Source organism: Petromyzon marinus, chromosome 6 (assembly GCF_048934315.1).
Source record: "Petromyzon marinus isolate PM22_M1 ecotype Great Lakes invasive population chromosome 6, UKy_Petmar_22M1.pri1.0, whole genome shotgun sequence".
NCBI lineage: Eukaryota > Metazoa > Chordata > Hyperoartia > Petromyzontiformes > Petromyzontidae > Petromyzon > Petromyzon marinus.
The window spans coordinates 13,342,039-13,402,934 of NC_133672.1; the positions used below are offsets into that span (position 1 = coordinate 13,342,039).

Below are 60,896 nucleotides of genomic sequence, written 5' to 3' on the forward strand. Positions count from 1 at the left end.
GCAGCAGCAGCAGCCACGCGGACACCAATTCACAATTTCTCGTGTGACGGAAGTCGAGCGAGTCGCGGTCACCACATTCGGACGATAAGACACTCCGAGAAGCAAGACGCACCCACAACCTTGCGCTCGGTGTCATTAAAGTCATTTAAAAAAAAAATCTGGTCGCAAACAACCGTTTGTTCTAAAGCGGAGGGGGGTGGGAGGTAGTGTGCGTCATAATCCGGAGAATGTAGCACGTGGTAATAAGCATTTGTCATATTACGTGCAACTGTGTGTTTAACCTATGCGGCTTTTGGGGTTTGTTTTGTACACAGTGTAGCTTTGCCTCAGCTGCAGTCTTGTGGATTGGGCAAATGGGAGGGTAAGCAGAGCAGTGTTGGTCACAGTGATGGGGCGGCACTGCCCGTGTCTCTGGTGCCATCATGTGGCCATGCGCTCAAGTCAGGCTTCTTCTCCTTCCGTACGGCTGAGGTCGATGCGGAGCAATGACTACAATCTCGCGTGGCAGGCGCTTGAGCCAGACAACCGCGTAAGGAGCAGCTGAGTGTGTCGCTGTGATGTCTCCTTCATGGGTATGTGGATCGGGCATTGCGTCGGGCATTGCATCGCTCAAGTCAGTGTCACGTACAAAACTGTGGCAAAGGGCAGATGGATCGCGCCGATTTGGCGAGGCTTTCGAACCCCCTGCCCTGCAACGTGACCAGGAGATAGGAGGACAGCAAATGGACTCACAAAGCCTGGTGTGTATGGGCGATTTGACTTCCTTACTCCTCTGTGGAGCATAACGCCGCAACAAGGCTATGCCATGCCGGACGGTCTTTAGCAGCTTTCTCTCTGGAGCGTGATGCAAAATGCTCCGTAACAAGGAATTAGCCAAACATGCCAATCACCCCTGAAAATAACTTGAGGCTTTCCTAATTCACATACACTACATCTACTAAGGTCACTCTGCAGCAATCATCTTCACTTCACATCGCTGTCAAGAAATTATAGGTAAATACATTGGGTGGAGCGATAGTGCAGTGTACTATGAACCCGGTGGCCTGAGTTTTAGCTGACATCAGTGGCGAGAAATTCCACCAATCACCACTGACAACCAGTGTGGTGAAGTATGGTCAAACGCTCCGAATGCCTTAATCAAGCAGTGGGTTGGGAGGGGCCGTCCATTTTACTTTCCAGAAAGTAAATAATTTTCTGTTTCATCTGAATAGAATAAAATAATGTTCATATCTATGATCTTATTAATAACGTTAAGGTCTATCAGTTACACCAATGCTAGCTTTTAATAGGCCTCGAACCCTAAATGGATGGACATTCTTGAGTTAAAGCTTTCGTGAATACAGGAATTCATATTCTTTGGGTCTGGACATTGTTCCAGAATCCTATCAAACACCACAATTCTATATCTTCACAATGGGTCCCGTGGCCGGAGAAAGGGCTGTGGTTCATTCATGCCCCGTTTGGCTTCTGTGAATGTGATTCTGATACATGCACAGTAGCTATATATCATCTGATTGCTGATATTTTTCCCCAACTGGTACAAATAGAACAATGTCGAGAAGTAAAAACACACGTGTTAAAGCTCTTGGCCTATGCGCACTGCACAATACTCCAACTTTGTTACTGGCAGGTTATATTTTTGGCCTCCGTAGGGCTGCGAGGCATATATCAGAGCCAACGTGGATGTTTTTTAATCACCCCAATCTTCTGTAAAAATATCCTGGCAGGTCCAGTGAGCCTGCATGCTGAAAGAACAGATCTTCAGCATTGATTAGTGTGGGCTTTACAAGAGAACAGCTGCATATTTAAACCCAAACACGATAAGACGACCGATGCGAGCTCCCAACTGTCGTGTTTATACTATTTGAGATTGAATGATTAAGACATAAAACATCCATTTTTGGCTCTCCGAAAAACATTGAATACGGACGGTAGTATATTTGTGAACAGACAATTTTGTAACTGAGATAAATAAACAAATAAAATTAGACTACGTCAGCTGAAGCCCGCAACACTGCTAACCGCATGTAGCAGTGATAACATTATCTTGCGAAAAAATAATAATTGGTTCAAAGTAATGAACGTGTATGTGCACTCTCAATTTTTAGTCTGGGGCACGGTGACCTCAATGTTTTTTCGTGATAACAGAACCACTAGGACATTTTTATGGCCAAGTTAAAAAGTGGGAATCAGGAAAAGTCGGATTTCCATCATTTTTTTTTGTCCAACGACAAAAAAAATATCTTGTACAAGAATCCAAGCTATGTGTATCAAAAATAAGGGGTGGGGGGAGGGGTACAATCTGGGGTGGGTGTGTGGTGAGGCAACTGTGTGAAAAAGTAAAAACTATTTTTTTTTCATTTCGCAATTTTCGAACGTCTTGCAATTTTGCTTTCAACAGAGTCATGATTGAGCGTATTCTTTAAAGAGCGTGGAACAAATTCTAACAAAAACATACCAAAAGCCACAAAAAAGGCCCACCAAAAGCATTCCATTATATTATAATTCACAGCAAAGAGCTATTTTAAAGAACGGCTGTGCATACGGTTTTCATCTAAAATAAACTTTTGCCACAGCATCGTTGAGCACAAAGGGGCAAAAGCCCTGGCATGTATAACCAGACAGCGACAGAGGGGGTAGTGGGGGAGGTTTGTCTGAAATATTATATTCACAAAGCTACGGTGTTGTCCTGGCGGTCGGCGTGAGACAGCACGCAGACGGTGACAGAGATGAAAAGGATGCCCACACGCACGGGACGATAAGTGCGAGTGAGGGATTGCGCTTAAGCTGGCCTCTGGATGTGCGGCGGATCAGAACGCCGGCCCGGGAGGGGGGTGGGGGGGGGCTATATGAGGGTCCCCCTTGTGGTCCGGAATGCTCCGTTATGGGTTCACATCCAAACATTTGCTCTCAGAAAATCTCCTTTTATGTCTACGTGTCGTGTGAGCAAGATAAGGTTGTGACATACATTTTTTAGGGGGGGGGGGGGGGGGGGGGGGTTTATCGTACGTGACATCGAGCAGAGGCGTACGGTTCTCAAGGTCCCCTTCTACGTGCACGTAGCGCATTGTTTCCACACTAGCGAATCGTATCTGAGCATCGCCCCTCCCCGAGTTTCTTCTTGTGTTATCTGGTGCATTAGTTTGCTGTAATTGTATTAAAATTAGCTTCTAAGAGACTATCCACGATGGTGGACAGCGTGTCCAGTACTTGATGACAGGGATTCCGAGCGATGTGGTCAGGTTTGGTTTTTAGCAGCCTGGAAGGCAACTAGAAAAATTCAGGCACATTCACTCGAATGAGTAGTTTATTAAACACAGCACATCGTTTTCTTCAGTACAAGTTACAAGCCAAGACAGTTTTGATTAATGACAATTCCAAATATAACCATTAAAAAATGTATTCCATAAGCCTTGAATAATACAAATCCATGCTATAAGCATTCCTGTTAAGGCTGCGATCAAAAACACACGCCTGCCACTCGCAGTAAATCAAAGCAGGCGTGTACTCTGGAAGCAACAGAGCCCTGTGTGTGTCTCTCACGCAGAGACACCACATGCATCTGAGGGGCGACTGGCATTCGTTAGGGCGACAGATGTCATCTCACGTGGCCTTGGAAAGCAGAGTTAATGTCACCTCCGTATAAAAGAGAATAGTGGATCAATGCTACTGTGTGGATTTTGCGCAGTTGTGCCATACGGCTGTCTCGGTGTTTTTCGGGTTGTTACCGCGTGTGGTTTTGGCGTGATGTCTGACGTTTCGCTCCACATGCTGGGCGCTTCATCTTCAGTTGCTGGCATTATCGTGCAGCAAAAAAAAACACAGCCTGAAAATACATCGGAGAGCTGTTGTGATTCAAACTCATGCAGCACGACTTTGGCTTTCATAAAACAGTTTTACAAGCGGAATGTTTAGCCAGGCTCTTCCCTGTCTTTACATTTTCCCATTCATAAAAAAATCTCCTTTTGTGCATGATGAAAAGACGACTTCGAAAGTTTTCCAGATATCTATGGACGTGCCAACTGACATCACAACTTGACTGTTAATTCCCACGTGTATATTGCGCTATAAACCACATTTTTATTAGAAAAATAAACATATTTTACCAGGTGGCTCCAGGATAGTGTTATCTATCTTATTCCTGCATCACCTTTCTGACTGCTCTTTCATAACATCCTGAAGTCCCCAAAGAGACAGGTTGGGATTAATTAGAATTCTATGCGTTTTCTAGCCAATCCACCCACGAGCCTTTCCAAACGTACCACAACATCCAATAATATTTAAACTAGATTTTACACATTCCGTTTTTAGCATTTTCCTGTTGATGGCCTTTTACTGGATTTTTTCCCACCATAAATTATCGCAGTATTATCTATGACACGGACTGCATCAGACACTTCACTGGATTTGTATGATGTATCAATCAGCTCAGTGGAGTGTGAGTCAATAATAATAATAATAATGCAATTTATAACGCGCGCAAATTTGCAGACGTAACGGCCGCAACTCAGAGGCGCCGAGCCAGGCTCAGAGTCACTCGAAAGCGTGGTTGTAGAGGTGAGTTTTAAAGTGTCTTTTGAAGGAAACGATTGAGGTGATCCTGCAAATGTGCAGAGGGGTGACGGCGTTCCAGACCGTTGGGTCAGCAACTGTCAACGGTGTCACGGAAGTTAAATCGTTCTCCCAGTGCATTAGCGCACATGTTCAAGAGAAAGCGATCCTGATGAATTGTCGCGATGTAAAATTCAAACAATGCCACTTGGAAACATTTGAAATCTAATCTCACGGGTCCAGAGAGCAGCGGTTCCCATCCTGTGGTCCGTGGCCCCCTGGCGGTCCGCTAGGCTACTACAACTGGACCGCGAAAAATATTATTATAACATCCTCAATATAGATTTGAAGTTTTCGTGACTGCAGGGATCCATACTCTTCGGTTCTTTCGGTAAAGTCACGTAGGTATAAAATAAAATAAATTAAATCACGACGTTTCGGGTGCAACACAAGCGTCCGTCATCAGGTGGGACAACCACAGCAAGAAACAATTGCTGAAGTGGGCAAAAAGGGCTGCTGTAACAAGAGGCCATATAGGTAAGAGAGGGGGCAGGAGCCAGGGAGGAGAGATAGAGAGGGGGGTGTGGGGTAGGCTCGCCTCATGCCAACTTGGCCCAAACAACGCACAATGACCCCACTCGATCGATTTAAAAAAAAAACCTCCATACAAATATTGACCCGTTTCACCTTTTAAGCAAATATACAATTTCAGATTTTAAAAAGAATCACATCGTTTCTAAAAAACCCTACTACTGTTAAATTTTGACTTAAAACTTTCGTGACCGCAGGAATTCATAGAAGCGGTCCGCCTGATGAAGACCGCTTGTGTTGCGATCGAAACGTTGTGGGGGGTTTTTTGCTTTTATTAATTTCAATTTATTCTTTCTATTTTTTTATTTTGTAATTTTATTTTTTATTTTCTATCTACGTGACTTTACCGAAAGAACCAAGAATATGGACCTACTACTGTTATTTATTTTACAAGTATGCTTATATAGCATTGTTTTAATTATTGGGGGAGGGTTGTTTGGAGGTGGTTGGAGGGTTGGTTGTGGCGCCAGTTTTTTTATGTGGACACACAAGAGCAAGACAGCCGAACTGAACTTTCGTGTGACAACTCTTTGATGAAGCTGGGTCTTCACGTAAAAGTACCTGACCGGCTTCTGGCTACACGCTGCTTTCGGAGTACCCAGAATTGTCCGACAAGGCAGGGAAGTAGCTGATGCTCTTTTGCCACAGCACGTGTGTGTGTGCGTGAAAATTGATTTTTCCATGCTTTTTGCATTACAATCAGTGTGCCGAAGTAGGCTAAATGTGGAATCATATTTAAGGCTAAAATTGTCGTCGCTTTAACCTGACACCCCGTCCTGGAAGTCAGCGAAACAGCACCAAACAGCCCATTAAGTTCCTCAATATCAATACGTTCTCGTACATATACTGCTACGCTTCACAAATGTATTTGTCGAGGTAATGCATACGAATATCACAATTTCAGGTGTGTGCATTTCAAATTATTACTGAGTGCATATTATTTCGTTGTTATATCGTTCGATTTCCATATATAACAGAGTTTAAAAAAACAACTACAGTAGTAGCATATGGTGGTCCACAACATGTTCGGAGGTTGAATAAGAGGTTCGCACACTCGAAAAAATTGGGCACCGCTGCCATAGACCATCATGCAATATAATTATTGGGCTACTTCCTTCCATTGGTGTTTCAAGCGTTATTATATTTCTATGCCAGTAGTTTTTTTTAAATCTCCCCATTCTATCCTTACGTTGATTCCTGTTGCAACAATGTGTTTTCCTTCGCTTGCGTGTTCCCACGGGCGTTTTCTTCGTCGTTTTCATACCGTATATCGTTTCGCACAACACGAACCCGACACTTTAATAAGCCGCCTCTCCTGGGCACATCTCAAAGTCTCCATGAACAATGGTGCTGGCCGATGACCGCGCGTAGGCCCCCATGCGCCTTCTAAGGAAGGGGTCCTTGTCAAGGACACTCACGCGTAGACCCCCATGCGTCTTCTAAGGAAGGGGTCCTTGTCAAGGACACTCACGCGTAGGCCCCCATGCGCCTTCTAAGGAAGGGGTCCTTCTCAAGGACACTCACGCGGAGGCCCTGGAGCTTGCACCCGTTGCGCCAGGCCATCCTTGATGCCTTTAATCCGCGACACGGTTTATACTTTCATAGCGTAGCGCGAACATTCCGGAGACGCCCAGGCACCTCAAAGCAAGGCGGTCATGGACAGGCATCCTGGCTCAGCTGAGATGCGATTACAGCAATCGGGTGAATGCATCACATTTCTTTTGTTTTCTCTGCTGCTTTATCACCCGCACTGTGCACACCAAACGGTGAACACTCCACCCGCCAGAAGCAATGTCGCATATATTATATACGATAACAGTGCCCGGTAAAGGGCTCTGTCTGCTTTCTGTTGGGGTTGGTGTGAGACTTCACGGGAGGTGATTTACTTGCTACACTGATAATGAGGATATTTTGTGCAAGTGTTTTGCATTAGACGTATATCAATGTTAAACGTTGGGATAATTTAAGAGTGACATTAATCAACATTCGGACATGATGTTCGTGGACCCACATTTATGCGAAGATATAATTGTATTTATACCCAATTTCTATTTTCCAGGACTTACAGATCATATTTACAATCAATATTAGTCCCTGAGTTTGAATCCCGGCAGCCATCTGTGAATAAATTGAGGTCTCGAGTGTAGTGAGTAGATGGTCTCCGCCCAGTTACCAACGACTGAACAAACAACCATCGTATTAAATTTGGATTTGCACATAAGGGGCCGTCCATAAATGACGTCACTCACCTGGGGGGGGAGGGTCAGACATTTGTGACGATGTGTGACGAGGGGGGGGGGGGGTGAGAAATGTGACGTTACATAAAAATGCGCAACTTTAAATAAATATAGAATTGTTATAACAACACTCCTACAACATCAGAGTGCAGCGCCAAATTAAATACGCACTACAATGACAATAGTTTAAAGCGATTTGAAGCATGTTTTTTGGGGGGGGGAGGCAGAGCTTTGTGACGTCATATTTGAGGGGGGGGGGTCTGACTTTTTGTGACGCCGTGTAACGAGGACGGGGGGGGGTCCAAATTCGCGTGACGTCATTTATGGACGGCCCCTAATTTGGCTGAATTTGACGGTCATGCCACAAACATTACTCACAGTAGGTGGCAGTACGTTCACGCCCGCTCTCCCACCAAGGGCAATGTTCGTCCGCATGAGTTAAAACCGATATTCTTAATTTTCAGAACTCAAATTGGTTCAAATTGACTTCAGAACCAAATTGACAACCAGGTTGACACTATCGACTCGCTACGTTTGAAATCCCAAGTTTAATTACAGGCAGCTGATCGGACTCAAACTCCAAATCTCAGCAGTGCCGGCTCAGCACTCTACCCTCTAAGCCACAACGTCCACCTCCAAACGAACCGAAATCAATGGTGACCTAATTGACCCTCACCCCTGTAATAATAATAATTGTTTTATTTGGTATAACGTCATTCATGCCAATTGCATCTCACGACGCTGTACACTAATTATATAGGGAGGGCTAAATCCTATTTATAACAATTATTAAGGAAATAGAAACCCTCATAAAAATGATTAAGCAAATAAAATAACATTCTTCGCTCTTTAGGTAAAGTCACATTGAAGGGAAACAATAAAATAAATATTAAACAATAAAAAAATTCTCATGACGTTTCGACCATAATGCAAACGGTCATCATCAGGTGTGAAAAACCACACCACACCTGATGATGACCGTTGGTTTTTCACACCTGATGATGACCGTTTGAGTTATGGTCGAAACGTCGTGAGAATTTTTTATTGTTTTATATATATTTTGTTATTTTGTTGTTTCTCTTCAACGTGACTTTACCGAAAAAACTAAGAATATGAATTACTGCAGTCACGAAAGCTTTAAATCAAAATTTAAACAACAAACAAGTTATCACAACGGAGCAATTAGTCCACAAATTGACATCGCAGAGCACAATTCCAACTTTAGTGCGGGCTTGTGAGCTGCGATAAGCGTTGGGGAGCATCTCTCACACTCCAGCGATACAATCCCATTATAGCATGACCAGGATAAGCCAACAATGCATACAAGCTTGAGATTAAACGATAGCGAAGTAAATCAATAACAAAGACGCTCATACATCGGGCAAAGACAGTGTCAGATGGTGAAAGTTTAAGGGAAGAGATTAAACATGTTAAAGAAGCACTCAGACTGAATGGCTACAATAATGCTCAGATTAACAGAGCATTGAATGCCAAATCAGGATCGAACAACAATACTGCTGAAAGTGATCAGATTATCAAAACAATTAAAATACCATATATCTCAGAAGTTACTCATAAATTAGCCCGTGTTTTGCAAAAGCAAAACATTAAAGTGAGATTTTGTACGGTACACAAAATTCTAAAACTAGTGTCTTGTACTAAATATGAATTACCGAAGTTATCAACAGAACGTGTATATCGGATCAATTGCTTATGCGGTAAGTGTTATATTGGACAGTAACATTAGCGTAAGACTAAAAGAACACCAAAGGATCATTAAATTCTCCCAAACATAGCTGTCACCAGTGGCAGAGCATGCTTGCCAACAAGGACATTAAATTTATTTTGATAACGTTGAAATGTTATGCAGAACTAATTATTACTGGCCAAGATTAGTTAGAGAATAAAATTAAATTGAGAAGAATTCAAATAATTTCAACCGCTGTGATAGCTATAGACTCAGCGCAGCCTGGAAGCGTATTAAATAATACACATCACATATTGCAATTCCTTACAGGTGAGTCACATGCTAAGTGGCTGATTACTGATCTATTACATAATTGCATACACCTCCACCTCTGATCTCGAAAGCTGATGGAGTTCAACAATTATGACGTCATCCTGTACTATTTAAGACCGGAAGCAGGTGGATGGCTTCACTATTCTGACAAATCGTCCAAAGGCGCTGGATGTAATTTCCAGCGAAACGCCGTACTCAAATTGTAAATGTTGTGGATTCACTTTTCAACACACCGGTGGACTAAAGTAGTGTCGGATGGTGGTGGGTTGCGACACATTTCTAATCCCAAAAAACCTTTATGAACAAAGATTTTTTTAATCTATAGAGCCCTATGTAACTGAAGATTATTGCATTTTTGCAAACGCAGTCGCAGAGAAAAAAACTAAAGCATTGCTCCGTGATGGGTTGTCACCTGTCCTGGGTTTCCCAGGATCGTCCTCTTTTTTTTTTGTAACCATCATGGGAAGTCTGCATGTCTTCCTGGTTCATGAAAAGTTTTGATTTTTGGTCGCTTGAGTCCGACCACACCACTCGAGACAACGTATTCACGAGTACTTCTCCCCTCTCCCCGAATTGTGAGATATTCCTCTTCCCACGATATGCCCTGGGTTGTTTTTTTTTTGTTCTTCGGAAGTGGAAATCCTAGGTGGGTCTAAATCGCCCAAAAATGTTCTAAATAAATAAGCCGACGAGCTACACCTACTTCCCACATATGTACCTTGGCAACAAAATACAAGTAAAGTTTACACATCCCACCGGCCTCACAGCCTTCTTGGGGTGTTTTGTTTCTTTTCCGGCAGCATTGATTTCATACAATCAAACTCTGGACCGGTCTCGACATTCAAATATGTACTTTACTGTGCATTTACATGTTAAACAATGGCTGTATTTCACAACTGGAATTGGGTCTATACTCTTCTTTGGTTCTTTCGGTAAAGTCACGTGGAATGAGAATAAAATAATAAATTGATAAAATAAAATAACACAATAACAGCGCTGTCCTCCAGACAGTCTCGTCCCCTTCGCCTGATGAAGGCCGCTTGTGTTGTGGCCGAAACGTCGTGAGAATATTATTGTGTTATCTTCTTTGGTTCTTTCGGTAAAGTCACGTTGCAGTCACGAAAGCTTTAAATCGAAATTATTGTGTTATTTTATTTTATCAATTTATTATTTTATTCTCATTCTACGTGACTTTACCGAAAGAACCAAAGAAGATGAATCCTTGCAGTCACGAAAGCTTTAAATGCGTCTATACTGCATAGGCATATTGCGACGATGCTATACATTTTATTAATCCGTGTATTTAACGCAAATGCAATACTATATTTATTTTGTCCATATTAAAGCTGCTGCTCTGAGATCTACAGACCTATTTCCCGAGTCGAAATATCTGACTTAATGAGATCACGAGTGAGTCTTCTTCTTTGGATGGCTGACATTTGATGTAGAGCAACAACTATAGTTTTGCATGCAGGTGGTTGAGCCAGATGTTTGCATCAGAAGTGTATCGCCGTGATGCCTCCTTCGTATTTGTGAACCGGGCATTGAGTCGCTATATGTTCCATGGTCTGTTCTGGGTGGCCACAGCCGCGCACCGGAGATGTTTTCATTTTCAATTTGTCCATCAACTATCGGCTGTCATCGTGCAGATGTGGTTTAGGGGTTGTGGTCCAGAAGCTCCGTGGAAGATCAAAGCCATCGGGTCTTTCACGAGGTGTTTGTTTGTGACCTCTCGTGAGCTCATTTGGCTTTCCCACCATCATCATCAGGGGTTGAAGTTTAAACTAAATTTTACACATTCCGTTTTTAGCATTTTCCTGTTGATAGCCTTTTCCTGGATTTTTCCCACCATCAATTATCGCAAGCGCGTGTGGGTACAGAAGTGCTTGCACGACTTCAAGCAGTGGTATTGAGATCGAGTGAGTGATAATGCTAGTCGAGACGTCACGACCCAGTGCGCCACCCAACTTATTTACTCGCAATGTGACCTTTCTGCCTGCCCATAATAAACATGACACGCGCTATTGTTATGGATTCGCGTGTCGGAATTGAAGACACCGATTGACTCTACGACCTAGTTTTGAAAACCGTGACATTCTCAGCAACGTATCCCTGTCGTCATCAGCCAAGATCAATCCAGTGCTGGATGACAGCCTCCATCGAGCCATTCCTATATAACGTCCAGTAAATGCCTTACATTGCTGTAGAGTAATTACAAAACGTGTAATATTTGATTTATATTCTTAGTTCTTTCGGTAAAGTCAGGTTGAAGGGAAACAATAAAATAATAATATATATAACAATAAAATAATAATAAAACAATATAATAATTATATATATAATACAATGTATATTTTATTGTTTCCCTTCAACGTGACTTTACCGAAAGAACTAAGAATATGAATTACTGCAGTCACGAAAGCTTTAAATCAAAATGTAATATTTGATTTATTAGTCGATTCCAATCGAGTGTTACGCTCACAATACGTATACATATGTTATCAACATTATTTGGTGACATTGCGTTGGCACTGATGCACAATCACAGGAAATCAAATTGTATCTGCTATGAAGAAGCGCCATTGAACCAAAACGTCACCCATTATCTATTTTTTTTTCCTTTTAAGGCAGTGTTGACGAATGTGTCGAGTTGATGTGTATATACTGTATATACTGTACATAGCGTTGTGCGCCTGAGCATTGAGTCTTTTCTATTCGGAACATTGATGCACGTTTTGAAACAGAATATGAGGAAATGGTCCAAGCGAAACAGAATTTAACAAACGAGACAAAACAGCACGGATCACATTGTACTGGAGGCGAACGGCTCGGTCGTGGGGAGTCAAGTGGAACGGAGCGGTCATTTGCAGTTTTTTTGTCAAGATAGAAGTATGCTCCGGTATTAAACGTATTTGGAATGTAACAGGGCGCGCCTTGCGTGCGGTACACATGCAGGTAGGCAGGTTTGGTCCGGCCAACACGTCTGTAAATCCAGCACCCGTGGCCAAGGTTGGTGGATCACCACGCAAAAAAAATGCTACACCCTGACTTGCCAGGAGATGCACATGTGTGGACTCCACCTATTACGTCTGTACGGGATAGAGTGTTGCCCCCTCGCACACGTGGGTTTCCCCCAGGTGCTCCGGTTTCCTTCCACGTGTTTGCACTCAATAGTTGGCTGCTGATAACGATCTCACTAAATGTAGGGGACCGCGGAGCGTGGGCCCAACGCGTGGCTGCTGCCTTCCCACTTCTCCGTGGATTCTTGCGCCTCCGAGTCGCTCTCTGTCTACGAGATTGAGTGACTGGTGATCGCGCTACAAGTTGAAGTGATTTCCATGCACCACGGCCGGTCGATAGGTGGGTCGCGTAAATGAGGTACTTAAAGTATGAGTAATCCCAAGGCCGTATTGGGGGGGGGGGCACACATCCCACCCCCCCAATATATATTATCCCCCCCAATATTCAAATATGCTCAAAATGTCAAAATGTCTCCCCCCCCCCAATATATTGCTATAAAATAGATTTCTGTTTATATGATTGTGGTTATGGTTGTACTTTATTAATCCCGAATCTCTGCCATTACATACAATGAAACAAGAAAAGGTAAAAAAGTAAAAACAGAGCAATGTAATACAATACACTATTAGACATTATTGTAAAAAATAAAGAAAAAGTCCGTCGTATGTGTTAGTGATTTTTTTATATTTTAGGCAGGAAATTAGTTTTCAAATGTAAATGTTTTATGGGGGAGGGGGACCCCCAGACCCCCTGGAAGATTTGGTCCCCCCAATGTTGACTCCATGTCTACAGCCTTGAGTAATCCCACCTCTTACAAAGTGTCTGGCCAGCGTGCAAGAACAGGCCCAATACCTTACCCGTATGACGTTATGCTTTACACGCGCGGTGTTATACGAATTCATACAACTGGATTGTAACACTCCCGCGGTTATACAGCCCCGCCTTCACCAAGCCGCACTCAAGAGGGATTTGAAGGATGGTCAAATAATCCCCACGAACCGCACGGTGCAAGTCGGGGCCTTCATCCAGCAGTGGATCGACCAAGAGCTAAGGGCTATGCAAAGTCACTTTTTAATGCTGCCCATTCAGATAACTCTGCTCAGAAATTACTCGATGTGCTTTTGCGATCTGGATCTGTATTTCATAAGCCAACGAATAGAGCCGTCTGTTCTGTATATCCACATTAAAAAAAAATGTTTATTCTATTTGACCGGATGGGATTCCAGACGTATGTAAGCGAGTGGAAAGTGTTTGAGCATAAAATACTTTGAACAAGTTTTAACTTTTAGCATCTCATCAGCAGAGTCTAACCCCCTCCCGAGGTCTCCCCTGAAGAAGAGAAATCTGGTCTCATTGATCCCCCAAACCTTGTACAATCATTCATAACGTACTTCTCTATTTTCACTTAAGCTTCAGTTTCGCTTTGCAGAGATTGCTCTCTCCTGGCGCAACTTTGAAATGTCTTTGCTCACGCGGTGAGAGAGCAGCGGGCAAGTTAATAGTTACCACCTGGCAGGCTTTCGCGGATGTGCAGTGTTCAGCACTCCGATTGTGATGTCGGGTTGCGCCACGTGTCGTTCGGCACTTTGTCCGACGTTACGCTCAACGCGCTGGAGGCTTCTTCACGAAATGAATAATTACGCAGCTGTTCGGTTGCAGAAGAGTTCTACATTACGAGCAGAGCGTGGGCGCGCGTTTTGTCCCCAGTTGACTCGACCGGGCTTGCTACCCGGTCGGGATAATAATAATAAACACATCCTCATGTTTTTATAGAGCTTTGGCAGTGGTGCACAAACAATAACACCCAAATCGTAATTTTGTACAAACCTGAGATCTTTACAGATGCACTTTTCAAACTACACATTACACACATTATTTGCTGATTCCGCTGCGTTGGCACAAGCACACTCGTCAACAACATTTTCTTAAAATATATATGTGACGTTTCGGGCAATGGCCCTTTCTTCACAGCACATATCTTGCGCACCGAAAAAAATGGCTATAGCCAAATCATCCACAATGCGACGAGCTTGTCAAATCTCGCGAGCTAAGCAGGTCTGAGCCTGGATAACACAGATTGCGGAGCTACATGGTGGGACAGTGGTGGGGTGTTCGGCAAATCCAATCGTTGTGTTCCGTACTTTGTCAACTCCCACGTCTACGACTTCCCGCCTTGAGCGTCCCGCGCCGACCAAGCGTGATGAATTATGGTGTTTTATTTCCTCAATAAGTGGCGTACCAAGCGCTCGCCAAACTGCGAAACGCTGTGAGATGTAAACCATCAGGCGTGTAGTCATCGCTGACGACTGGCCAATGTCAGCCTCCGCTGTGCCCTGGTGGATCAATGGGAGGCTCAATTCGCCTACGACCCCGAATGCCGCTGAATATATTTACAAAATAATAATTAAAGCTACGATGACAGTACATTCAACTTCTTTGGTTTTTTCGGTAAAGTCACGTAGAAATAAGAAATAATAAAAATAATAAAATTACATAATAGCGTACGACGTTTCGATTGCAACACAAGCAATCATCATCAGGTACAGAAGAGCTAAATTTAAGAGAGAGAGGAAACACATAACCGTAGATATATAGACGGAGGAGCACACTAAATCAAACAGGGTTGAGCAAAATTTGGAAACCATATAAAGCAACACAGACGGTCGGTCAAAACACAATTAACGCATGGTCTGGTTGATTACGCTATTTCCAAGATTGTTAAATAGCAAGTTAAGTATGAAATGTATTACGTAATTTTATTATTTATTATTATTTATTATTTCTACGTGACTTTACCGAAAAAAACCAAAGAGTAATTCCTGCAGTCACGAAAGCGTCAAATCAAGTTTAAATTCAACCTGTTCCTTTTTTTTCTCAAACGCCATACGAAAGTGTATCCCGTCATTTCCCGCACCTCCGATCAGTACGGTTGGCTACGTATGGTGCGAAAGAAGCTCAACAAACATGACTACTGACACGTCTTGAGGAGACCTTGATAACAAAAGGGCCGTGGTGCCATGCACGGCGACATAACCTTGGCACATCCATGAAAGCCGGAATGCACGAACGGAAAATAGCGGTGTCTGCAACGTGTCGGGCCCACTATCCACCTGAAGCTCTAAAAGCCGAATGCGCTCATTACGTTACGTAATTTAACTACGTGACAAATGGGCAATTTGCAGCTGCGTGCAAAACTGCAAAGGAGTTGAATGGCGCAATACACTTCATGCATCGCACTGGCTCCAAACTTAAAATGCTATGCAGAAGAAGAAAGTGAATGTGCTGAGTCGTAAGAACTCTGCGTACGGGTGCTTCCAAACAAAGAGCCCGTGTTGTAGGCATCTGGACAGCTTGGACAAATAGCGGGCGCGTGGGAAATGTGGCCGCAGGGACAGACGACGCTACTGATTGGTATTCCTCCAACTTTTGCGTCGAATTGGAAATCAACCGGTCCCAATCCCCCCCCCTCCAATCGCCAACCGCATCCCCACTTAAACAGACTCCCCCCCACCCCTCCTCACGTGAATACCCCCCCCCCACCACACGGGGAGATGAGTCACCGCCAGCTCAGAGGACACAACCCAAAGATCGCCCCCCCCCACCGCTGAGTGTTCTCTCGTCTTGTGACAGTCCGGATAATGCGACGGGGTCCAATACACACACACACACAAAACATCCAAACCTCAATGTCAATCCACTGCTCGATTTCTGACGGTTCGAGGTCGTTTTTTTTGTTTGGGTGGAGCGGCGGCGCAGTGGCTAGTGTGATGCCCTTTCGAACCACGTTAACCTGAGTTCGACTTTCGGCCAGAGAGAGAGAGAGAGGCATCTTCTCCGATCGTCACTGACCTGCGGAGTGAGGTATGGTCAAACGACTCCCCACGACCGACTCGGCGTTCATCATCCAGCGGTGAAATGATAAAGGGCTGAAGTTTTTGTATTTAGCTAAACCAGGGGTCGGCAACCTGCAGACTCGGAGCGGCATGCGGCTCTTTTAAGGACCGCTTCGTGTTTCCCGACACGATCGTCGCCAAGTTAAAAAAAAAACCCTCCAAATTATTTTCGATAAACGATGAACGTCCAAAAGCCCAACAATTATTTGTAAATGTAGCATTACAAATGTGGCATTACAAATGTGGTACTACAAATCATTGTGCGTGTGCTCTTCTTAAAATAGCGATTACAGGCTTGACGGTATTCATCAAGTATCGTCTCGTGTTCACGTGCCATTGCGGCTCTCGAAATATTTCGGGTTGTTTGACCGAATTCGAAGAAAATTTCTCCTCTTGTTATTTTGATTGCCAACCCCCAGAGCTAAACTTGTGCCACAACGTCACGATGGGCTCGTATAACCTGGCCACATACATTACCTTAATATAATTTACACGGCGCCTTGACCGAGGCGCTTTACGGATAATAAACAATGCTATGTATGAATATACGGTGATATACGGTGCTTTTTTCTGTAATACTTTGCTGTTTTTTTCCTGGATTTTTCTGTAGCGCGTAGTCACTTTAAGATGTTTTTCTTGTTCGTGTTTTTGTTTGTTGCGGTTGCACCCAATTCAAGAGCCGCACGGCTCACAGGGGCTGTACCAAATACATGGAACTGAGATGTGAATTAAATAGACGAGAGCAAGCAAATGGGCGAACCTGTGAACGCGGAACGCGTCTCGACACTGTGAACGCGGAACGCGTCTCGACACTGTGAACGCGGAACGCGTCTCGACACTGTGAACGCCCTCGCCCCGGAGTCGTTGAGGCGAGGTGGCGATCACTCGTTCTGAAGACACAGAGCTTGTTGAAGAGTAGAGTGTGCTACGCACGGTATTATGTAAACCACTCGACACTCGAGAATTTCTCGCTTTCAAGGAACCCTGCTTGGAGAGAGGAATGGAACATCGCAAACACAGCTTTAGACATCGCGACATGCGCTTCGCTTCAGCCGGAATAAAATAAAGTGGCTCACTGTTCCAGGAACTTGTTAAGCAAGACCCATCCGTCTCGCCTTCTACGGTATTCATCTTCTTTGGTTCTTTCGGTAAAGTCACGTAGAATGAGAATGAAATAATAAAAATAATAAATTGATAAAATAAAATAACACAATAATATTCCCACCTGATGACGATTGCTTTTGTTGCGATCGAAACGTCGTGATCTATTATTATTTTTCTACCTACGTGACTTTACCGAGAACCAAAGAGTATGGATTGCAACAGGTTCATAGTTAACATCCTCAAACTAGCACAGAGCGGCGTTCGTTGGCGCTGGCCGTCTCAATTCCACATTTTCAGGGCGGGCACTCGCATCATCTGTGGCACTGTACAATTTACACGCTCGTTAAATACACTGCAGTAGTATCACTGTGACAGGGTTGAGCGTGAAGTCCCCATACCCCCCTGCTCACAGCGACCCAGTGATCTCGCACAGGCAAAGGGGTTTAGGGATTCCCCGCCCACCCTTTGCGGCACGGCTATAAAAGAACAAAGCGCGACTATTCCATACTATGAAGAAGGACCATTGCCCGAAACGTCTCCGATGATATATATAAAACATTTCTTTCGAGGCAGTGTTGTTGGAGAGGTGTGTTGATTCGTTTTTTTTTGTTATGCCACGTCTTTTGCTCAGGTGTTCTTTTTCCAGCTGGCAGCCCAGCCCCCACGTGCTGCAGCAGCAGCAGCAGCCAAAAAAGCCAGCAGCACCGAGACAGTCACCTAAACAATACATCCTCTGCAAACGCGGACCGCCCCGCGCCGGCCGCGTCATACACACTTCGAGCTTATAAAACAAAACAAAAAGCAGCCACTCTTTCTCCATTTGGAAACAACTCAAGCCGTACAAACACTACGTGCATGCGCACGCCTTACACTCAGGCCGCATAGACAACGGCGGCAGTGGCAACAACGCAACCATCACCCCGTCACACAGCATGTCCACGCATTGCAACGAGGTTCTGGTCACCTGGATGGGGCTGTGCATGGCTGCGGCAGGTGTGCTCAACACCCTGGGCAAGGAGATGGCCTACGGTCGCTTCTGGGACCGCGAGGGACGGCCGCGGGTGATGCTTCCCGCAAGGCTGGCGTGGTGCACGCAGGAGATGCCCTCTTTGGCGGTGCCAGTGATCCTCCTGCTGGTGCACGTGGGCTCCTCCGAACGCGGCTCCGTCGACACGGTGAACATTGTGCATCTCGCAATGTTCTGCGGGCACTACTTCCAGAGGTGTGTTGCGTGTGACACAGAGTCGGGAGTGATTTCTCTGCGCACTGATCACCAAAGGTGTGGCTCGAGTCGTGGTCTCAAGCATGACACTTTGACACGCACCAAGGGAGGGATTGATTATTGAGGAATGTAATGATATGGTTTTCCCCTTTTTTTTTCTGGCAACAAAACTGAAACCTTTTTACGAGGATTCATGTCTGCGTTAACCACGATACCTGCAGTCAAAATGCGAACAAAACACATTCTATGATAATATATGCACTATACTCTTTGGTTCTATTCGGTAAAGTCACGTAGGTAAAAAATAAAACAAAAAATCACGACGTTTCGGCCACAACACAAGTGGCCTTCATCAGGTGAAGGGACCGTGCTGTCACAAGGACAGAGTTGGAAAGAAGAAAGTCAAGTCAGGTCGCGTCCTTTTAAGCTGTGTGGAAGGAAACAAAACGCTTTGACAAAGGAATTAGCATAAAATGCTCATAGAGTAACAACACGGGGGAGGGGATGGGGAATATACAAATGTACAAATGATGGTGTGCGAGGGAATGACCGTGCAGCAACGTGATGGACCGGCACGGGGGAGGGGGAGGAGAGTTTGCAAACGTTGTTTTGAAGTGAAATAAGCTGCTGTGAAAGTTTGGTATATCACTACTTGGATGAATATACTGTACCATTGAAAATTAGTTTAATGTTTGGTATGATTTAGAAACAAATGACCTGGTGATGCCGTGTTGGCGGTGGTGCACAAGCACACTTAACAATAAATAGAAACCTCAAGGCGTTCCTAAATAGGCGATCTCTTTAGACCAGTGGTCCTGAACCTTTACTGCTGCCATGCACCCCTTTGGTTCTCGTTCGTAAAAAAAAAAAATAATGCTAATCAATACATAGGTTTTATGAAACAAAGTAAACCGTGACCCTGCTTAATTTGTGTTTCGATTATTTACCTTCCAGAAATGGCATCTCGCATCCCCAAGGGGTGCATGCACCTCAGGCTAAGGACCACTGTTTTAGGCAATCGCCATTATTATTATTATTATTCATGGCACCTGATTGAAGAAAGGCCATTGCCGAAAGCGTTGCCGTTTACATTTTTTTGTTTCATTTAAGGCGGAATGCTTTTTGACGAGCGCTGTGTTTTTCCCTCCACAGTTAGAATCATGCGTTAAGTGGGCGTTGAAATGAAGAGGCGACCCTTACAATTGTTCTCGTCTAGATGCTGTTTCATCGGGTTTTTTTTCTACTCCTGTGACTTGTCTGCCATGACCAGGTTGCAGGGCCTTTGATATTCACATTTGTTGTTATTATGCATCGACATATGATAGTGTGACGCCATCCTTGAAGTGAAACATGTTAAGTGAAATTTTTTTAATAAAATGTAACAAAAAAAACCTGGGACAAGGGATAGTTTGGAGAAAGAAAAAATACAATCTAGCGAAAAATGTAATTTCAACATTTTTCAAATAGTAAAATATTTTTTAAAAAGCATTATCCAGACTACAAAATTGACGTAACTTGGTATTTGACTAACTCTTAGCTACCTATGTGGGTTGCACCTTAATTTAAAACGCACCTACCTTGATCACGTGTTCGCCGAAGTGAAACACACCAACGATAGACCCAGCATCCACTGGCCCTCCCTAGTGATGGTTGACGAGCCCTCGTGTGGATTGTTACGTCACCGGGTGGCAGGGCTGAATGATTTGGGGAAAATATCTAATCGCGATTTTTCTGACAGATATTGCGATTGCGATTTGATATTACATTTTTTTAAGTCAAGCTTCAGTTAAATTTTCATTGTGTAAAATATTAAAAACATGTGATGGAGCATTACCACATGATACCATCAAAATATGAACTGCTCTATATATTCTAATACAAGGATGAGAACTTAAAATATATGAATTGCTTCCAACATGTTTTTATTAAATGTTTTAAATGAAATAGAACAATCAAACACAGAACAATTGTTAATATTCTTAGTTTTTTCCGGTAAAGTCACGTTGAAGAGAAACAACAAAATAACAAAATATATATATGGTCGAAACGTCGTGAGAATTTTTTATTGCTTTATATATATTTTGTTATTTTGTTGTTTCTCTTCAACGTGACTTTACCGAAAAAACTAAGAATATGAATTACTGCAGTCACGAAAGCTTTAAATCAAAACAATTGTTAAGTTAAATAAATGAAGTTATAATAATAAAAGAATGAAACAATTCCAATAAGAAAGTCATAGGACTTTTCAAATCGACAAAAAAATGGCAGCCTTTGAGATTTGCTGATCGCATTGTTTCAAATTGCGATTTTAAATCGATTAATCGTTCAACCCTACCGGGTGGCGAGGGACAATGGGATCGTGCTGGAGGGAGGGGGCCATGGACCTGCCCCTGATCGGTGAACTGAAGAAGGACTTGCTTTGTCGTACGCTCGTCAATATTCAGGCAGCACCTGCGCTGATGGTGGTGTGCGTGCGGTTATCTCTCCCCGCAGGACATTCATCTTCTCTTTGCTGTCTCGGGGCCGCCCCACATCCTTGTCGGTCATGGTCAAGGCATTTGTATTTTGCACCCTCAACGGATACCTGCAAAGCTACAACCTTCTAAAATGCAAGAGCTACCCGTCGAACTGGCTCACCGATGCACGTTTTCTCATAGGTAGGGGGCCAACCACGGTGGTGTGGCTATCGAGTGTGCAGGCGGTGCAGCTGCACCAGGGCGCACAAGCCGGAGGTGCTAGACACCGGGCCGCAAAGGGGTGGAGGGAAGTTTCATTCCTTGCACCATGGATGCATGCTAACGCCACTTGGCTAACAACCAAATTGTCCACGTACAATCGACAAGATCCTGGAGAGCCTCACCGAGTCTACACATTGTCTATTTATTCGTTTAGACCAATTTAAAGGCAGGGCTTTGCTTGTGACGTTTGGCCATTTTCGTGAATGTTTTCAAATATGACAAGGAAGTGGAGTGCCTTGGAAAGCATGAGGTGAAATACTCTCTCTATGTCTATGTGATTCAGAAACTCCACGTCTAAAACAGTCATCAGAGGAGTGTGCCCCGAAAGTGAACCAAAACAAACCTTGACCACGGGAGGGCGTGGCTGACTTAGAGCCCTTCTGGTTCATGTCCAAGGCTTTCGGCTGCCCGTGATCGGATTACCGTTTTGCTGGTCTGCTTGTCTATTCAATTCCAAATGATCCTTTCCATCAGCTGTATCGATAATCTCCTTTGTACATCAGGTGGAAAAGTACGGATAATTGGCTTACATAATTCCTACACTGCCAAACTGACAGAACAAGCTTATATTGTTCTGTTTTGCAGCAACGCACTGAACACAGCACGACTTGTAAATGCTCGAGTTTAATCCTTCATTGGCAGCACGGTTGAATAGTCTGGATTTATAAATTGTATAAATATAACTACATCCCAAGGTCAATTCAATGTTTGGCATGGAGAGTCTTCTCAAAGAAGGAACAGTCACACACCAAGGAATGACAGCCTTCAACTTGGATATAAACATAAATATGTTTTTGGCAGGAAGGAGTTGCAAATGTGTGTGTGTGTATTATACAGATGTGCATGTGTCTACGAGCGAACTGAGTTTGATTCCCACTCACGGCCAACACCAGTGACGATTATCTGAACCGGTCCTGGGCCTACCCTTTAGTGCGATGTGTAAACATCGCCACTAGGGAGACAAAGGTGGTCGGGCGTGATTCTGGCCACAAACCCCCTCGTGTGCCATAGCGCCCTTCATTGGTGCTCGCAATCAAAAGTCGGTTCAGGCTATATGGGCTATCTTTGTTGTTTGTGTTTGTGCTGCTAGGCTCCATCATCTTCCTGGCTGGCGTGGCTATGAACATTCACAGCGATTGGATCCTTCGAAATCTGCGGAAACCTGGGGAGTATGTGTACAGAATCCCACGTGGTGAGAACCCATGAACCCTGAACTGCAGATTCACTTTTGCCGTATACTTATTGACTTGTCAGTCATCGATGTTGCCCCTAGTCACGCGCAGATATAACCATAAACCCCTTGCCCCTTCATCAAGCCGCTCAACATCTTAGTTTCCAGTCACAAGGTTGTTTTACTTACAAAACTGGCAGAGTGGCCGTGCGGTGGTTGGTGTTTTGCACAATGAACCCGGTAATTTGAGATCACTGGGTGGTTAAGAGGGCTGAAACGGTGCACCTGCGACGCTGGGTTCCAATCCAGTTAGCCGGCTGTGATGAAACCGAGTTTTTGAGTGAAGCGGGTAGATATTCTCAACCAGGTAACGTTATTAACTTAATTTGCTTCTGAATTTAATTGGCTAAATTCCAACTCTGGAAATTCAAAATATCAGGTTGACTGTCCATTTGACAAACCTTTCGCAGTCACCAAGCCCCACATACCCCCACTTATCAACGCGGTGCGAGAAGCCCTCCCTTGCTTTGGAAACGTTCTTTTAAAACTCGAGTGTAATATTTGGAGTTTACGTGTTTTCCCCGTGGTCGCATGGATTCTTTGCCTTCGGGTCCCCGGGTTTTTCCCTCCGCATTTACAAACTCGCGTTTAGAGTATTTGTCTGCTTGAAAATGTCCACGTGGTAAGCCACTCCGTCGAGCTGTCATCTGTGTCCAGGTCGCTTCTGAATAACGAGCTATATCGCTCACTGGGCATTACCTGCTAAAATAAAAAATAGTTTTGTTTTGCAATCCTCAATGATCTGACATTCACTTACCTTCATAAATGTTTATACAAAGTAGAACATTCTCTTCCAGATTAATATGTTTGCAGTCAAGTTCAACCGGTTTGCTTATAGTGTAGTGGATTCACTTCTTCATAAATCATGATGCGTCACAAAATACCTTTACAAACCACGAAGAAGAACACATTTGGTAAACCCTCATTCAGCCACGAGTCATGTACCTGTAGCACGCCCCCCCCCCCACCTTCATCACTTCTACAATTAATGTGGGTCTCCTCTAAACCGTACATAGTTAACCGTGCTAATCGGGGAAGCTGAGAACAATCGATTCTGATCATTGTTTCTATATTATTTGAGTTTTCTATTGTATTGCTATATTAAAGTATTTCCTTTAATATTATTTTACAAACGTCGACACCGATATTGTTGACGTTTCTCTCCTTTGTTGGTTCAGCTCTGTATATTTAGCCTTGTATTACACATAGGGCAATCAACTTTGACCCAGATTAACCTCAAAATAAAGTCGTAAGATATCAAATTGGCTCTCGCCTGGGAAAGTATAGTATCTTAAGATTGTTTTTTTATATTAGCATGTACAGCGTGGGCCATAAGTAACTACCGGATTTATTTCGCCTATAACTTTTGAAAAATGGAATAAAAACATAAACTCAAAAATAATAGAACATTATGTCCATACTGTTTTGTTCTTTCGGTAAAGTAACGTAGGTAGAAAAATAAATAATAAATCACGGCGTTTCGATCGCAACACAAGCAATCGTCATCAGGTGGAAAGATACAGCAGTAGAACTGCTGAACAGGAGAGGGCTGCTGCAACAAGAGGTGGCTGCTGCAACAAGAGGTTATATAGACAGGTTTGAGGTGGGCGTCACCCAAGGGTAAGTAGGCGGGGCCAGAGGTGGAAAGGAGTCCCGTCGCCGCACGCACGCACAGCAGCTGCGTTAAAGGGAGAGAGATTGGCATGTCAATGTAAACGAGTTTAATGGGAAATGAGCCCCCATCGTCGCACCCGTTCGGTTCTTAATATATCTGTGATAGTCTCTCTGTGTGAGATAATTGAACAGTTGTTTCTGAAATACATTTAAACTATTCTTGCACGCTGAATAGTTTAAATGTATTTATTTGTGGGGGAAAAATAAACAAAATAATTTAACACAAAATACCGCCATTTACAATCAGGTAGTTACTTATGGCCCACCCTGTATAAACACAGCAGGCATATCCGCCTGTGTCTGTGCTATCCTCACAAGCGCAATGTCAGTTCAGCAAAAAAAAACAGACGTTGGAACACAGCACAGCAGATGATAACATTGGGACACTGTTTAATGTTGGGTTAGAAAAGTAAAATGTATTTCTTTTCATGCCTAAAGTTACTCACCAGAAGTAGTCATTGAGAGAGAGAGAGAGAGGATGGGAGGGTGTCAGTTATCATTCCATGACTACTGTTAACTGATTTTAAAATCACACAGAAATGATGCCGTGGTGTGTCCTGAACTCCAGTCCTCGTGACTCTTCACTCAACGTCTTTCCGCGATGACCAATTTCCCAGCGTTCAAATGAACCCGTTCCTCGCTGCACGCGCTCGATTGCAATGAACGATGTCTGCGTTAATCGAGCTGATTCACATGAAGATTGGGATCTCAGTGTGTGTGTGTTGCAGGTGTGCGTGGAAACGTGCTCCACGTGACGCGGGCAGATTTCATTGATTAGCACGTCACGTGGCACGTGTTTATCAATCACCGGGAACATGTGGAGTCAAAAACGAGTTCATTTGTATTTGAATGGGGAGTCAATTGGTAATCACGGACGGACGTTGCGACGGGAGTCGTTAGGACTGGAGTGTGGGAAACCCTGATTTATGCAAAAATCCAAATTCGACCACGGTACATCACACCAAAGTGCATCTACAAAAGTTGTGTTATTTTTAATCCAGATCATGAGGGTCCTGCATATAACCGTAGATAACCATCACCTCCACTCACGGTCAGCAGGGGGGTGTTGATAACCAGATTTCCAGTAAAAAAATATTTTCAACAACTGGAAAAGCATGAACAACATGTAATTCACAGAGTATGTTTTTTTCTCTCTCAGAAAATAACATTTGCATTCATTTATACTCTTTATTTCTAGCACAAAACTAGGTTTACTTAAACACCGACATGCATCCAAAACCAATTCAGGTCCGCCTATATCCTTTATAATCAGCCATGTTCCATCCTATGCTGGATGAGGTGTTCTCACTCGTGTGTTTGGCCACCAGTGCCTCCAGTTCCTGTCCGTGCGCTGCTGTGGCTGCAGGAGGGTTGTTCGAGCTGGTCTCAGGCGCCAACTTCCTGGGCGAGATTGTGGAGTGGATCGGCTACGCCCTGGCCACCTGGACCTTCCCTGCCTTTGCCTTCGCTATTTTCACCATCGGTTGCATCGGGCCTCGTGCCCTGCACCACCACCGGTGGGGGGTCCCGATCAGGCGCACGAGTTGGCATGGGTCACCAGGCAACGATCGTGGAGTTGAGCCATCTCATACTCTGAACAAGTCAACGCCGAAATTCTCACGACTGCTTCAGAGTTGGTCCATAAATGGGGCAAGTGGACTTCCGACCAGATTTCCACAGTAGCGTCACTGAGCCAAGCCAAGTACACTGCAAAAAATATTACAAAAGTAATGGATTGATTGGGCCAGCATAGCTTTACCCGAGCATACATTACACGATATAAAAATTTAATAGAAATAAACATTTGGCACAGGTCATCGTCACCCAGTGTCAAAGTGTTACACGTCCTCAAAATCCACCTAATATTGAAATCTCTTTGGTAGCTGAACATATTACACAGGCGATGCCAAATATTATCAGCAGTGGCTGAATGGTTTAATTTCTGGAGACATCGCCGGTAATTATTAGTAATAGCTTTAAAAACGAAAAAATACTGTGTGCTGAGTTTTGTCACTTGAAACAAGTGTTTTTTTATGAACAGTATATAATTGGAAAAAGCAAAGTAAAATCAATAACTGTAGTAATTGAGCCAATACGGAATATATCAGATATCATCTTTTGAGGCCGATACGTTTCCACTCTTACTAAAGAGCTTACAAAGACTCCATCAGAATGCTGAGATTCCATTACTGAAGTCCATTACAATGTACAGTTTTTGATTTGTCTGTTTGCCATGAGATTAAGTCGTGTATTTTTCTCTCTCTCCTTTCAGATATTACCATGAAAAGTTTTCAGACTATCCCAAGTCAAGAAAAGCTTTAATTCCCTATTTTCTGTAAAGGCCACTGCTGGCCTTAATTGAGTTGTCACTGTGCTTTATATTTTAATAAAACATTATAGAATTTACATTTGCTGATCATATATCCTTTAAAGCAAATAAGTGGCATGGAAAATATAGTTCCATGGTATAACATTTTTGGTTTCTATTATTACGTTTAATATCCTCATATTTTGGTAGTGGTCTAGGTTAAATATATGAAGGTCACAAAATCAATAAAAAATATATTTTTATTCGGGTGACTCAAATGGACTAGTGGGGTTTCAGTTTTTTTGGGTCACACCCTCCTCTCAATTTGTTACTCTTGGTGTAAAAGTCAACAGCTGAGAATGTCCTTCTAATCTGTTCATATTTATCGATGAGATATTTTTGCCAGTATCAAAATGAAAAAAGTAATAAGAATAGGTTTTACCCTTTATAGCAATAAAACAGCTATTAAGATATTCAAAAACTGCTGAATCGGAACTATAAATGCTCTGATACGTGTGTAGTGTTCTTCACGGAGGCACACACTAGAACTTGGAGGCAACACGTTTAGTACACGGCCCTAACAGGGTGACTACTTAAACGTAACAACGGGTTCTATATCTAGGTGGTAACTGTTAACGAGACCACAATGGGGTAACTACAGGACAGTGATATTTTGAAATTTACCTATTTTCCAGAACATTCCAGATAAATTCTGTGCTGAGTAAACTTGGAGTAACTTCTAGAACATTCGAGAACTTTATAGTAATATAAATAGTAGTATAGATACAGGGGCCTTAGGCCCACCAGTTCAGTTTAGTTCCAGTTGCTTAAGTGCATACATATCTGCATTTTTCTGAGATGGCATCAAGAGGCTGCAAGCATCCGGCAGACGCATTTTGCGATGTCTGCGGCCAATTTATCAAGACAAGAGTGAAAAAGTACTCTGTGGAAGCATCTGCTAAGATGCGTGAGGCCTACAAGGCATACAGTATTTCGGCATACCTGTCGGGGATAAAGACAAACCCTGGGCACGTCATTTCACCTGCAAGCAATGCAAAAAAACTCTGTAAAGTAAGATGTACAATTGTTGGTCGGAATTTTATGTTATAAAATGTTAACATTTTATAACATTTTTGTAAAAGTTTTTAATTTTAAAATGTTTTGCAATTTTCAATGTTATTGAAAAATATATCACATATGAAAAATGTTCCGAGAATCTATTACACATTAGTCATGGGTCAAATAAATATATTTTTGTAGGATGGTACAGAGGGGAAAAGAGAGCCATGAAGTTTGCTATCCCAAGAATTTGGCGGGAATCCACTGACCACTCAAGCAACTGCTACTTCTGCATGGTGGACCCTTTCAAACGTCGGACTGGCAAGAATGCACCTGCTATCAAGACCTTTCTTCATCCATCGCCCCAGTGCCACACTGCCATGAGCTCCCCGTACCGACTCCTCTAGAGAGAGAACAGCCGTCTTTAGAAGAGAGCAGCAAGTCAGAGAGCGAGGAAGACGTAGATCCAGATGACAATTTCAGAGGTGGAGCTGAGGAGAAAACCCATATTACCCCAACCAAAAAGACCTCAACGACTTGATCAGACATCTTGGTCTCATCAAGTTCAATGCCGAGCTTTTGACATCTCGGCTCAAGCAGTGGAAAGTGTGCAAATCGCAGATCAGAGGAAGCGTCACCAACCTTTTTGCAGCTTCTTCACCCGTCAAGATGGGCTCTGCTTCTGCCACAATGTGACCAGTCTGTTCGAGGCAATCGGAATCGCCTGTAACCAGAATGAGTGGCGCCTCTTCATTGACAACTCATCCAGGAGCCTCAAAGCCGTGCTGCTCCATAATGGTAACAAGTACCCGTCTCTTCCCCTGGCTCACTCGGTGCACCTCAAATAGGATTACAACAGCATCAAGACCTTGCTGGACGCCTTGAAGTATGATGAGTACAGCTGGGAGGTCATCGGAGACTTCAAAATGGTGGCATTCCTGATGGGTCTCCAAGGCGGTTTTACCAAGTTTCCCTGCTATCTTTGCCTTTGGGACAGCAGGGACACCAAGGCACACTACCACAGGTGGGAGTGGCCACAGCGGACCGAGTACTCTATGGGGAGGAACAACGTCAAGTGGGAGCCACTGGTGGACCCCCGGAAGGTGGTGATGCCACCACTGCACATCAAATTGGGCCTTATGAAGCAATTTGTCAGAGCTGTAGATAAGGAGTCGGCAGCCTTCAAGTACCTTCAAGACTTCTTCCCTAAGCTGTCTGAGGCAAAGGTCAAAGCCGGTATCTTTGTCGGACCACATATAAAGAAGATCCTGGAGTGCAATGAATTCCCCAAGAAGCTCACTAGTCAGGAGAAAGTGGCTTGGGACAGCTTTTTCGCAGTGGTTCGTGGCTTCCTAGGCAATCACAAGGTCAAAAACTGTGGAGCTGGTTGAGACTGGTGAAGAACTACGGCACAATGGGCTGTAGGATGTCCCTCAAAGTCCATATCTTTGATGCTCATCTTGATAAATTCAAGGAGAACATGGAAGCGTACTCGGAGAAGCAAGGCGAGTGCTTCCACCAGCATATACTGGACTTTGAACGCCGCTACCAAGGACAGTATAAAGAGATCATGATGGGAGACTACATTTGGGGGCTGATTCGTGAAAGTGATTTACAGTATAATCGTAAATCTAGAAAAACTACTCACTTCTAAAAAAAATTGTCGTCATTTTTGTATTACTTTAGTATAAAAACATGTTAATTTTGATTCATATGTTGTTTTTTTCTAACTATGTGAACGTAAAGACACAAATTCGCCCGTTTTCTTATTGAAAATAGGTAAATTTCAAAATATCACTGTCCTGGTCACAAAAGCAAAAATTGTGGGGAATAATAGCCATTTTTTTATACTCACAAATGCTTCTGTTTGATCAGAAAGTTAATAAACGCAGGAGGCATCACCTTGAGTGAGTGAGTTATGTTGGCTCCTGGCTTTGATTATTGTGGTCGTAGATTTAAGTTTCCTCAATTTTTACCAATGGTGCAAAATGGTTACTGCATAATGCGCATATACATGTACAATTTGAGTGACTGTATATAAATAATTCACAATCGAGTGAGAGCTTTTCAACAATAAACACAACATTAAAAGTTAACATATCTGTACCCGCAGGGCTTTCCCTTGCAAGAACTGTTGTCATTATATGTGTAGTGACATGAAATGGGTCACTACACAGCATAGTACGGGTTGCTCGCAGAGAAAGGGGATCTGCAGTTGCAGCAGCCCTGTCAGCAGGTCACGTGATAAGCCAGGGAGAGGGATGTAGGGGAAAGGTGACAGACGGGGCACGTGAGGTAAGCCCGGGAACCCGCGAGTAGGTTCTAGAAGGGGGGCGTGGCCGGGGCGGAGCGAGGCCACGCTGGGAGGATAAAAGGGGACCCCGAGCAAAGGCTCGTGGGCTGTTGCCTGGAGTGGGATCCCGTTGTCGTGCTGCTGGAGTCTTTGTCGCCGTCCACGTCTTCACCATCTCGGCGTCGTCAGTCAGGCAGTCTGCCAGCTGTGCTGAATGGGAGCCGTAGTTAACTCTTGTGAACTGTGAAGGCTATTAATAGAGTGCCTCCTACTCCCAGTGTCACCACATATGCATTCAACTAAGATTGCATAATACAGGAATGTCAATAGGTGATGCCAGAAACATGAATTACCAGCACCCTGTCACGACCGTATACATACTTTATGCCAACAAGGCGTTGCCAAACTTAAATTTTGCTGCTTGTGTTTAGAAATAATAATCTAAGAGTATCTGCTTTGGTGGACAGCATACTTGTACAGTTGGGCTGATGTACATTTAAGAACAGGTGCAAACCTGACGTTTAAGTGAAAATACATAGCAACTACAGCACGTGGCAGGAACAGCAACTGATTGTTGACATTTCTGGACAAAATGATCGGAGTACAGTATTTGGGGAAATATGTATAACATGTAGTGGTGGCAGTCAATACATTTGGAAACAGTAACCTATACTACAATGTTAAACAATGACAGCATTTTTTAAATTAAAATAAGTATACAGTACGTGATTGATAACCGATACGTGGTAGGGTGATGCAGTGATAACACTATATGTCCGACTTGGGCACCTGTGTTGGCATTTGTATGTTCTTGCCCTGTTCTGCATGGGTTTCCTTTCAGTTGTGTAGTTTCGTCCCATAGCTAAAACAACCTAATATAGTTGGTATTGGCCCAAACATCCCGATGCTGAATGATTTGCAAATCACTTAATTTGGATTACAGACGACAGCAACATCATCCCCTCCTGCGAAACATTGTCAAGAACCCTGCTAAAAACGAGTTTTGAGACTCAGTGAGGCTTTCCTGGGTTAAATAAGCAAAATAATAATACAAATAAAAAAGAATATACCTGATCTCAGTAACTAAGCAGGCTCGAGCCTGGATAGAGCTTGATAGGTCACCACTGTGCATCAACGGCGTTATAAACTGACGTGACATATATGTAACGTGATGAGTAACATAAGGCCTACTGAGGCTCATCCTCACACCCACCAGGGGTCACTGCCAACAATAGGACGATTTTCCATGGAGCGAATTTCAACAATGCCAAAGCCATGTTTTCAAAAGGCCACACAAGGTGCGTCGAGAATTTCACAAAGGTCCCAGAGACAACAGGGATCTTTCCTGTGAGGTCTCTTGAAATAATCCCCTTCAGACAATAACGCACGAATGCGATCAACTGAGGACTCTGAATTTTTTCCCTTAAAAAAATATAACAGCGAACCTGACCCTAATGGTGACAGCTACGAAGCGCTTGTGAATATCTGTCCTCAAGGAATCCCAGCACCCCGGTATTGGACAGCTTCTCGGATGGATTTCATCCCGTTCAAAAAAAGGCAACGAAACACCGTGGGAATCATAAAATGGGGCAGGAAGGCGTAAAGCAGATCCTGGTCCAGGAGTATGTGTCGCCATCACCCATTCACAGAGGATACGTAAACACAGCTCTATGCCTTTAATATGTTCCTTCAGATTAAAACGGATCAATTCCTATGAGATCAGAATCTGTAGACCCATTCCCCAAGGTGCACAGAGCAGAAGGGGGGGGGGGGGGGGGTTGTCCTCCTGCATGGCCTGCAGCTCATCGGTTTGTCTGCTGATCATTTAATGGGCTTCGAGGACATTTCCAGCACCTTCTGCACAGTGCCGGATTATCCCAGTAGCAAAAGTAGCTACATATGCTACGGGGCCCGCACTTTCAAGGGCCCCGCGCTAAATGCTTTCAAGCTATCAATTCCGGTTCAGTGATTCTGTACTTGCTCCATTACTATAGTACTATACCGCCTTCAACTTTTATGAACGACTGGGTGTTTAAGGTTAGCGATTTGTCGTATTATCTGGCTGTATAGCAAATGAAAAAAAAAAAACTTTACTATGCAAGCTTAAAATGTGTTTTAATATTCTTAGTTTTTTCGGTAAAGTCACAAACTAAGAATATGAATTACTGCAGTCACGAAAGCTTTAAATCAAAATGTGTTTTAATGTTTGTTTTTTATTTAGCACCCCTTTATAACATCTGCTACAGGCCCCGCACTAGCTTAATCCGGCACTGCTCCTGCATGCACCTAGGGAGGGGAAGAGTGGAAATAATCCTTCTCAGAGTGGGCATGATTTGAGTCCCGGCTTTGCCTGGAGGTGACTCTTCAGAAGCTGCATAACATGTCCAGGCAATCGTCATCAGGCGGAAGCAATTATGACGATTGCTTGTGTCGCGATCGAAACGTCGTTATCTATTGTTTTATTTCTACCTACGTGACTTTACCGAAAGAACCAAAGAGTATGGATTCCTGCAGTCACGAAAGCTTCAAATAAAAAATGTCCAGGCATTTAACGCAGTAAGAAGGACATTTGTTTGAAGGCACTGGGACAAAGGGGCCGTCCATAAATGACGTCACGCACCGGGGGGGGGGGGGGGGGGAGTCAGACATTTGTGACAATGTGTGACGAGGGGGGGGGGGGGGGTTTGAGAAATGTGACGTCACATCAAAATGCGCAACTTTAAATAAATATAGACAACACGTTCTACTTAATTAAATATACTTTTTAATAAATGTTTTCTCCTACAACATCAGAGTGCAGCGCCACATTAAATACGCACTACAATGACAATAGTTTAAAGCGATTTGAAGCATGTTTTAGAAAGAAAATATGGTTTTGGGGGGGGGGGGCAGAGCTTTGTGACGTCATATTTGAGGGGTGTCTGATTTTTTGTGGCGCCGTGTGACGAGGGGGGGGGGGTCAAAAATCGTCCAAAATCGCGTGACGTCACGATGAGGTTCTGACTGCTTCGATGAGGACGACAGCGTGGGGTGGACCCATTGGGTCCGCCCCGTCAGCCTCCTGCTCGTTGGCGGAGCAGCCAACCTTAGGCTGAAGATTTGCCTCAGGGGCCGTCCATAAATGACGTCACGCGATTTTGGACGATTTTCGACTCCCCCCCCCTTCCTCGTCACACGGCGTCACAAAAAGTCAGACCCCCCTTAAATATGACGTCACAAAGCTCTGCCCCCCCCCCCCAAAAAATATAGAACAAGCTTCAAATCGCTTTAAACTATTGTCATTGTAGTGCGTATTTAATGTGGCGCTGCACTCTGATGTTGTAGGAGAAAGCATTTATTAAAAAGTCTATTTAATTAAGTAGAACGTGTCGTCTATATTTATTTAAAGTTGCGCATTTTGATGTGACGTCACATTTCTCAACCCCCCCCTCGTTACACATCGTCACAAATGTCTGACCCCCCCCCCCTAGGTGCGTGACGTCATTTATGGACGGCCCCTAAGCGGGGCCGCCGCGGAACTCAGTCACGCCTCCCCAAGTCGTCCCGAGGGAGTTGAGCTGCTCCGTTGAACAAAATAGCGACAATTCAAACGGCTCCACTCAGAGTCAACTTGACACGTGGCACGCTCGGTGTGGGCGACGCAGGAAACCAAGTTGAGCATGGGCAGGCCTTCCTTTTGACGAACACAGCCTTTCGCAGGTGATATAACGTTTAAACAAAAAAGTTTTGCAGCAATGTAATTGTCCCTGTCGAAGTTGGATGGGCGAGACCACCTCGCGAGGGGTGGGGGGGGGGGTGCGCCCTCTCCTCGCGAGTTCATCTCCATGACCCCTACGATCCCCCCAAAGTGTGCTTCTCAATAAATAAAACATTCTCTTGAATTAAGATAAATGAATAGATGTATGACTCGCTCAGGCAACCAGCGGTGGCAACTGCACCGTGTAATGTAGTATAACATGTATTAATGCTGACACCAATCGGATACACATCTTGATTGCATTTTGCATTCGTAAGTATTTTGTGACAGTGAAAACATCACCGAACTTTTGAACGTTTAAAAACTGCATCCACAGATTCAAGGTTGTGTTTGGGATACAAGTCAAATTGACTCTACACAAACGAGGTACGATACACTAAAAAAAGTCGAAGATTCCAAACTGGAAATATGCAGGGAAGGTGCTGCGTTCCATTTTTATTGCATTTTAAGGACTGTTTTGGGACCTTTTTGGCAATATCACGTATATTTTTCATACTGGCAAAAAGGTTCCCATTTTATAGCTGCTCACCCCGAGCTATGAATGCTCTGATAGTGGCATTGTCTTTGTGCTGTTCGCCTTTTGGCGTTCTCTGGTCTGACACTGGTGATACTAGGCCCTAAAGAAGGCTGTCTCTGGTGTAGGCCAATCAGTTTAAAAGACAATGCCATATATTATCAGAGCATGTGTGTTTGCATGTTCGCCACAGGTACGTGTGGTTAATGCGAACATGATTTATTGCAAAAAAGGGTAAAACCTATTGTTTTTTCACACAAGGAATGTTTTGCTCCTGCGAGAAAACCGGTATGTCCAGAGGAAACCCAAGCATACGAGACGATAACACCGAGGTGTCTGCACAAATGGCTTCAAGGATATCATCTACTGTAATGCCACACCTAGCGGGATTTCAGAGTATCACAAATCGGCATCGCCCACCAACACATGCCTCCAAATTGCTGGATCACAGAGGCGTTGAACCACCACACCTGACTCAAGGTAAGGCCATGTACCTCCGATTAGCACCGTTGGCTATGTATGATGCGAAAGACGTTCAACATGCATACATGTACACATGCCCATCTTCTTGGAAACCAAAAATAGTCGTAGGTAGCCCTCAAAGGAGACAAGAGATATTGTGTAGCCAAGAGGGATATGTGAGATGTCTTTATCTCTGAAGATGGGAAACGTGTCCTCTTAGCGTATTACATCGCTACATCAACTTTAACACATCACGGTTAATTTGCTTACTCAATTACTGTTGATCTGAGCCTCTATACAAACAGTGTGAAATACTTTATTGGAATATCACAACAAAATCTGATTCCAACTCATCTGGTGTATATTGATAGCGGGTCAAATGGATAATAACGCTTTGTTGACAACGACTGTGGGTAAAGGGTAACGTACAAATTCCATGAGACATTTTGCGAAATTACAACCCGTGATTCATAGCCAAAACAAGACTGTGTTCCCTTTTTCTCTGAAACATGAACACACCGTGGTTTTACTCTGATACCAGGAACTTCAGTCACTTGCACAGAAGGCTATAATCATGCAGGGCGTATTTACGTCTGATGGTTTTTCAAGACGATTTGATATCTGTGAGACAACATCATCTCGACGCTGAAGAAAACGGGGATAGAAGACATCTGGCTACTGCGAAAGTACGTTTTACCGTTTTTGAAGTTGCAGAAATGTTGATGTAGTAAAACTATTATTGGGTTTATAGAATAAATTCAGAAATGGTAATCTGTGAACTGCCAGTATGAAGTGAACATCTGGCATATGGTACAGCTCGTAATTTCAGAATGTTTTAGAAAACAGCACATTCAGCATAATGTAATTATAACTAATGAAAATGCAAAAAGGCTTATTTTGGGACCATATGTTGATATACCACATCAACACAGGTACCCCAGACTATAACGGTACAATCGTATATAGTTACTGCAATAGAAAATCATAATTTATCATGACGAAGTGAAAGTGTTGACAACATGAGTAATGAAGTTCATCACTAAATAATGATACCACAATATGTCTCATATCCATCTTGGGTATGATATCTGACTATTATTTTTTGTTTAATTTATTTCAAAATAGCCAATGAAATGTATTGAATATAATTTTCCCTTACAGTTTCGATAAGAGGCAAACCAATGGATAGTTATGACTGCAGACAAATGTTTATTACTGCATTACACAACGGGATTCTAGATTGAAAACTAATTTCTTTACAAGTTTTTTTATGTTGAGTTTGTTGTCCTTCCCCCACACCTCCGATTAGCATGGTTGACTACAGACAGTGTGAAAAAAGTTAAACATACATGCATAACAACATTTTAATACTCTACATAGATTAAGTGTTTTGTTATATATAAGGCTCACGATAATATAAATTATTACGTCCAAATACGTTATTCAAAGGGCACTGTAGTACTGTGTAAATGGCTAAATTGATAACTAGTTGCTGTATCTGTGTATTGACGTTACCGTCATTCATACAGGTCAACTATGCACTTAACCGAACACGTGGTGCCGGCTGTCAGCTGCCTGGTGGTCGTGCTTGCTCTGCCTCTCAACCTCGTGGCCATCTACATCCTCTGTGCGTGCATCAAGAGGAAGTCCTCCACCACCATGCTGATGATCAACCTGGCCGTAGCAGATGTGCTCTTCGTCTGCTGCCTATTCTTCATCATCCCGTACTACTTCATGGCAAACGTGTGGGTCTTCGGACTTTTCCTCTGCCACTTCGTCTACACGGTCTTCTTTACGACCACCTACGTGAGCACCCTGTCCATGATGGCCATTTCTGTGGACCGCTACCTCGCCATCCTGTACCCCATCAAGTCCAAGGTGTGGAGAAAGAAGATATGGGGCTGCATGGCGAGTGCCATCATCTGGGTGGTGGTATTAATCCACATTTTACCCATTAATCTGGTCAACTTGATTAACATCGACCCAGCTCACAACACGAGTGAAGCCTCCTCCTGCTATGATCATTTCAGCCAAGATGACTTGAATTTCATAGAGAGTCTTCGGTTAGTGCTGTGCATAGTCTTGTACGTGATTCCTCTGCTTGTCACATCCTACTGCTACGCCTCCATCATGAAAGTGCTCCTCTCCAAAAATGTTCTCAACATGCAGAAAGAAAAGAAGACACGTGCCATTAAGCTGATCATAATTACGATGCTCATTTATCTGTTTTGTTTTGGTTGTTACAATGCTACACATGTCATCGGTTATGTTAGCCACTCTAACATATGGTGGCGCCCTCTGTCACTTATGTTCAACACCTTCAACTGCATGCTGGACCCACTCATTTACTACTTTGCCTCATTCACCTGCCAGGAGGTCCTGAAACGATACTTCAGCCAAAAAAGACGGCTCAGCAATGGCATTGAAGCACCTCTGGATACCTAGCATCGAAAGCAAGGCGGATGTGCTTGACTTATAAAGAAAATATTAGAGCCCCTATCCATTTCATTGAACTAATGGTATATGCACGTTTCGTTGCAGGACCCTATGAATATGAACGTACAAGAACGTGTGATGGTAGTAACATTTTCAATAAGATGGGGTTCCTTGTCATTACGCAAACATCGTTTAGAAGTACCTGAATTAACGTTTTCCAAATCGCTTGGTGAGACGCGGTGGCATCAGATCCCTGGACAGCTCTATCTCCGGATTTAACGCCTTTGGATTTATTTGCACGGGGCTTTATCAAGTCAGAGGTGGTATCAAACACGAGCTAGAGATCTGCAAGGTTTACGATATCATACATATATATGGGCGACAGTTAAAAAAAAATCAACTCCGCAGATGCTGCAAAATGTGTTCCGCAATGCGGCTGAAATATTTTAACTGTGCCCAGATATTGACGGTGCTGATGTTTGAGTGTTAAGTTTGGTACCAGTGACAAATGCTGTTTGCGGAGGTGAGACCGACTACGTCTAGACCGATACCTTTCCACCACCTCCGCCAGCTCCGGCTCCTTCCCCACCAGTGACGTGGGCATGCCAACGTCCCCGTAGCGAGTTTGTCCATCGCCGGTGTTCAGCCCGTCCGAGACCCATCCCTCTCCCCTTTCCATACTGGCATCGCACACCCGCCCCTCACCCGCGTAGCCATTCCGGGCTGGGCCCGACCGGGTTACGTGGGTCACCCGGCCACCGGGTGCTTGTCGGCGAACTGATTTTATATTATTGCGTAATTTACCCTAAATTGCTTTGATTTCAATAAAATAGAAGGGCGCTTCATGGACGCCCTGTATTTTGTATGCTCAAGGTGTCAACATATTCGGTCACTTGCTTCAGCGAACGTACTCTGGAGGCGTACGGTAGAATGCAAAATGCATTGCGCTTCGATTACATGGAGACGCAGTATGTTACAGGCATCAATTACATGGAGACGCAGTATGTTACAGGCATCAATTACATGGAGACGCAGTATGTTACAGGCATCAATTACATGGAGACGCAGTATGTTACAGGCATCAATCGAAAAGGTAATTTGCTTAAAACAAATAAATAATCAATTTCTTCCCCCTGATGACTCCCCTCGTGGTGTCTTAACTGATCAAAACAAGCCTCTCACCATATTCTTGGTTCTTTCGGTAAAGTCACGTAGAAGGGTAAACAATAAAATAATAAAAATATAAAACAATAAAATTATCACGACGTTTCGACTGCAACACAAGCAATCATCATCAGGTGTGGTTTTCCTTCTACGTGAATTTACCGAAAGAACCAAAAATATGAATCCCTGCAGTCACGAAAGCTTTAAATCAAAATTTAAGCCTCTCACCAGTTGAAATTATGACATAAAACAAAGTATCCATGTTTGTACTGAGGACACTTGACATGGCATAATTTTAAATCTATGTAGAGTATTACATGCACCTGTTTGTTGGAGGTTAAATCCACCATATGTGGGTTTCAGACTTGGGGGTTTAATGAGTACAAATCATCTTTTATATTTTTCAATTGGGTAGCAATGGTTACTCCATTACGATATAAATGTGCTCTGTTTAAAGCGGACATTTCACGCATTTGGCATATAAATCGTGCTTCCAATATCTCACACAGCAACGATGCTCACGCAGAATTGTTACTTTTCAAATATTTCAGAGCGACTATAGGCTGCTTATCACCCACTTCTTGAAATCTTTCATCTCCTTCTCTGTTGTTGGTATTGTTAGATCCAATTGTGCCAAGTCTCTGTCGACTATGTCTTCCAATCTGCTCTGAGCTCTTCCTATTTTCCATCGTGTGTCGGTTTCTGTTCCATCACCTCTCACGATATCCTCAATCCAACCTGAGTAGATATCCAAACTATTGTGACCTCTTGTCTCATCCTTTACCTGTCGCCTAGTTTTGTTTGCCCTTGGATTCGTATAATCTTATGCAGGCAACACTGCTCGCATCCCGCCATTGATCAGTCTCACACCACCCGCTGGACAAACTCTACATACATATTGTCCATCTTCTCAATTTGAAGTCTGTGAAAGTCTTACACAAGCCAACATGTATTTGTATTCTCTTGCATGTGTTGTTATTTCGTAGACCGCCAAAAGGAACTATCTAGTTTTGCCAATATTTTAACAAATGTATAAATGATATATCGTTTTGTTCCCAGTCCACCTTTAATAAGTGCACGAGGTATATATATTGTGATGCGTTTCCAGTTGTCTAGTCAAACAAATATCTTATTTTTTCAGCGAACTTGTTGTTGATGAATTAAGTTTTTCTCATCTTGATCCGAACTTTAAAACAATTACCTTCAATCTTGATTTGAAGCTTTGGTGACTTTACCTTCAATGATTTAAAACACTTACCTGTAATTCATTGTCCATTTGTTATTGTAATCATTGTATCATCAGCAACACTGAGATGTATATATGGTTATCCATTTATGTTTACGCTCTTATTTCCCCAATTCAATTTATGGAATAAAAACATTTCTGATGCTCCTGTGAAGAACTTTGGTGAAAGTATCTCTCCTTGCCTGACTCTCTTTCTGATATGTAATTTGTTTAATTGTGACATGTAATCTCACTGTGGCTGTTCCATTGTTGAAAATGTTTTTCGTTATTTATTCATGTGTTTTTATATCGGTCTTCATTATTGGGCAACTACATCGTGTTTCACCGAGTCAAATGCTCAATTGTAATCTGCAAGAGCAAGGCATAATGTTATGCGATATTCATTGGAATTTTCCAGAATATTTTTAATTGTATGTATGTGATCGATGGTACAGAAACATTTCCAAAGCTTGGTTTGCTTACAATTTATGGTTGGGTCTCAAATGTCCCTCCTGATTTTCTGTTCCAATTGGTCATTGTGCATTTGTAGAGGTATTTACCTTCAGTGGAGTCACCCAAGCTCTCACAAACCAAGGCCTAAACAACATATATCTAGAAAATATAAAAAAACACATTTACAGAGATAGAACAGCTTTCACTGAGATTGCATGAAGAAAGTAAACAGTGCATATGTTATAAGGGCAGCCAGGCAAGGAGATACATCTTCGGACACAATGACCACCATTCACTAATTCTTCAAAGGGATCCTTGCCAAATACAAAAATGAGGCACATTTCCCTACAGCTCCGAGGACATATTGCAAATGCATTATTAGCATCATCGCTGTTTTATATTCACAATGGTTGGAGAAGACATAAATGTTCAACCTCTACTTGGTGAGTACACAACAATATATGCAAGCCTTGGCAAATTTTACACCATCTTGGCAGATGTACTGGCAAGCACACTTTAGATTTGTATTACAAGTGAACACATGCCAGAGGTCACGACTGACTTAGAATTAAACTTCACTCAGAATAGCACGTGTCTGCTCCCAGGACACCGCCTTCCCTAATTAAGTCCTGCTGCCTTCTAACATCATTGAGATACTAACAAATACACACGTGTATGTTCATCAATGCAACCGATTTGTTTTCCCAAAATGTATTTCAATGCCATTCATTACCGTGGCTGTTATTCCGTAAGTGCTACTTAACCAAAGTTTGGAATTCGCACAGAATTTGGTGAAAAGTTAACCCAAGCATACATACTGTACTTGGCTTTGTTCAACTGACGTCTGGAACGCATGTGTTAGATTGTGTATGAATTAAATTTGCCATTCCATTACAAACAAAAATCACACATTTTATTTAATTAATATCCACTGCAATTCAAAATGGATATTAAATAAGTGCAATTAAATAATCGTTTACGGTGGAAAATGCATTGTAATTTCACAAAAAATTTCACGACACTGAATTGTAGTTACGTCAGCTTAAGGCCATTTGTACATTTGGCGTTATTTTGGCTAATTAATTAGTTGTTTTTTTACCTTTTCAGTTATCCTAATTTTCACAGATGTATTTAATGCACATGTATAATTTGAGTGACTCTACATAAAGGAATACACAAACGCGTTGTCATTTCCCAAGCCTAATCACAATACAAAAATGCTAAATTAACATATCTGAATCTGGAGCATTTTTCCCTGCAAGAACAACTGTTATCATTATATGCATTCAACCAACAATGCACCAGAAAGCAATGTCAACAGGTGAATAGAGAAATGCGAATCACATCTATCCTCTCAAGATCAAACAAAGCCTTAATCTATGCCAGCAAGGATCTAAGTTGTCAAACTTGATTTTGCTGCTTGTGTTTAGAAATAATGAATCAGCCAAGAGGATCTGCCACAAAGATGCTTTGTTTTGGTGGGCAGGGTGTTTGAACAGCTGTGGCTAAGCTCAATTTATGAACAGGTGAGTATACATAGCAACTACTGCACGACGTTTCGATTGCAACACAAGCAATCATCATCAGGTGTGAAAACCACAGCAAGATTTTTTTTTTAAGTGGCGGTTTTTATCATTTCCCTTCTACGTGACTTTACCGAAAGAACCAATAATATGAATCCCTGCAGTCACGAAAGCTTTAAATCGAAATTGATATACGAACGGTTTTCTATTTGTATACATTGAGTAGTGAAGTTATATGTTGTTGAACTTCTTTTATATCAAACCATGCTAATCGGAGGTGATAAAACCATTGAACAGTCAAAACTGGCTATGTATACTAATGCCCTCATTACTTTGATAGTGCATTGTCTTTGAGCTGTACGCCTTTTGGCGTCCTCTGGTCTAGCACCAATTGGGTGGAGGCTCAAAAGAAAGCCCTCCCTGGTGTGGACCAATCAGTTTCAAGAACAATGCATTTATTATCAGTGTGTTTTTTTATTGCATTTTGACCACAAGTATTGTGGTTAATGCAGACATGATTCCTTGTAAAAAGGTATCAGTTTTGTTGCCAGAAAAAAAGGGGGAAAACCCTATTATTACATTTCATAAAATTTCGTGCAATCAACCAAACCAAGGAAAGGTAGCTCACCGAAATAATCAAACCTAGCTTTCATTTGAACATTGATATTGTCCAGAATGTTACAAAACATTATTTTCCTCTCATCTCTTGATCGGCTGTTTACTTCCGGCATTGTCTGTCAGGCCAAGTGTGACGCATTTCTGCTCGAATCGATCGTAGAAACTGTCAAACTCTTGGCTCTGGCGTTCCACAACTCCCATTGTGTCGCGGATTCGCGCACAGCAGAATCCAATGTCCATTACTTTATTCTGCAGCACACGAAAGAGTGCATCGGTTTCATTGAAAATGCCCTCATATGCCATTATGAAGAAGCAGGTTGATGCTTTTGACAGCCAGAGATCGTATCCGGCGGCCATCATTGGGATTTTCGCTCATAATCCAGAACACAGAACGCAGATCAGATTGGTACATGGCTGATCGTCTGAACTAGTCTAGAATTTGAGCTCTATCCAAACGTTGTCAGTAGTGGAGAACAGAAGGCAGGGAAAGCAGTAAAGGCGATTCTTCGTAGCACAGCCACACAGCCAGTCTTTTATTTTGTACCACTCCATTTGAAACGACCGTGTTATTTTCTGTCCCTTCGTTTAAAGTAGGTCCTTAAGCTCAGGCATTGGTCTTCCATTGTTTATTACTCGCTGTTTTTATTGACAGTCCAATTTTTGAGAAAAATTTTAAGGTTAGATATGACGTTTTCCATTTTTGCAGCCGCTGGAATTTTTTTGCTATAGCTGGCTAACGTGGAGGGAGAGCGAGCGTCAATTACGTGGGCTCAAGACACGCCCCCTCAGTGAGGCAGATGTGATAGCTGCCTCACGGAGGGCGTGTCTTCACTGAGGGAAGCGTGTTTGACACGCCCCCCTCAGTGAGGCACATGTGATAGCTGCCTCCCCTGGTGCTTTTTCATTGCAGTTTCATGACGAGACCAGCGAGCCTAAATATCTTTATACACATAGGTGAAATAAGTTACCTTGACTATGTAAGGCGAGGACATGTAATGAAGGGGTCTACAAACATTACATTGGTGACATACAGAGAGATAGTAAGGGGCACGCGCTTATTGCCCGTGCTCCATCCAGTTACTGAGGGGTTGCGCAATCAGAGGGGAGGCTGAGCTCGTCGCTGCCTCACCTCTCGTCTCTTCCTGTTTTTGCAGCGAAGCTCCGCAAATTTGGCGATTTTGACTATAAAAATGATTGGAATCGTACAGAAATGACATTTATAACACTGATCAGTGGGAAAATCTTAAAAATGTATTTTATTATTTACTTTTTTGTAGCACGTCCCTGCTACCTGTATAAAATAAATCTGAACCACTGTTTCTGTACAGCATCTTGAGAAATGGTTTAATTTAATAGCTATATGAATGCAAATTGTCGTGTATAAAGCATGAGACTACCGCTTTATTTTCCTGCCATGAGTTTATGTTAATGACAAACAAGATTCGTTTTGTATTTCTTATGGGTAATCTGTGCTAAAGCATCCCCTTAATGTTTTTTTGCTCGACATATGTTGTAGTAACTATAGAATAAGGTCAATCATGTAATTGTGACTATAAGTTGATCTTAATTATATATACACTGTATACTAATAAATGTGCATTTGCAAGTATTTTTTTACTGCAAAAAAGTACATAATTTAAATATAGAAAATAAAAAATATGCAGCATATTATATACTATTTTGTATTTACAAGTGCTACAGCATTTGAAACTGAACTTGGTCCATAATGTTTAACATTTGAAAGTTTAACACTCAACACAAATTCAAGGGTGTTTAAACAATACAAGTGAAAGAGCCATTGTTTCTCTCTGCCAACAATAAGATAGACAAATTTTGATTTAAAGCTTTCGTGGACTGCAGGGATTCATATTCTTGGTTCTTTCGGTAAAGTCACGTAGAAGGGAAACAATAAAATAATAATATTTTTATTATTTATTGTTTCCTTTATTGTTTCCCTTCTACGTGACTTTTTATTATTTTATTGTTTCCCTTCTACGTGACTTTACCGAGAAGTGAAACAATAAAATAATATTTTTGTTATTTTATTGTTTCCCTTCTACGTGACTTTACCGAAAGAACCAAGCATATAAGATAGACAAAGTGAACTGCTCGTACTTCTGCAACGTCGATACGTTTACGGACTGATTTAAAATTGTAACAAATACAAGGCACATATTAAGCATGTACCACAGACTCCATACCTCTCACGTGATCACACAATGTACAGACATTAGGTATGTGCATGCAGTCGCCTGGGGTACAAATGACTGAGATGTGACAGATGTAAACTCAAGTACAGCGTGTACCGGCAGCGCGGGTTTTGTTGTTGTTGTTGAAAAGTTCACGACCCCCCTTGCATCGCACACGATGGTATGCCCCTATTCAATCACCTGAAACACTCTGCAAAGGTGACATGACAAATAATAATCGCATAAAGTATGTAAAGCTTTGCGATCACAGTTCACCGGCGGTACTTAACAAAAGATGGTCAAAGACTATGACGTACCGTGCACCACACACACAGTAGCTTGACGTTTGTTTTGTGGCGCCTCGCATTGTTTGCAAAACAAGGTAATAGCCTTCTGGATATTATTGATTTCTTTAGTCGCTATTAATTAGAAGCAGTTTTTTTTTTCCAGTGCTGCTTTTCATGATTACTAGCAGCCAACACACATCCATTGGAAGTGATCGTCCATCCATCCGTCCCTCCAGCCAGCCATCCACCAAAACTCTTAAAATTGTAGTGAAATTATCTGTCATTATTTTGTACTAAACATGGAATAAGCAAAATTATGCAGGGGTGACAGTGGCGGCCATGAGCACACTAATTTTATAATTGTGAGTCTTGATTTGTTTGCAGTGGCAATTTTAAATATTAAATTGTGGTACATTCAAGAAATGCTTATTTTCAGCATTTAAAACAGTTTTTTGTTGGCAATATATTATGTCAGATGGTAGCCAGCTACAAAAAACATGTTTTTAAAGGTACAGTTACAAACCTCACCATATTAAAAATGCTTGAATTCTTACATTTGCCACAAGAATGCAAGCTTTCGATATGATGGTATACACCAACCCACACTGACCACAGCCCCATGACGGACCTTCATCCGGCAGTGGATTTATAATGGATTGTACATTATTTGTTCTTCATTGATATATACATTATTACACACCTAAATTATACTTTCCCTTACAATAAACTTATAAGCATATAATCATCCATTGGGGAAATAGCCTGATTTGGCACAGCTAGCTTCTGTAAACACATTTTCTTTAGCATGCAATAAAACTGAGTATGTGGGTGGTATTTGGTTACAAATATTCTGTCTATGTCTATATTTATTATAACATTTAAAGAGCAACGTAAGCACAACTCCGTACAAAGACACACTGTACTTTCATTCGTGTGGCACGGTATAGCAAGGGACTTTTCATGGCCACTGGGACAATCTCATGAAATAACATCGACAGGAATGGGCAGTGTTATTTATCATTTATATAAAATGTTTATTCAGTACATCAACAGGGGCCAAATTTAATTCAGCAAGTAGACTTGCAATTCAGGTAACGATATCGTTAAGATATTGGCATGCTTCCTCGTCCAGTATTTTGCTCCGAGCTTGTGGATTACATCGTGGCTTCATCCCTACGGCGACCTGCTGGAGAATAGGAACAAGTACCGTCAAACCATGCGATAAACCACCAGCCAGGGCACAAGATGATGCTGTTGGTATGTCATTGCCATTTTGCAATGGAATGTTTAAAATGCACAGCTTGCACCAGTTTAAATTGCTCTTTAAATGCAGACTGTTATCAAATTGAATTATCTTTGGCCAATGGATAGATAACAGTGAAACCCAATATGGTTGATTTTAGGTGGTTCTGAACGTTAGCCTTTTTCACATTTAAGAAAAAGAATGGATGCAACCGCTTAATTAGACAGTTGATAGAAAAACATATTGAAATTATATTTTTTATATAAATGTTGTGAATTACTGTATAACACACCTTCATGAAAGAATGTATTTGCATCAATTCCTTATTTAGAATGGATGTGTTACACCAAAGGATATGAACACATGTAAAAAGGGACTGGTGTTTTACATTATCCCTAAGCACCTTCTAAAGCACCACGCAACCCATTTTGAGATCATGTTTATTCACTTGAATAGCAAGCTAAAGATATCTGAAAGCCGAGCGACACAAGGTGTGACATTTTACATAAATATATCAGCAATTTAAACATGACACATCATCATCATCATTATTTTTCAGTCCGCCCACTACGTGATCCCGACAGCAACGCGCCGCCCGCCCAGACTCGCGCCAACAAGCGCCAGCAGCAGCAGCAGGTGGCGATCAACACGATGGGCGCCACCCCACCGGCCAAACGCGAGCCCCGGGGGGCGTCCGCCGCAGTCGCGTGCGGCGACGACGCCCTCCGGTCAGCCGTCGATCCTCAGCTTCTTCTTTGCCAAGGCGAGCCCCGCCCCCCCGGGCAGTGAATTTAACGTGTTTATGTAATTTTTCAACTTTTTACGAAACTTAGTGCCCCGAGTAGCTCTCGACGAGGCCAATCGATTGACCGCTAGTTTTGTTGTTGTCGGTAAGGTAACAAGACTCGTGTCGCTACGCGGTTTTCCCACCCCGGGGCAGTGATGGGACCCCGGGGTCCCGCCAATTGCTTCAAATGTTGCAGCTCAGAGGGTGCCACCTGCCATGAATTGTCTGAACAGAACAGCCTCGCCAACCCTCACTTTGGAGAGATAGGCAGTGCTCCACACTGCAGCAAACACATTTTCACACAAAATATATACAGACTCCTCCACTTACGAACGAGTTAGGTTCCTGATGTATGTTCGTAAGTCGATTTGTTCATCAGTCCAACTTTACTCCCGTCGATTCCAAACGTGTTGTACGGCATGTACACTAAACACGGGGGGAATGGCTTTAAAAGTTGTATGCTCTCCTGTATATGTAGACGCCACTCGTTCTTCATGTTCTGCATGATGTAGATGCCACTGGTTCTTCATGTTCTGCATGATGTAGATGCCACTGGTTCTTCATGTTCTGCATGATGTAGATGCCACTGGTTCTTCATGTTCTGCAGATGTAGATGTCACTGGTTCTTCATGTACTGCAGATGTAGATGTCACTAGTTCTTCACGTTCTGCATGATGTAGATGCCACTGGTTCTTCATGTTCTGCATGATGTAGATGCCACTGGTTCTTCATGTTCTGCATGATGTAGATGCCACTGGTTCTTCATGTTCTGCATGATGTAGATGCGACCACCCCCATCTATTGCGCGGCGGTTGAACTTACGACTCTTGGTCCGAACAGGCAACTGGACATACGGACATGTTTGTTAGTACATATCTGAAAGTTCGTAAGTAAAGTGTTCGTAAGTAGAGGAGTCATTGAACTTGTTCCATTTGTGATGACAGTGATTTCCCTATGGCCAAAGCACCGCAGCTGCTGCCTCAACAAATTTAATTTATAGTTAATATGTTTATTGTACTTCATGGACTACAATAATGGTTTCAGAAAGCAAATGTAATAATAAATTAATGAAATTTTATTATTTTTATATTTATTAAAATGTAATACACTCAAGAGATAGCGAAATAATAATACGGAGTTAGACATTTTTTTTTTATAATAATTCAGAGCTATATGGAGCGATTGTAATTGAGTACTATAATTGTACAATATTGTTTTAATGTACAATCGTGTAATTTCTGTAAATAAGCTACTCAAGGGGAGATGTATCATAAGCTTAACAATTTACAAATGGCCATTAAGCAAGATCAATATACCAATAGTATTATCTCAGCTTAGAGACGCTCTTAAAATTCAAGCAGCCTGGGAGATGAGAAATCTAATTCTGTTCAAACAGATAACAGGGTTGGCAAACAGAGTACATTAAAACATTCTCACTGATGCCAATGTTGTGACAGTAAAGCCCTCATTGGCTGGAGGTGGCATGTGCTGAGTTCCACGGCACAACATGTCCCATGCTGCCTCATGCTGATGTGATTGCACCAACATGTAACCGTATTAGATTTAACAATTGTATCACTTGGGCGGTCAAATTAAAATGCCTCTACCCCCAGGCCATTGAGATATGTATGCACAAAAAGAGGACCCACACAAACATCATTCTTAAATTGGAGAGGACACATGCAGAATGAGAACACAAGATATGTGCATGCATGAATACCTCATGTAAACCGCAGTGTTTTGATTTAGGGTACGCACACAGTGCCAGAATTTATTTGCGCTTGCCACTCCTTTCGGCTAATTTGTGCTTGCAACTACTGCACATGTGGCTAATCGCACCACTCACTCACACACTATGAGCATTTCTCTTAAGTTTTCCTGTCTGATAGGAATCGCAGGCACATAGAGCGTATAGATGAATGATATGGTAAATATTGCTACAAATTTTCATGAAATTTTCTGTAAATAATCAAAGCAATATGAAGGAAATGTGTAGGTTTACATTTTTGTACTCTCTCGATGTACACAACGTACAGTACGTGCAAATTGATGTGGACATCCTGGTTACTTTTGACACCATGTGGTTGCGATGCTAATCTTAAATGAGGAAGACACGTATATACAGCAAATAATTACATACACAGCCTAATGTACCATTCTTGACGACACCTTGTAAAGACCATTGAAAATTATTGTCAAAAAACATCAACTAGACAAATAACAGTATTAATTTGTCAATCCATGGCTGGATGCGTATCGGTCATGGGGGTTGTTTGACTATACTTTACGATGTTGGTCAGTGTAAGTTGGTAAAGAGTGGCCCAGGACCAGCTCAGATATCACCTGCTACTGATGTTTTAGTGATCGCTGACAATCAAACTCAGATTGCTTGGTTTGCAGTGAGCTATTCAATCTGCTACCACCCCAGGTAGACGGATGGTCGACCTTTATTTATAACCAACATACGAGGCCATTGAGACTCGAAGTCCTATTATCAAGCGATACCTGAGTTGCCAAACAGATGGTGGGGATGTGCATATCTGTGTATCAACATTGCACTTAAGTACTGAGGCTTGGGGTAAATCTCAACAACCTATGAGTAATGAACAGTCAGAAACCCGTCACACTAACATATGGCATCGTAGGCAGCAAATAATAACAGCACCACAGCCTAAGATCCTTATGATAGATATTAAACATTTGACAGTGGTTCTTTCATCATATTAGCCACATTCTGAAAGTACCGTTCCAAATTTATAAACTCCTCCATCCCTTATGTGTTTTATGCAATTCAAGGTACTGTCACTATATGAACACATTTCCATGGAAACAAAGGGACTGCGTGTTTATTCACAGGCCTGTAGGTTTTGGGAAATATTTTCAGGAATATATCTCAATTATAATTAAGTTTAGAAAGCGGTGCACAAGTTAAGATTAGGGTGCTTCTTTGTATTGTGGATCAGTTTATTCGGTTTCACAGCACAAATACGGAATCCGTTCAAATCAAGTTGTGAGCCAATATGTTCACTGTGTAGAAACTATGCAACGTTGCCCCGTGTATTGTTAAAGGTGCAGTGAGTTGATGCACATGTGTGTGAGCGCTGACCAATTTGGTCAACGGATGTGATCATGTGGGATATAAAAGGAGCTTGCAATTTAGTGCTTGGATTCAGTGAGTGGTTGGGTGGAAGCATAATTCGCATCTTTGCCAATAAATATATTACAACCAAAAGTAAACTTTACCTCATGAACAAAATATGCCAGGCCCCCAAGGGGTTCCAAAGACAATCACAGAGTACTGGCCCCAATCCAACATTCACTTTAAGCACTGTTACAATTTAGTTGAATGTTGCTTAACAGATCTTGTATGCCCAGCCTCAACAATTTCAGCTGTCAAGCCGCTGAAGTTATGGGGTGCCAACAGTCACGCACTGTGTGCATGAGTTTCAGCCACAGCATGCCAATGAGAGTCAGGCCTGCGCCCTTCACAACCCTTCTTAATAATAAACACATGTTGAATTAAAAAAAACCGAAGACACCCACACATGCAACATGGGTACAGAATGTAATAGAGTATTTATTTTTGACCCTTTGGTTCATGTTCCACCCTGTAATTGCTATTCGTTAGTCTGGCATTTCTTTATTAACAACACACACTGCTCTATTCCTTGCAACTGCGTTACTGCAAGCATGCAGTAAAGTGTTATTATTAATATTGTCTGTTTTTGGTTGTTACTTTCATTACAATACCACGTAGTACATTTCAATCATGACAGTACATGACTGCAACTGCAATTCCATCCGGTAAAACGCTTATGAATACATCCAGCAGTGGATTAATCATGGTTGATAATAATGATATCATATTTTTTTTATTAAATATATTTTCATGATATTTTTATGAAAATGCAATGGACAGCACCTATATCGTACCGCAAGTTCCAGCAAAGTGAGACGCATAATGTCTTCCACGGTGACATTTTTTTAAAAATTTAAAACACATTTGAAATACTGTACGTTGTTTATTTTTTGGGCCCAAAACTGATCTTTTGCAAAGTAACATATAGCAGATGTTTTGGTAACATGCTTGGAAATAAGCCAACATTAGTTATATTTTTTTTAATATGTGGTTTTTAGCACCGAGCCAAGACGCAGAGCGAATGTCTGCCCATCTGTACGTGACAATAGGCAGCTACACATTTACCGGGAAGTGTTGCAAAGGCCTATTTGCAAAACTGATCTTTTGCAAAGGCCTATTTGCAACACTTATATATTTTATTATTTTATTGTTTCCCTTCAACGTGACTTTACCGAAAGAGCTAAGAATATGAATAAGGCCTATTTCATGAAACCTGTCCAATTCCCCACATTTGTTAAAATAGCAGAAGTGGTTGTCTAGCAGAAATGTTATTCAATCACCACATGTCTGCTGTTAAAAGAAATATGTTGTACAAAATGTGTTTCCTGTAAAATATTATCCTATACGGCCTATGTAAGTGAACATCTCGACTCCACTCTTTCTCACATTCATAGTGGGTACAAATAAGAATAATATAATAATGTCCTTTATCCAGAAAAACCACACCAAGTCTCAAAATTATTTTCAGACTTTTACAAATGCATCATCTACCAACCCTTGCCTCCAATACATTGGAACACAATTGTGCGCAAACACAGCCGACTCAAGGTAAAGTAATGCACACTCCTAGCTTCTTGGAGACCAACAAGAATGGAAGATAGCCTTTAATGCAGGGAGAACTGTTCTATAGCCACGAGGGCAAGGAGAGATTGTGATATTACAAGGTGAAAACTTGTCCTCTTGGCTTATTACATAGATTCATCCACTCTGAACTTTATTGTTCTTTGGCTAACTCGATCATTGTTCACCTTTAAACGCTCTCCCCAGACACTGTTGAGTGGAGCCTCTATAAGAACAGTATTACGTCCTTCACTGGAATTGCACAACATGTTCGGATTCTAACTCATCTGGTGTACATTGATCATGGGTCACATGCATAATAATGCCTTTCTGTTGACGGAAAGTACGACTAAAGGGCAAATTGCAAATGCCAGTAGACATTTTGCAAGTGGCAACTGCAATTGTTTGCCATTCCGGAGGCTTTACTCCGATCTTATTTTGGCATATATTGTCACATAGTGGGTTTTATGTTGATACAAGGAACTCCTGTGACTTGCATAAAACGGTAAAATATGAATTGAAGCTTTGCCTCTCGTGTTTTTTTACACGATGGACCTCAGTGGAACATCATCATCGCTACGCTGAAGACTAAAGACTGCATTGGCAAAAAGACGACACCTGGCTTCTACAAAAGTGAGTTTACCGCTGTTTGAAGTTTCAGTCATGTTTATGTGCTAGAAAGTTTCATGGGATTATGTCCCCATTGCAGAAGAGTACTCTGTGAGCTGCCAGTGTTTAACGAAAGAAAAATCAGCTTCAAATTTTGGCCAGTCTGAAATATGGCAAACCTCACGTGTGCAGAATGTGTTCGAAAAAAGAGCATATTTATGGATAATGTATTAATAACCAATAAAAACACCATCAGCAACATTTTGGGATCTTGATTTTCTATACACCAAAACTAGTATCGCAGATTATAAGTATACCACAATAGTGTATAGCTGCTGAATTAAAACATTACCATTAAAAATGACGAGGATGCGAGAGTGTTGATAAGTGATTAATAAAGCCCATCACTAAACTTATACTGCCACAAGGTCTTTTCATCTGGACTTTAGGCATATTACGTGACAGCAAATTTAAGTATTTTTTTTTAAATAGACAACAGTGACTTTTGATTGCATGAGTTTTGTACTTACAGTGTAGACTTCGACACCCCTTGGGTCAGCGTTTCCTTCTGCGTTATGCAAGAACTTTACACAACAACAGTGCGACAACAACAACAATAGTGTAAACATACTTTATATAAGTTCTCGAAGGTGTCATTCCTTTTTTTTAAGCCTTACTTTTGCACGTATTATTATGAATTATTTTACCCATATCTAATTGCTAAAATTGGTTGTAAGTACTCTTATTCGACTTACTGGTGAGCTGAAACAATGATAATTAATGCACTAAACACTTGTGACAGTGATAATTTACTTTGATGGGCTAAGTCAGTTGGTGGCAGGTTTTACAACAGGAATTTAGCCAGATCATTACGCGGCCTTACCGAAAAACTATTTTGAAATTAATAGTGGCTGCAAAAACCCCTGTTAAGTTATTTTACTGATGTTCTTTAAAGTTGCGTACAACAAGCTTACGAAACAATTGTGGCTATCTGTTGGAGGGACGCCATTGGAAAACACATCACAGTATTTATAGATGGGGAGATTATGAAGATGGATCAGAATGGAAATTATGAAATAGAGAGGTGGACAAAAAGAGCTTGGAGTGTTTTTGGAAAACGGAACTTAACGATGAAAAATCATTTTCCAAACTAAGAGTTTTCAATAAATGTATGTCACCCGATATGACATAAGGATGGCCATTGACAAATATCGTGAAACAAAAGGGGAAAATGCATAAAGAAGCCTGTAATGTGCATGCTTGGAATCACACGGAGGCACAGAAAGAAAAACACAAGGATCGGAAAACACGCAAGCAAGAGACATCGTATTGACTGTTAAGAAAGGGAAGTGGGGCTTAGGCAGTGAACATCATTAATAGGGATGAGGACACAGGTCAAAACTAACAACAAAGCGATAGTCAAAGGAGAGAAGACACCCAACCAATGAGATCTTCTCTCAAAACTGCTCTAGAGGAGTTGTACACCCCTAGCTGCCACTGCTATTCATTGGCGTAAAATAAAATAAAATGTTCCGCTCCGGATGACGCTGCAAAGTATTATCTGTATTTTGATTTAGCGTGCTGATCTTAAAGGTGCATTGAAAAATGTGATACTCCGACGGATGCTTCTGTTGTTGTGGAGTAACTCATGCAGCCAGCTATGGCTCTAGGGTTTGGTGTTACATGTTATTTATGTAGTTTATTGTAAATAATTCGGTCACAGTGCCTATGATCACTGTTACATTGCAATTATGGCTTTATTTTTTGGTGATTTCGAAAAGTTATTTGGTTTGGACATGTTTGTTTTGTTGTAGTACGGAGTTAGACTGATGGCCTTAATCTAAGTTTTCTTGTGGTTGTTGTTGCTGTTTGACTTGTATCCCACTGGGATTTTTTGCACACAGCGTTGGTGTGTGGTCCTTTGATATAAAATTGGATGCTCCATTAGATGCTACGCCTTCTCACATGCCTGGATAGAAAGATGTTCATCACATACATATTCAAAATATTGTTTATACAAAAGATTTGTTAGTTGCTTATTACTAATGCTTTTTTATATTTAACATTTCAATGATGTGCCAATGCAAGTTTAAGTTTGCTTTCAAGTCCAATTATTAAAATGCCAAACCATTACTCTGTATATACTAAATTGATGATGAGTGACGTATCTGTGTATTGACGTTAGCGTCACTCATCCAGATCTACCATGGACTTAATCGAAGACGTGGTGCCGGCTGTCAGCTGCCTGGTGGTCGTGCTTGCTCTGCCTCTCAACCTCGTGGCCATCTACATCCTCTGTGCGTGCATCAAGAGGAAGTCCTCCACCACCGTGCTGATGATCAACCTGGCCGTAGCAGATGTCCTCTTCGTCTGCTGCCTATTCTTCATCATCCCGTACTACTTCAAGGGGAACGTGTGGGTCTTCGGACTTTTCCTCTGCCATTTCATCTACACGATCTTCTTTACGACCACCTACGTGAGCATCCTGTCCGTGATGGCCCTCTCTGTGGACCGCTACTTCGCCATCCTGTACCCCATCAAATCCAAGGTGTGGAGGAACAAGGTGTGGGGCTGCATGGCGAGTGCTATCACTTGGGTGATGGCATTCATCCACGTTGTGCCTATGAACGCGACCAAGATGATGAATATCAACACAGATCACAACACGAGCGAAGCCTCCTCCTGCTGCGATAATTTCGCCCCAGATGACCTGGAATTCATAGCGAGACTGCGGTTAGTGCTGTGCATTACCTTGTACGTGTTCCCACTGTTTGTCACATCTTACTGCTACGCCTCCATCATGAAAGTGCTCCTCTCCAATAATGTGCTCAACATGGGGCAAGAAAAGAAGACACGTGCCATTAGGCTAATCATAATTACGATGCTCATTTATCTGTTTTGTTTTGGTTGTTACAATGCTACACATGTCATAGGTTATGTTAACCACCTTAACTTATGGTGGCGCCCTCTGTCACTTGTGTTCAACACTCTCAACTGCATGCTGGACCCTCTCATTTACTATTTTGCCTCAACAACCTGCCAGGAGGTCCTTAAAGAATACTTCACTAAAAGAACACAGTCCAGCAATGGCAATGAAGCAACTTTAGCGACCTAGAGTGGAACGCAAATGGATATGCTTCACTTAGATGCAGTCTCAATGTGTCGCAAGCATCAATGGTAAAGGTAATTTTCTTCAACTAAATGAATCATCACTTTCATCCCCATGATGACTTCATCCATAGATCTTAACTGGTAAAACAAGCAGCTCACCAGTTGGACTGCCAACAATTGTTTGAAATGTCAATCTATGTGTACTGTATTTATGCACATATTTTTTTGTCTATTTCATAAAACACCATAAACGATGTTTCCCTTAGTTTATACTGATTTGGGCTTTTACCACAACGAGGTTAGTGTAGGCTATGTGGAGGAATATCACAACCAGAAACACCAGCATGGTCCTCCAATCACCTCGTGGTGTGACGAATTATGGGGGGGGTGGGAGTGGAGGGATTATACTCATTGCAACCATATTTTTAAACATCATATTTCCTTTTGTTCGACCTGGTTAGTAATGGCTAGTCCACAACGGTACGTATGCATCTGCTCATTTCTCAGTAGACGTCTCAAGTCTCAGGCATTTGGAGTGAGACTCGTGCATTTAATATCACACAATACCAACATTCATGCATTTCACATCTCGTGAGAATTGATTCGCTTCGGGCGCCTCAAAAGTTTCACCCAGTAGGTCTCACACCGCCCACTGGCCAAAAGCACGCATTGCCCATCTTCTGGACTAACAACTGCACTGCAACGTTCAACGTCATTATGATCCTGGTCCACCTTTAAAGACTGTCCAGGGTATGCATATTTTGGCGTGTTTAAAGTTGTATCCCCTCAAGAGGAATTTTTGATTTGCTGGTAAAACTTGTTGTATGTGACTTTTGTTCTGACAATTTTATCTTGAACTTTGCAACCTTATCTATTAAGACCTTTAAACATTTCCATCGGTTGGTAGAATGACGATGCCGTAAGAAGAAAAAAATCTGAGGTTGTAAATATTTCACGTTAATGCCTTTATTTCTCCAATCCTATTTCTTGCAAAACATCTTCCAATGCAGCTGTGAATAACTTTGGCGAAAGCATATCTTCTTGCCCGCCTCTCTTGCCGGTATGTTTTGTTGCATTTCTCCATGTAAACTCAGTATAGATGTTTCATTTATTGGTTTTGCTTATATAAGAACTGCATACATTTTCACTTAATCAAATGGGAGAGTACCATCTACAGCTACCAACCACCAAACAACGACATGGTCTGGCATATTTTGTTGCCGTTTGATTTCGGGCACTATATTTAATAAACTTACGTAGTAGATCCTCAATTACTGGCAACATATGAAATCACGCTTATGATATGCGGTCAAAAATTGAGGATTCGATAAGTTTGTTAAATGTATTGCTAGAAATCATACATATAGAACTAAAAACAGCAACAAATAGCATACGATGTTTAGCTACACATTGGCTGTGCCTGCCAGACCAGAGCTATTGATCGCACTATTAAACCATTGAACATCCTGTTAATGATATGGCTGCGTGGTTTGTTCTTGATTCAAAAGGCAGCAGTATAAAATAGGCATTGAGATGCAGAATATTTATATTTTTGATAATTGAACATGTTTAATACCTCTTGATTTGTTTATTTCATGTTGTTAATCATTGATGACACATAAAATAAGTGATTTGATATGTTGCCGTTAATTTAGAATATACTAAATAAGTTATGGATATATATTGTCCAAATTTAAACATAACATATATCATGCCACATACGTGAGCTCTTTTGAGGACTACATACAATGTGACTTCGGTGCAGTCGATAAGGTGTGCTTGTATATTGTTTATATAAAGCTCACGATTCATGTATCGAGACGCGCGTGTACACATCTAAGTGTTGAACTGGGTCCGCGTAACACCCTCCCCCCCCCAGCCACTAGAGGCCGCTGAATGGGGAGGGATGTCATTTGTTACCATCCTAATACCTGAACGGCGAAGACGCTTGGGAGGCTTTCATCCCGGGGTGAACAGGTCACGGTTGTTGATGATCAAACTGTGATTGGGCAGTATGCGACTACTACAATGGTTCAAGCAAGCCTGACTCTGCTGACGAGACACTGCATGTCAAAATCGGTCCTGTGTTGCTTGGACTGTACCAATACGACTGCAATTACGCACTCTCAAGAGGTCATTGTGGTTGACTGGAAGTGGAGGGATAGACGTACGAAGGAGACATGCTTTCGGCTAATTTATTTTGTTTTATTTCCACAACTACGCTGACGATTGCAGTATTTCGTGTCTGAGCCGGGGAGCACGTGGACCCCTGGGGGGTACGTGGCGATGTCCCAAGGAGTACAAGAGATGATTTATAAATGCGTGAAATTATATCATGCATGACAGTCATTGGTGAATAATCGCGTATGAATCTGCCAACATAACAGAGCTAATAAAATGTAAATTCATACGGTGACCGAGAACAACATTAAATAACGTTCTAAATTATTTTATTGTAAACAATGTGGTTTCCAAGAGTAACGCTTGCAAGTTACGAGCCAGTTAGGATACAGCACCTCACAAAATGGATAATTTGTAAAAAAAAAAACATTAATGTTCATTATTCATACATATACACTTATTTATTTCTCAGAACCACGTTGGGTCAGGCAAGAGGGTTACTCGGTTGAAACAGAATTCAAGAAGGGGTTATAATGGTAGTGGCCCAATAAACATGTCCAGAAACATGTGATGATGTGAATTAATAATCTCGGGTTCTCTGCGAGTGGGGGCACCATCTAGTTCATGGTTTATAACAACCACACGCCGAGTCTCGCCGATTGTAAGCCACTAGAGGCGCTACAATTAAATGTGTAACGGATACAACAACAACAACCTATGCTGGAAACAATCGAATACACCAGGTCCTTCCACGAGGTGGGGGCGGGGGGTGGTTTTGTGAGAATCGTTAAATGTACCCTTCTGCAACCTTCACAGGAACATAAAATAATTGAAATAAATCGAGTTTCAGGATTTTTTTTAAAAACCAGACCGTTTCAGGCCAGAGCGGTGCACAATGCGATCACCACGAGTTCAATCTCTGATCAGTGTTCATCAGCTTTTCGGGGGGAGGGGGGGGATCAATAGAATAGGTACCAACTCAGCCACGATATCTCTCAACCGCCACTTGTCTAGAAGGCAACCACTGTCGTACTAAACACAAACTGGGAGCTTTCGGTGCCATAGAAATGCGACACTTTCACACGCGCCCACCGACTCGGGCCAGTCGTGGGTCTCCAACAGCAATCCGGTTGAGGTTGAACAACATCAGTGGCGAGCGTTTCTCACAAATCATTTACTTACCACTGTTCCGAAGAGTGCGTGCGCTCACGGTCTGGCTGTTAGGTGTTCTCCTCGGTGTAAAATGCGAGGAAGTTCGGTTGTTGTTGTTGTTCTTGTTTATTTCGTCTCTCTTCACGCACCACAGCCACACGCACGCGAATCGAGGGGGGGGGGTGGGGGGGGAGGGGGGCACCTCACCCGGGACGATTCAAACTCCTGGCGATGGACACCACCACCAGATCGAGTAATCGCGATTACTGACTAGGGGCTATCCATTGAGTTCGTACGGGAGGGGGGGTTCACCAAAACGCGGACGCTTGCGTATGGGGGGGGGGGGGTGTCTACTGACAATGTACGCATAGGAAACGGGGGGGGGGGGTGGTGAAGCCTCGATAATGATTTGTCTACAATGGCCTTCAAATGAGTTAGATAGTCCGGCGGTGGACTATCTGTTTGCTGAAACACGTTAATATCATTAATCCTTGATCGTTTCTGCGTGGATTAAATATCGACCGTTCTATAGGATTCGGGGGGGGGGGGGGGTGCGTCAGGCGTTCGTACGCAGGTGGTGGGGGGGGTTTAAAGTTCACGTGCGTACAGGGAAGGGGGGGAGGGGTCAAGTTGTGACAGATTTTTGCGTTACGTCCTAAATGGATGGCCCCTTACTTTCGGTCGACGAAATCGATTAGTAATCGATGACTTACTGCGGTAGTACCTCGGTTAACGTTTTGAAAACCCGCTCCACGAAAACTAGCGTTCCCCGAAATAACTGTTCGATCGAATAATAGGAATTGCATGCATAGCTTTCAACCCAGGTCCACACGTGCGTACAGACGTTTTAATACGAGCAACAACAACAACAAAATTTACATTTGTGTTTCTCCCTTGTGATTGGCCTTTGTAGAATGAACTGTAAGATTTGAGCCGTTTCACACTGCCAAAAAAAAGTAAAATGTAAACAAAGACCGTCGGGATCTAAACGCTGATGAATGGGCGTCCCTGATTGGCTGAGGGCATGCTCGTAAACGTGCCGTTCGTCGACACGTTAGCGTTAGTAGACACGTTCGCGTTAGTAGACACATTCGTGTTAGTCTACACGTTAGCGTTCGTCGACACGTTAGCGTTAGTAGACACGTTAGTCGACACGTTTGCGTTATTCGAAGCATACGGGTCCTGTGGGGAGGCGAAACGTAAACCGAAAACACCGTTAACCGATGTCACCGTTAACCGAGGGGACCACTGTATTTGGATTACTGGGCACGGCAGTTGGCGGTAACGAGGTGACTTTATTTTAAAACGACGTGGTGGGGGTTCGTGAAAGGGAATTCAAATCTTCGTCTTCTTTTTCCTATGGCTGGGGAAACAGTTATAGTTTGGTGTCGATTTTAGCGATCCATTCAACGGCTTCAGGTGCGGCACAGCGAGCGCTTGCGATGCCACCTGCAATGGATCTCTCAGAGCAGGAGTTTCAGTAGGTGGGCGATCGTCTGACCTGGGTGGTCGCCACAGTTACAATTTGGGCTGCTCCCTCATGTGGATAAAGTGGCCACATCTTCCCTGGCCTGTGCTCAAGCCGGTTGAAGGTTGTCCGATGTTTCCATGGGAGGTTGAACCCTGGGGAACTTAACTGCTCTGGCCGGTTACCGAGTTGCAATTGGTGGCGTTTGCAGTCGACCAGGAGAGTGCACCGCCAAGAGGTCGGGCTGTCATCAGTTCGTCGTGGTTGGAGTGTATTCCAGTCGGGACTGCGGGATTTTCGATGAGCGCGTGGAGAGTTTTGAGGTCGCCGCGGTGGCGAGATGTTAACTACCTCGCTTGATATACGAGAGGTCGTGGGTTCGATCCCAACCCTGACGCCTGTATATTTGGAGTTTGCATGTTCTCCCCGCGGTCGCGTGGATCTTTCTCCGGGTCTTACCTCCACATTTAGGAATATTCCTTTAGCGTATTTGACTGCTATACATTTCCACATAAGGCAGTTGATTCGAGCTATTATTGGTGGCCAGGTCACTTCTGAAAAAAAAATCTATTTTGCTCAGTGGGCTTTACCTGGTAACATAAAACGTTATTTGCCTAGTTTAGGTCGTTTGCAAGTGGGAGTGCTTTGTTGGCTGACAGCCGGTGGTGTTATTTTAGAATGTTTCCCCTCCAGGCGTCTGGAGGTTCAATGCGGGCTTGTGCAGGAAGCCACTCAAGCGGTGTTGGTCTCCCTGCTCCAGAGATGGCCCTCTGGGCTGCCCGGAGGTTTGTATCTGCCAGATAGAGCCGTGGTACAAAAATAAATAAATGATTGTGGACTCAACTTCACCAATCACCCGCCCGACAATTGACAATCGGACGCTACGGACAGAAAGTAATGGAGGCGTTGGACAACCAATCTTTCAATTAACATAAGTTCTGTTACGTGTCGAGTCAGTCCCGCTCACATCCTCAGACGTGGCAACGTGGACGAGCCTAGCCGGGGGCTGTGCCCCCCCCCCCAAAAAAAAAGAACACGGGCAGCGTGGCGCGGTGCAGGAGGGGAGTGGGGTGGAGTGTGCGTGTGTCGTGCAGCGGTACGAACCCGGCGATCCGAGTTAGATTCCCGCTCACGGT

General features: G+C 42.6%; 3 protein-coding genes and 1 long non-coding RNA gene across 10 annotated transcripts; 3 read left to right on the plus strand and 1 right to left on the minus strand.

Moving 5' to 3' along the window:
• Window positions 1-15,986: 15,986 nt before the first annotated feature.
• On the plus strand, window positions 15,987-29,550 carry LOC116939457 (3-oxo-5-alpha-steroid 4-dehydrogenase 2-like). 6 transcript variants are annotated; one of them, XM_076065075.1, is made up of 7 exons: window positions 15,987-16,281; window positions 16,991-17,182; window positions 18,049-18,639; window positions 21,133-21,296; window positions 22,468-22,569; window positions 25,649-25,799; window positions 26,555-29,550. In XM_076065075.1, the coding sequence occupies exons 3-7, from the start codon at window positions 18,350-18,352 to the stop codon at window positions 26,619-26,621; spliced, it is 774 nt and encodes a 257-aa protein (XP_075921190.1). In that variant the 5' UTR covers window positions 15,987-16,281; window positions 16,991-17,182; window positions 18,049-18,349; the 3' UTR covers window positions 26,622-29,550. The 6 variants fall into 6 exon arrangements, with proteins under 6 accessions (XP_075921190.1, XP_075921188.1, XP_032803732.2 ...); XM_076065073.1 differs by lacking the exon at window positions 26,555-29,550 and having other exon boundaries at window positions 25,649-26,548; XM_032947841.2 differs by lacking the exon at window positions 26,555-29,550 and having other exon boundaries at window positions 18,411-18,639; window positions 25,649-26,548.
• Window positions 29,551-35,097: 5,547 nt separating this feature from the next.
• On the plus strand, window positions 35,098-38,182 carry LOC116939456 (proteinase-activated receptor 1-like). The gene is made up of 2 exons (XM_032947837.2): window positions 35,098-35,361; window positions 36,205-38,182. The coding sequence occupies exon 2, from the start codon at window positions 36,212-36,214 to the stop codon at window positions 37,118-37,120; it is 909 nt and encodes a 302-aa protein (XP_032803728.1). The 5' UTR covers window positions 35,098-35,361; window positions 36,205-36,211; the 3' UTR covers window positions 37,121-38,182.
• Window positions 38,183-41,998: 3,816 nt separating this feature from the next.
• On the minus strand, window positions 41,999-58,475 carry LOC142923981 (uncharacterized). Its single transcript, XR_012941101.1, has 4 exons — window positions 58,323-58,475; window positions 54,660-54,735; window positions 52,439-52,492; window positions 41,999-45,756 (listed from the first exon to the last, which is right to left on the minus strand). It is a non-coding gene; the product is annotated as an uncharacterized LOC142923981 (long non-coding RNA).
• LOC116939455 (proteinase-activated receptor 1-like) lies at window positions 51,618-56,832 on the plus strand. Of its 2 annotated transcripts, none has more exons than XM_032947836.2 (2): window positions 51,618-51,932; window positions 54,108-56,832. In XM_032947836.2, exon 2 carries the CDS (start codon window positions 54,115-54,117, stop codon window positions 55,021-55,023), a length of 909 nt encoding a protein of 302 aa, XP_032803727.1. In that variant the 5' UTR covers window positions 51,618-51,932; window positions 54,108-54,114; the 3' UTR covers window positions 55,024-56,832. The 2 variants fall into 2 exon arrangements, with proteins under 2 accessions (XP_032803727.1, XP_032803725.1); XM_032947834.2 differs by having other exon boundaries at window positions 51,619-51,932; window positions 54,094-56,832.
• Window positions 58,476-60,896: the final 2,421 nt, after the last annotated feature.

Bases quoted from the DNA above. Each gene is read 5' to 3' on its own strand.
- LOC116939457 (XM_076065073.1), top strand. From the start codon at position 18,350: ATGTCCACGCATTGCAACGAGGTTCTGGTCACCTGGATGGGGCTGTGC. The intron at 18,640-21,132 runs GTGTGTTGCGTG...CTCTCCCCGCAG, and splicing joins TGCGGGCACTACTTCCAGAG to GACATTCATCTTCTCTTTGC. The intron at 21,297-22,467 runs GTAGGGGGCCAA...TTGTGCTGCTAG, and splicing joins CGATGCACGTTTTCTCATAG to GCTCCATCATCTTCCTGGCT.
- LOC116939456 (XM_032947837.2), top strand. From the start codon at position 36,212: ATGCACTTAACCGAACACGTGGTGCCGGCTGTCAGCTGCCTGGTGGTC.
- LOC116939455 (XM_032947836.2), top strand. From the start codon at position 54,115: ATGGACTTAATCGAAGACGTGGTGCCGGCTGTCAGCTGCCTGGTGGTC.